General features: G+C 37.1%; 1 protein-coding gene across 3 annotated transcripts; it reads right to left on the bottom strand.

Moving 5' to 3' along the window:
- Positions 1-17,069: 17,069 nt before the first annotated feature.
- Positions 17,070-71,806, bottom strand: FAM91A1 (family with sequence similarity 91 member A1). 3 transcript variants are annotated; one of them, XM_077167595.1, is made up of 24 exons: positions 71,497-71,806; positions 66,907-66,991; positions 64,885-65,036; positions 63,158-63,215; positions 62,381-62,448; positions 61,706-61,819; positions 60,431-60,521; positions 60,005-60,067; positions 48,461-48,567; positions 47,916-47,954; positions 47,281-47,393; positions 46,742-46,857; positions 45,759-45,871; positions 45,347-45,433; positions 43,357-43,489; positions 37,991-38,139; positions 35,537-35,671; positions 35,302-35,415; positions 29,179-29,251; positions 27,042-27,191; positions 22,172-22,276; positions 21,620-21,743; positions 20,255-20,324; positions 17,070-19,078 (listed from the first exon to the last, which is right to left on the bottom strand). In XM_077167595.1, the coding sequence occupies exons 1-24, from the start codon at positions 71,566-71,568 to the stop codon at positions 18,893-18,895; spliced, it is 2,517 nt and encodes an 838-aa protein (XP_077023710.1). In that variant the 5' UTR covers positions 71,569-71,806; the 3' UTR covers positions 17,070-18,892. The 3 variants fall into 3 exon arrangements, with proteins under 3 accessions (XP_077023710.1, XP_077023712.1, XP_077023713.1); XM_077167597.1 differs by having other exon boundaries at positions 46,742-46,859; positions 47,310-47,393; XM_077167598.1 differs by lacking the exons at positions 61,706-61,819; positions 62,381-62,448; positions 63,158-63,215; ... (1 more) ...; positions 66,907-66,991; positions 71,497-71,806 and having other exon boundaries at positions 60,424-60,442.
- Between the last annotated feature and the right edge of the window lie 283 nt (positions 71,807-72,089).

Genomic DNA, 72,089 nt, shown 5'->3' with positions numbered 1-72,089 from the left:
CATCTACCTTTCTGTCGCTGTTGTTGTTGGTTTCCTCCCAGGAAGTTGTGTGCGCAGCTGGTTTGCAGACTTCAGGGCTTTCGTCTACTCCGACGACTGCCCGTGTCCGGAGCCCGCAGCTGGACGGGGACCCAAGGCCACCCTGGCTTCTGCTGCCGACAGAGGATAAGGAGGCTCCTTCACCCCGATGAAAACCCAGTGACATCCCTGGGCTGCAGGAGGACCGAGGACTTCTACTATCTCCTTTAGTGAACTCTGTGTCTTTCAAGTGATCTTCAGTCACTTTCACAATCAAAAAAAGGACATTTTGATTTATTTGTTTTTTATTTTATTATGCTCACTTTGCTCTATTTAGCAGGACTCAAAAGAGGACTAATAAGTTTTAGTGACCTGTCTAATAGCCGGGGGTGGAAGCATAAGCACCCAGATAATAAGAAAACTAACATTCCTCGGTATCGCAAATAGAAAACACAGAACAACTCTTTCCTAAAAAGAAAGGAATCTGCTTTTCTCATGAAAAAGTATCTCATTTTTACCCAAAGCAGCAAACAACATGCATTTACTGATAACTAGGTTCTTTGATGTAATCTAGCTTCTTTAATGGTAAAACCTCAGCAGTTCAGGATGTTTGAGGAATAATGGCTTTTAGCAAGCTGGATTTTCCTTAGGGAGGGTGGGGTGAGCGGGAAGGGGGACAGCCAGACAGAGCAGAAGAAATCCCTGGCAGGGGACGTAGTGTCAGTTCTATGCAGAGGAAATGATGAAGATGTTTGGCCAAGGATAAATGGTACTGACCAAAGATACCTAAAAGGAAAATCCACCCAATTACACCAAGTATGTAATGGTGGTGGGGGGAGGGCAGAAATGTCCACTAAATAGTGGTAGAAAAGTTAAAACAGGGATTTGTCTTGAAAAGTGAAACTAAGCAGATTTGTTTTGTATTATATTTAAGAGACTGTGGGTTATAATAAGCACAACTATTCACTAATTCTTAGAATGAAAAAGAAATGAGCTAAATGCAGGTCGTCACTTCAGGTATATATTAGCTGGGGGAAAAATGTGTGATGACAACGTCCCTGGTTAATAAGAAAATCTTAGTATTTGTCTTTCACACAATGGATCTGGGTCTTTTTTTCCATTTTGCAAAAATTCATTATTAAAGAGCACTATCAATTTACCCCAAAGAGAATATTGACTTGCCTCCAGTCCCTAAGATATACTTGGTGTGGGAAAAAAAAAGTCTCTACCAGAGAGACCTTGTGTTCGTTTCCCAGGGCTGGCCACAGAAAGCACCACAAACTAGGTGGCTTAAAACAACAGAAATTCATTGTCTCACAATTCTGGAGGCCAGTAGTTCAAAATCAAGGTTTCAGCAAGGCCTGACTTCCTCCAAGATTCTAGGGAAGAATCTGTTCCAGGCCTGTCCCCTGGCTTCTTGGGGACACCAGCCGTATGGCTTAGAGCACATCCCAGCCCCGTCTGATCTCATCTTGACTCTATGACATCTGCAACAACCCTATTTCCAAATAAGGCCCATTCACAGGATTCCAGTGGACATGATCAGCCCAGAACAGACCTGCAAGAGAAGCAGTGCCCTGAGGAAGCAACTAAGCATCAATGAAGGCATAGATGGGCATTCAGAAATGAAGTTGAACACTCACCAAAGAGTGCTGATGGCAGGCCATTCTCTCCAGAGGGATGAGAGCCAGGACAGATGGAGGGATTCTAGAGCAAGCTGCAGATGTGTGTCTTCACAGTGATGAGTGAACTGAGAGGCATGGACTCCTGGTGGAGAAAAGGGTGAAGGGACACCTGAGTCCTGCACCTCTTACAGTACTGGCCTCAGCACCACCTGGGGGCTTGTTAAAACACAGATTGCTGTCCCCCGTGCCCAGAATTTCTGATTCTGTACATCTGAGGGAAGGGTCCTAGAATTTTCATTTCTAACAAGTTCACAGGTGATGCTGATACTGCTTGTCCAGAGATCACATTTTGGGAATCACTGTCTGAGAGGATGGTGGGAAATCAATAAAGGCTGCAACACAGAATATTTAGCTGGGGCTACAGAGTAACTGTTTGGTCGAGATGTTATATTGTGCTGGAGGGAGAATAAGGCCCTCACTGAGCTGTGATGGGTTTGAAGAGGGTCTTTTATAACAGGAGCATCAGGTGATGTAAAGATATCAAGGCAGCTGGTCTCTCCCCTGGCTGCAAATGTTGTAGCCACCAGGAGATCAGGACAGTGACAAATCCAGCAGCTGGACTCTGCTGTGGGGGACTGCTGAGTCCCCAGGGTTCAGAGAGCTGTGAAAACCAGTTCACAAGACACCAATAAGGAAGGCAGTGTATACCTCCCTCACATGAAATGCTAGTTCATCCATCCATCCATTCATCCATCCATCCATCCATCCATCCATTCATCCATCCACCCATCCATTACTGATTTTTTACTGTACACCTGGGATTGTGCTGGGCACTGGTGATATCACAGTGAGCATAACAGCCATAACCTCATGCCAAAGTCTAGCAGAGAAGCCAGGTATTAAACCAAGTAAGTATGATAAATGCTACAAATGGGGAAGGAAGGGTACAGTCATTTTGGGAGCATATCACAGCTAGAGCCTGGGTTCAAGGTTGCACTGTATAATCCAGCTAGAAAAGATTCCAGAAAATCCTACATTAACCTCTATTAAATCATAGATTCCTCAGTGTTGTAAGGGACTCTAAGATTCATCTAGTACAACCTTCCAGATGCTGCTTAAAATCTGTCTACAATGTACCAGCCAGTGGGTCATCCAGCTAATTGGTGAACACTGTCATCTACAAATTTTGATATTTTGTAAAAAAGCTCAACCTCTTTTCTCAGCATTCCCCATTCCCTCCAAGCAATAGTGACTGCTGGATATTTATCCTCAATTGTCTTTCTGTCTTTGCACCTATAGGAAGAATGTTCCAGCACCCAATTCGGCCAAGCCAATTAAGCCTTCGGTGATCTTGTTAAAGATCTCTGTTTCTTCAAAGTTAGCATTTATGTATTTCACTCATTCAACCTGAAAATCATGGCTCTTTATGACCTGATCCCTGACTTACCTTTCAAATCCTTTCTTCACCCAAACCCTCACCTCAGACTCAATGCCATAGCCAAAACAATTGCCTTCTGCTTTCTCAAACTTGCCATGTTCTCTCTTTCTGAAGATTTTCATTTGCTCCTCCCAGCCCCGTCCTTCATTGATTCTCACACTTGACAAAAGATAAGATCCCTTTTAAAGGGGAAAAAGTCTTTCAGACCCTTAGAATTAAAGAAGATTATTTTTATTATCATGTTACTTAAATAGCTACAAATTTAAAGATGGGCATAAAATTCTTCTGCTTTTATACAGTTTTAGAACCAACACATTTACAAACTAAATACAAATACATAAAACCAATAAAATCCAAATCAACAGCATTAATTTAATTAGACAACGATGCAGCGGTGTGGAAAATTGAACAACGCTCTCTCCTCCTGCCTGCTCCCAACCAATCCTTTGAGTTTCAAGTACGCTGTTTTGCAAAAAATGACTCGCTTCTCTCACCACATTTCCCTATTTAGACACCTATAGAACAGACCCTGAGAGTATCTGCCTTCCTCCCGAAGCACACAACATTTCTGTGCTCAGTTGCTTCTGTGCTTTCCTTCTTTGCCCAGAAAAGTCAAAGAAGCACTACCTATACTAGTAAGACAGTCAGCACGACACAAACTCAGGCACACATTAAGTGGCAATACTTGAGTTAAGGAGACCATCAGGATATTCTTTTTTTTACATCATCATTACCTGAAAACACTAAATTTAATCATTCTCATGAACTCCAGTAAAATTCCCCTGTTCCTGAGGAGTCAGCAGATCCCACTTGGAGAGTTGCTGTCTTCATGTAGTGGAAATTCACTTTTTCAATAAAGCCCTCCCTGACACCTGTTGGAAGGGACACTTCTTCACCAGGCCACTTTGGGAATTTCCTCTAATCACTCTTGCTCAGCCCTTATCCCTTTCTGGGCTGGTGAACGGATTTACCTGATTGGAGCAGTTAAGAGAGACCTGGGGCAGGTGCAGACCCCGGCTCCCCACAGGGGGACCCAAGGCTGTTCAGTGCTGCCTGCGTCTGGGTGGGTAAACCTACCAGATCCCAAGGTTAGAATTAGAAACGGCCCAGGGCTACACACCTGGGTCCCATCCTTTACTCCTTCATCAGTCAGACTGATGGCGTTTTCATCTCCACCTGCTAGAGTGGACACATGTGTGGTGCACACAATGCATGCACACGCAGGCACACACCTGGGCATATGTGTGTGTATGCATGTGTATGTGTACACAAACACACATATGGACACATGTATGTGTGCACACACCTGGACACAGGTGCATGTGTGCACACACATATGGACACATGTATGTGTGTGCACAAACATGCACACAAGCACACACCTGGACACATGCACAGTGTACTCACACACACATGCATGCACACAGACCCACACAATGTAGATGAGGGGAGACTGTGCCCAGCCACCCCTCAGGGGGTCACCAGTTCTCAACCTGTCTCTGGGACCTGAATTTTTTAATATACTTTTTTTAATTAGAAAAATTGTAGGTTTACAGAAAAATCATGCAGAGAATACAGCATTTCTACATTGAATTTTTTTTTTTTTTTTTTTTTTTAAAGGGAGGAAGGGAAGGAAAGACAGAGAAGGAAGGATAGAAGGAAGGAAGGGAGGAAGAAAGGGAAACATCTTTAAACATTTTCTTGTTTTATTATATTTTGTTTGTTTGTTTGTTTTTTACATGGGCTGGGGCCGGGAATCGAACCGAGGTCCTCCGGCATAGCAGGCAAGCACTCTTGCCCGCTGAGCCACCGCGGCCCGCCTCTACATTGAATTTTAAATAGAGCTCTTCATGAGGCTCCAGGCTGAAGGTGGGGGGCAAAATAGAGTCAGAGCTAAGGAAGCCCCCCTGCCAGCTGCCTCCTTCGCTCCCTTCTCAAGGGTAGAGGATGTGCTAAGCGCACTTTCACTGGAACAGGACTGAAATCTGTTCACAGTATTTACATTTGAAACAACGGAAGGGACCCCTATCTGAAAAGTTATTCAGGAGCCTAAAATGGCCAGCTAAGTGAAAAGAACTGCTTTCACTTAGTTTTTCCTCTCTAACATTCTCAGAGAAAGGTTTTCTCTGTTGAATAAACACTTAGATGAGCCTGTGTTCTGTGCCTGGCCCTGTGCCAGGGGCTGGCAGGTGACCCCAAGATGAACAGATCGGATCCCACCCAGAGGCTTTCACCATCCAGCGAAGGGAGCTGTGACGCACTGACACATGGTGGTCACTGAGGAAGATGTAGGCATCATCCCTGCCTGCAGCCTGGGCAAGTCAGACAGGCTTCCTGGAAGAGGTGGGCCTTGATGAGCGGGTGTAATTTGGACATGAGAGGACAGGGAGGTGGTGCTGAGTTAGTATAGGTCAATTTGAAGGGTCTGTGCCTAGCAGGGGTGTTTCACTGGATCCTTTTAGGGTGGGGTCCCTGACTTTGACCTTCAAGCCTGGCTCTTTGGCCCTCCTGGCGGTTCCGTGAGTTTTGCTATGTTTTTGTTTGTTTGTTTGTTTTGTTTTCCTATGCACCCCTGCTAGCTAATTTAGTCAGGCTTGGTTTCTGCTCCTTGGAGATAAGAAGTCAGATGTATATACAGCCTCAACCCCAACAAGTTTCCATGGCAACAGCTACTGAAGGTTGCTGTAGTAGAAGGTGAGGGTGGGTGAGGTGGCCGTTCGTAAGCATGGCTGGTTTGGAGTCAGGTGTTCTTTAACCGGCCATGGACTGTGCTTTATATTCTGCACTGCAATTGTGACATCCCCCCTTGCCAAGAATGCAAGTGAGGGGTAGGGAGGGGTGCGGAGGGGCCCTCCCCACATCCTTGCCAGCTTCATCATGACTCTCATATAACGAACACTTGCACAAGTATATGAAAGGTGCTCCAACACGTAGAGAAGCCCTTTTTATATGCGCCCACCTATGAAATAGGAAGAGCTAATGTTGATGGGGCTCTTGCTGTGTGCCAGGCATACTCTTTTCACGTATTCTCCCATTGAACCCTGAAAACAATAGAGATATTAGGATCTCCGGTTGCCAAAAGGAGATGCTGAGGAATGAGCGGTTCAGTCCTTTGCCTGAGGACACAGAGGCAACATCAGCCAGAATCTCAAGGGTTAAGTTGAGAGAAATTGATTTCTTACTCAGGCTGCCTCTGCAGGGGGTTCTGCTCCAAGGCATCCTCAGCAGCCCCCAGGCCCACAGCGCAGCACCTCACGACCCAGCGGCAGAAGGAAGGGGACGAGCACTGTGCACCAGCCCCTAGAGATTTCTCCCCAGAAATGGCCAGCACATGGCAGCCCCCTTGGCGAGGTCCACCCACCAGGTTCTCTGCTCTTGCTCTTTCTCTCCTTCTCTGCCAGTTAACCCTTCCAGAGACAAAAATAGAGACAGAGGAAAATTCTATTTTGGGGGGGTTCTTCCATTCCAGACTATATGCAAATTAGCCCAAAAAATGACTTGCAAAGTTGTTCTTGGACCAGGGCGGGTCCTGCATATATTGCCCGAATATCTGCCCGTCACTCCTACTGCAGGTCTAACACAGCCTCTCAATTCTCCAAAACCAACCCTTTGGTTATATACAAAAGTCTTTATAAAATGACCCCTCAAAACCCATTAAATGTAATGTCAGTGTAGGTAACTCTTGTGTTGAAGATATTCATTATTTTGGATTTTGACTTGAATTTAAAAAAGAAACAATGGCTTCTCAGCACACGTTTGTGTGGCATTTGTTTACAAATACAATGCAATCAGCTGTTTAAATCCTTACCAGATAGCTCTATTTTGAACTGCAACAAGAAGTCAGAGACCCTGGTTAGAGCGCCCTCCTGAGTGCCCTCCAGCTGCGCGGCCCTGCCCAGGGCTGAGGACAGGGAAGAGAGGCCCTGGTTGACCTTCATGACAAACAACAGTGGTACATTGCTTCCCATTTTCCTGCTGCCTGCTCCTTGTGGAGGAGAGCTCCCACAGGGACCCCACAGGGACCCTGGGCACACGGGGTCTGGACATAATGCCATCCCCAAATCTTAACTAAGTAGAAAGTGCAAAGAACTTGGCCCACAGGCAGTGCTCAATAAATACAAGCTGTCATTGCCAAAGCTGCTCTTGCCACACCCTCTCTCTCCTTAGTCCATCCAGGGAGAACCTCCTCGTTAGATGTTTCAAGGACAGACCCAGTGCCCGTGAAACTGAAGGGCCCTATTGCATCTCCAGCATGAGCAGTCATCCCTCCTTCCACAGGAGGCCCAAGAAACACAAGTCCTTGCAATCCAGAAACCCTGCAGGAGGCCAGAACTCCAGGCAAGGAAGATGGGCCCTCGGGGCGTGTTTGCCATCATCCCATGTAAAACATAAAGGCCGACAGAATGAGCAATCAACACACTAAGAGAATAGTAAACCAGTATGCAGACCTTGAAAATAACCACATGGCGACCCAGAGAGGGGAGTTAGAACTGCTCTTGAACTGCCCCTGAGAAAATATGTTCCAGATCAGCATTCCAGGCCTAGGAAGATGGGGAAGGGGAACTAAGCTTCACATTGTAAAATGCTATTAAATTCCTTGCATCAGATACGTAATATTTTCCACTTGGCAGATGTGGAGACCGAGGCTTAAACTGGGTGAGTCAGCTGCCTGAGGTTGCAGGGCCCATAAATGGCTCCAGTTCTTGTGACGATCAGAACAGCTGGGCTGCGTTGACAGTGGCTCAGCTGCTGGGGGCGGGGGGCACAACACAGGCAGGGATGATGCTGGGAAGCTGCTCCTCCTTCAGAGCCTGCACCGTGGACTCATTATGTGTTACCCCATGGGGAGTGCAGCAGCAGAAGACGGAGAGCTGGACTCTGCCACTTGCCGCTGAAAGTTGCCCTTCCCCATCCTAGGCTTAGGGCAACCTAAGAAGAGCCGACTGGCAGCCACAGCCCAGGATGCTGTCCTCTCCTGAAGCCCCCAAAAGGGGCTCTGTGCAAGGACCAACAGCCAAATGAGCATCAAAGCGCCCATGATCCCCATGACACCACAGGGGTCCAAGGAGCCTCTGCTCCCGTGGCCTGCCCCAGGCTCACCTGTAGCTTCAGTGGACAGTTCCTGTATATGTGGATGCCTTCCTGTCGCAAGTACCTGTGTCCACTGCCTAGAAGTGTCTTCAAGCCCAGGGAGTATGTTTAGCCCACTGGCAGTGCAGGCCAAAGTGCCCGGGAGTTAGAGCCCCCACCAGGAGTTAGAGCCCCCAGGAGCATGTCCCCAACCCATGAGGATGGGGTTCTAGGAACAGCCCTGGGGGACCTCTTGACCCTCTGGGTACAATGCCTGGAGTCCCACACACCTCTCAGAAGTCCCTCTGTGCACTTAAGCCCTGACTGCCCACAGCTTAACCCTGTCGTTAACCCCCCTCCCCACACACTGGCTTGTCTCCTTTCACTTTCTCACTCCCCATACCCCAACTAGACTTCCTGGGATCACTCTTTACACCAAAATGCACATTCCTGAGTCTGTTTGCAATGTAACACCCTCCCCCCGCCAAAAAAAACCCCACATTCACCTTAGGTTATACCTGAAAAACCAGACTTCAGACAGCGATCCCACTACCACTCCCCCCTACGCCAATATACAGGTTTAAAAACAAAAGACGGGGCGACCCTCAACTCTGCTGGGGGAAAACTGTACTTTTGAAATGCTCAACAAGCAAGGCTTAATTTGCACCAGCACAAGCACCAGCACCACCATCAGCACCGCCAACACCACCGGCACCAACACCACCAGCACCAGCACCATCACCATCACCATCACACTTTGGCTATTATGCTTTAAGAACCATACCCACCCATCCTTCCCAGATGCTGACCTGGGCCAGACTTTCCTGCAGAACATAAGTGTTGCAGAGAGGGTGATTCCCAGAACAAAACCAGGTAGAAAGAAGGGGTCCATGGACGCTGGTAGGCCAGCAACATGGTCCCCCTCAATCATTGCCCCCTATACGTTCAAGTAGCCATTTGAGAAGTTTGTATGGTTTTACAACATGCAGATGCTCCCAGCATGAAACCCTTTACCCTGGAAATGTATTAATAATCCACATATTGTACTAAAGGCATAATGCACTCAGAGTGGTTTTCCAAGTCAACCTAACCAAAGCACTGCTAACGAGGCTGTGGAGTGGGATGGGCAGGATATATATTAGTTCTGCTTTCTCTTTTGAAACCTGTGCTCCCCTCCTGCAATTTGAGACTTCCCCGACTACAAATGAGGATTAATAAGTGAAACATTGCCACCCACTGGAAAGAGAAAAGCCCGCAGAGGGTGATGGGATGACCCTGAGCTTTAAACATAAACATGTTTTTGGCGCCTTGCCTCAGTCCAACTCTCCAGGGACTTGGACAGTTATTTTTTGTTTCCTCTCATGCTTAACCAACTTTTACTTGGCCTGTCATTCTATCTATTCATCCACCCACCCATCCATCATCTCTATCTTTGAGAGTAGGGTGCATGCATCATGCTCCTTGAACACTTGATTTCCATATACATTTCCAAAGAACAAGGATATTCACTTATGTAACCCCCTTAAGTACAACTATCAAGTTCAAGAAATTTAACATTGATATAAAGCTTACAGTCTGTTACTTTTTTCAATAGTGTCCTTTTGGGCCTTTTCTCCTCCATTATTCAACACAGTCCAGGATCATGTATCGCATGTAATTGTCATTATCTCTTCATTCCTCCCTTTTTGAACTGGAAAGATATTCAAAACATCAACTTTCCAATCTCAACCCCTTCCGAGCATCCATTATCAAATGGATGATGATTTAAAAAAAAAACAAAAAACTAGCAATAGAAACATTGAGAAAAGACATTTAGAAAAAAGTTTAAACTCTGCCCTTTTGGTACTCTGGATTTACAACAATGTTATTCAAAGGCCAGAGAGTAGAAATGGCTTAACAAATTTCTACTTGACTATTTGGCCTGGGATTGAGTAGAAGGAAGCCATGTCTGCTTAGAAAATGAAAATCATTGTTTTGCTCATAGACAAACATATAAAAGCTCTGCAGAGCTCCTTCTCTAGTTTCTAGGTTCCAGTAGCCCCAAACCCTTTCAATTGCTTACCCCAATTATTGACTTTGTTACCTCAGTTTCCTCTTTTCCTTTTTTAGTCTTTTTCAGTCTTTCCAAAGCTGTTTGGCCAATTCCCTCTAATTATCCTGGTGAAAATAACTAGTATGGTCTATTCTTCTAAATGGAACCTGACTGATGCTCTCCATAGAGGTACTGCAGAAATTGTTATACATTTCTAGGAACTTTGGTTTTGCCATAAATCTTTTAAAATATTGAATGTTCCCTATTTGTTCCTGGTGAGCAATTGATTTCTATCCATTGGTCTGTTACTAAATTTCTTGTTTCTAATAATCTATTATTAGGTCAGTTTTCTACATAAGCAATTATACTATCTGTGAATAATGGCTACTGCTGCCATTCTTTCCAAACCATTTTTCTATGTCTTACTTCACTGGCTAGAACCTTCAGCAATTATCATTTTTCGTGCTAAAATGTTAGAAGCATTCCCTTTAAATTCAGTAACTAGATAAGGATATCCACAATTCCTACTTTTATTAAATCTTAATAAAAACGAATTTGATAAACTAGAATGCTGGCTGCTACACACACGTTTTTTTGTTTCTTTCTTTCTTGGCACTAGCAGGCTCTAGAAACAGAACCCGGGTCTCCGGCATGGCAGGTGAGAATTCTGCCACTGAGCTACCGTTAATTGCACCATCCAAAACAATAGTGAGCTTATTTAAGCTTTGCCTGACTCACATACCATTATTTTCTAGGATTTTAGTCATTTCCTTAATCTCCCAAATTAAATACCATTATTTTTATTCAGAAAAAGTGTGTTAAAATTAATCATTTTACCAACATCTTTGCTTAGCATCTCTTCTTGTATCTCAGACATTCCTTCTGGAATAAGTTTCCTTCCTTTGAATTTTCTTTGAGGGTCTTATGATAAACTCAGTTTCGTCTTTTGTTTTTAACTTTTTTTATTGTATAATACATATACAAAGTAAAGAAAGAAAGAACAATAGTTTTCAAAGCACTCTTCAACAAGTAGTTACAGGACAGATCCTAGAGGTTAAACTCATTTTTTATGTTTGAAAACATCTTTATTTCATCCTTTTGGGTTCACAATTCTAGGTCGACAGTCATGATATTTGACAACATAATTCAACTGTTTTCTGTATTCTATTGATATGCACTGGAGTTCTGTATTTCTGGGTCCTTATCTTCCATCTGTTCTAGACAATTCTCAGCCATATTCTCTTTGGAATTTACCTTGTTTCATTTTTTTTCTTTCCTTCTGATTCCACGGACTAAAAAATACCGCAAGAGAATACCATGAATAAAAAGTACCCATAAATTCAACAATTTAGATGAAACAGATCAATTATTTGATACAAACTACCAAAATTCAAGATAACCTGAATTCTATTAAAGAAACTGAATTTGTAGTTTCCAAAAAAGAGAGCTCAGGGACTAGATGGTTTCACTAGTGAGTCGTACTAATGCTTAAGGAATAAAATACTTGTACTTTATCATCTCTTTCCAAAAACAGAAGAGGATGGAGTACTTTCCAACATATAGTTTATAAGGCCAGAATTGCCTTAATACCCAAACCAGACATTACAAGAAAACTACAAACCAATATTCTTCAGGGATATTGAATCCAGCGATACATACAAAGGATGATACATCACGACCAAGTGGGGTTCAAACCAGGATGCAAAGCTGATTCAACATTCAAAAGTCTGGAACTCACCACACTAACAGACCAATAAAAACCTCACATGCAACTCAACAAGTGCAGTGAAAGCACTGAATAAAAACTATCAGCAAACTAGGAAAACTTCCTTAACCTAAAAGAAAGGTCAATCACAACCCCCCCAAAATATTCTCAACTAATACCATACTTAATGGTGGAAGACTGGGTACTACCCTGTTAAGATAAAGATAAGAAAAGGACGTCCACTCTTACCACTCCTGTTCATTACTGTATTGTTAGTTCTCACCAGTAGTATAAGGCAAAAGTAGGAAAGCAAGAAATAAAAACATCTTTATTCACGGGTGGCCAGACTATCTAGAATTTTTTTTTTTTTCTTAAACAAACCACAACAAATTACTCAATACCTAGTGCCACATCATAGCACCACCCAGAACTTTCACCTTCCCCCAGTCTGGTCACAAGGGTACACCCAAAATGGAAAAAAAACAAATACAAATCCAGATCCCGGCTCCTCTTCTAGAAATCTCGTCCACAGGTCCCAGCAGGCAGGAGAGTGGAAGGAAAGGGACTGCCTGAGGAGTCTACAAGTCTGGTCATCTCAGCAATGTACTACAAAAGAACTACTAATAAGTGAGTTTGGCTAGGTTGCAGGATACAAGGTCAATATACAAAAGTCAATCATATTCCTATAATCCAACAACGAGCAAATTCAATTTGAAATTTAAAAAATATTTCCAATACACAAAAATGAAGTACTTAAGCATATACTTGCCAAAATTACAAACCACTGATGAAAGAAATCAAAACACTGGAGAAACACTTAAGATGTCAATTCTTCCCAATTTGATGATGATCAAATTGATAAAAGTCCCAGCAAGCTTATGTGTAGCTAGTGACAGGCTGATTTTAAAATTTATGTGAAAAGGTCCAAGAAAATATAGCCAAAATCAACTTTGAAAAGAACAATGTTGGAGGAATTTGACACCATGTGGTATTAGAGAAACAACAGTCACGTTGCATAATGAAGCTTAGAGCCCAGAAATAGACCTACACAAGTAGTGTTATCTGATCTTATCAAACAACTTTAATGAAGTATAATTTAAACATTATAAAATTCACTTGTTTTAACTGTACAACTTGATGATTTTTCATAAATTTAGAATTGTGCAACCACCACCACAATCCTATTCTAGGACATTTCCATCACACCCTAGTCTCACTCCCAGGTAGTCACTAATTTACTCTGATAAAGATATAAAGGTAATTAATTTTTTTATTTTTATCCAGAAGTGGTATGTAACAACTGGATGTCCATATGCAAAATAATGAACCTCAACACACATCTCACACCTTATACAAATTAACTAAAAATGGATCAAAGACCTAAATGTAAAACATAATACCACAAAACATTCAGAATAACCCATTGGAAAACTGCATGGCCTTGGGTTTAATGAGGTTTTAGATACCGTGAAATTCATAAAAGAAGAAAATAATAAACTTGACTTTATTAAGAACTTTTGCTATATAATAAAACACTGTTAAGAGAATGAAAACACAAGCCATGACTGGAAGAAAATATCTGCAAATATATATCTGATAAAGACTTGAATCCAGAGTATATAATGACCTCTTAAAACTCAACAATGAAACAACCCAATTAAAGAAAACAATGCACAAAAGGTCTGGACATTTCACTAAAGAAGATACATGGACAACAAGCATACGAAAAGATGCTCAACATCATCTGTCATTAGGGAAATGAAAATTTTTAACCACAAAGAGATACCACTATAAATCATTAAGAATTATTGAAAAAACAACATTGTCACAGAGTAAGAACTCAATAAATGGGAACCAAAATTACTTTTTCCAATGGTTTGGCATTCCATTCACAAATGAAAGTTATGATGTATGATTCCTTAAATAGTTGACATTTACCAATAAATAATCGTTACTGGAAAAAAAACAAGCAACAAAAATGAATTGCTAAGAAAACAAACAAAAATATCTGACATTACCAAATGCTCAGGAGGAGGTTGGAGCAACAGGAACTCTCAACTCTCAAAATGGTAGTTACTTTGGAAGACAGCTTGGCGGTTTTCTATAGTTAAACATACACTTACCAAAAGACCCAGAAATGCTACTCCTAAGTATTTACTGAAGCAAACTGAAATTTATGCTCACATTAAAAATCTGTACATAAATATTTATAGCAGCTTTATTCATAACCATCCCAAACTGGACAATATTATAAAGATGTCCCTTAATAAGTGAATGGATATACAATAAAGTCAGCAACAAAAAGGAACAAGCTGTTTGATTTAAACAATATGGATGAATTTTAAATGCATTTTGCTAGGTAAAAGAAGCCCAGACCCAAAAAACTAAATTGTTTGATTCAGTCATTGATAGAACATTATGCAAAAAGGAAAACTATAGGGATGGAAAATATGAAAGTCGTTGCCAGAACACGGGGGAGGGAGGGGCTCTACAGGGAAATTTTTGGGGTGACAGAATTGATCACCATAGTACTGGACTCATGTTATACATTTGTCAAAATCCAAAGTGAACTTCATTGCATGGAAAAAATCATCCAGGATGTCGGAGTGACATCTATTTATTCCCCAGAGGGAATAAATCTAACTATATTATAAATGTATGACATAACTTCGATGAAGGGAGTGGGAAGGGGAGGAACTAACCTATATTACTATAGATTGGATACAATTAAAGATAAAAAAAAATAGCTAAACACTGTACTTTTAAGTGGTCAGCTTGTTTCTTCTATAGAGGTATGACTTAGCAATTTGAAACCACTTCATACACATACAGACAAACATACTATAGTTGAATAAATAAGTAAACAAAGTGTGTATAAAAGGAGCCAGGTTTCTCATTGCCAAAGAAACAAGTTACAAATAAGCAAAGGGGGACAGGTAGAATGAACCTTGTGTGCTGGGTCAGTCACCATAAAGGCAGGTTTAGCTTTATATACAGACAGATACAGAAATGATTATAGGTGTGTGTGTGTGTGTGTGTGTATAGGTTAGTATAAATAACATTCCTCCGAGAAGTAGTGAAACTCTAGTATCAATGAGCATAATCAATACCCAGATCCTTGTTTCTAAATAGCATTCTCCAATAAAAGCAAGCAGGTTGGCCCATTAGGCTGTCTGTTATGTGTAACATGTAAACTCTCTCTTTGAAAAGAAAAAAAGAAAAAAAAGAAAGAAAGCAGGCTCCTTGGAGAATGGCTGATCCTAGGGCTAGGGCCAGGAAAACACTCTTAGTGGCAGAAAGTAAGAAAATGCTTTTTAAAAAAATTATAAATAAAGATGAGGACATATCAAAAGGACAGGAACCAAACTGAGAGCTCCCAGTGGCCAAAGTTGGAATAATCTGCACAACAAAATAAACAGTAGTAGATTATAACCCAAACAACAAAATAAATAGCCATGAGCCCATACTAATTCAAATATCAAATGAATGAATGAATAAACGGGAGTAAGGGACAAATTTTCTTTAAAGAATAATTCTAAATAATATATGTAGATACTGCCTCCTCTAAGAGGTAGAGCTTAACTTCCATCCTTCACTTCCAAAGAAAAAAAGAAAAATACTAACTTTATAGTAGAGAAATCTAGCAGACACCTTCATTCCTTAACCAATGAAGGTACATCACCAGCAACACATACTGACACCATGTACCCCATGACAAGGTACACTGAAAAGGGCACAACACCTTTATAGTACCCTTCCTGATAAAGTACAGCCTCAATTTCATCAAGAAAAAAACACTAGATACACCCATATTGAGAAATCCTGCAAAATAACTGACTAGTATTCTTCAAAACTATCAAGGTCACAAAATACTGAGAAATTGTCCTAGATTGGAAAAGACTAAGGAGACACTAATAACTAAATGCAATATGGTACGGTGGACTGGATTTTGGAACAGAGAAAGGACATTAAGTAGAAAAACTAGTGAAAGCTAAATAAAGTATAATATTTAGTGAAAGTATTGTAACAATATAATTTCTTAGTTTTGACAAATGTGCCATAGTCTATATAAGACATTAACATCAGGGGAAGCTCAGTGAAGGGTATATATGAAATATCTCTGGACTATCTTTGCAAATTTTCTGTAACCTAAAATTATTCAAAAATTAAAAGGTAATTCAAAATGTTTTTAAAAGTATAGGGAAGTCACAGAACTGAAAGAATGGTACTTAAAATTAAGAAAGGGACTTACAGAAGATTATACACATTTTGGCAGTTAACTTGATCAACACCACAGTTTATTTGTAAACATGTTATATGTGTCAATAATCAAATTGACAATACTTTTATACATTTCATTGTATATTTTTAACATCATACCAGAAAACAATCCACTGTACTCAGTTATAGTTTTGGTACTTAATAATTTTTAAATACAAATATTTGAAACACTGAACATAAAACAGAAACATAAATGGCAAAGGAAACTAAAAACAGTAAATAAAAGAAACCACCATCACCCCAAAAAACAAATATAAACTCATCCGGTTACATATTTTTAAAGACTATATCCAGGAAATAAGATGACCCTACCTTCAAAAATGTAACACGAAGTTGTATTTCTCTAGACCCACTTAAAAGTAAAATTATACCATACTAACTTCCATGTCCTTCTTGATGCTTATTCTACCTTCTCTTGGTTTCTAAGGAATATGTGCCACAGTTTAAGCCAAATGAAATCACTTCAAACATTTGCAAAAAAAAAAAAAAAAATTAGACAAAAATCATTTAATGAATCTTCTTTGGCAAATAAAGTCTATATTTTAAATTTACCTTTTCATTGAATAGGATCAACACTTTAAAGATGTAAGAGTTGCATCTTTACATGAGTTAGTGTATAAATGAAATAAAGCGAAGTATGGATAGCAGCATTTCACATTTTACAAACAGCTGTAAATATACAGATTCTCTCCTTAAGAATATGAGTGGTCTTCAGCTGGGAATGAGACGTTTGATCTTTCCTCATTCACACAAGAAACCAGAATTTACCACATATTTTTTAGTACTTTCCTTAAAATTCATGATCATTATCAGGTTCTATTTGTTCCTCCTTTATGTTTCAAAGGAAATATGCAGCAAATTACTCTCATATTTTACGTTTTAAATTAACCATCAACTGGGTTCACTGCCAACAACCACAAATATTCAATTCTTTATTAGTGTACTTGTCAATCCAGTAAGGTTGGATTAATACATGAATAAATAAAATAACTACAACTAATTCAAACAAAGAGAATGAAAATGAGATTAAAGAATCCTGATCAAATGAAGTACTTACAACTTTCAATTGAAAGACTGTAAAAGTTACACATACACCTAATAGCACTAGGAATGTACATCAATTATTGGAAAAATAAATGAATGTTTCACAGCCATAGAAATTATTTTAATATTAATATGTACTTTTCCTTTTATAGACAAACATTTGTAACATATACTTGGTTTCTACCTCATATAAGACTAAGTAAAAAACTAAACATTACTGCATTTACCCCAAACACAGCACTGACTGTGCCACAGGCAACGTGGTCCAAAACACTCAATTCTATAGATAGGCCATGGTATTAAATGTATGGTTATATTAATAGGTTTAAGAAAGGCAAATATTTTCAGAAACATGTTAAATACACAAATAGTTCTAAAAATAACAAAAAAGTATCAGAAAAATGTTTGGGTTATAACATTCTCAAATTTTCTAAAGGTTTAAGTATTTTCCATGTATGTTGTTTGACCAGTTAATTAGGTTACAGTTTTAATTTAGTAACCGTTTACCCTCTAGAGAAACTAAATTATAACATTGCACAAACTTTCTAAGGAATATAACTTTAAAAATCTAAAAAGCAACTCCAATTATTCTAATTAACATTTGAGATACTAAAAGAATCAATGACTCAAGAACTACTTTGAAATTATTCAATTTTTCTTTATCATTTATTTCTCCAAACTATTCACATAAATTTAAGATTCAGAATGCTTAAGAATATGTCTTCAAAGCAGGCTTATCAATAGAGTGTTTTGATCAGAAGACATAGCCTTAATGCTTCTAAAATGTAATCCTAACTTAAAATCACAATCCTTGGTTTGAAAACATCAAATTCAATTTTAAAACAATTCACTGGAGCAACTACTAAACAAAAAATAAAATTAGGGTGAAAAATGTTCAGCAGCCACAGATAACCGGGTGGAAAAAAATTCTATTTTCCCATAAAGACTCTATGAAAATATAAAGTCCAAAGTGAGTGACAACCAAAGTCCACATATAAACATTGTTTAAAAGTAGAATGCTTTCCAAAGCTTCTTATGAGATGTAAATGAATTGTTACAGTCTGAATTAACACCTTATAAATCAAGGTTAAGTTATATATGACTATGCTGATTTACATACTTTCATCAATGTTCAACTGATTTACATAATTTACAGACATCCACAGGAATACTTAATGCCCCATCATATCATCTCTCATTACTGGATGTTTATTGTTTTTACAATTTTGCTACTTTCAGTATCAAGAAGCCTTTTTAGAGGAAGAGTTTCATCTCTTCCCATGATCCCCTAAAGTATAGGTAACAAAATATAAAATTAAATAAGATTTATGTTCGATAAACTAACATATAAAATTACAATTGCAATATTCATAGTGACTGCATATAAACATAACAGTCATCATAAAGCCTATAAAGTATATCCTCAGTTTTATAAAAGAAATGCAGATTGTCTCAAGGTAAAAAATACAGTGCTGACTGCTAAAAAGCTCTTTGTTGCATTAGGACATGCAATAATGAGCAAAACTTCGGAAAACATTAACATGTTCCCCAAACTTTCAACATCATTTAAGCATGAAATGCACTGCAGCAGCAGGATGCTTTTTAGAGGCTGGCACTATAAAGCTAACACTAAGAAAGAAAAAAGGCAGAACATGTGAGCAACAAATGGCGTAACCAAATTATTGCAAATGGAGATTAGCAATAAGAAGGGAGGAAGGTGACCGTCCGCTCCATTCTGATAAGATGCCATCTTTAAATATTAAGTTCTTTGCAGGAAGTGGAACTCCCATATCGACATAAGATGACTGTGAAAGCAAACTGGAAAAACTGGTCTCGGTATGAATGTCCAGCACTGAAGCACCTTCCTAAGTGATAAAGAAACAAGAGAAATATTCAAAACTTTATCAAAACCACTAAAATAACTAATGAAAAATATGGCCCCTGATTATCTGAGAAACTACACTTTTCCCTACATGTCCTATTTTGGTTAAGAAATAAATTTAGATAGTCCCACATTTGAGACCAAAGAACTAGAAAAGGGTTGTTGTTTTTTCATGAAATTATGAAACCGGCTTCAATAATGGATAACAGAGCCATTTCTAACCTTTTAGAAACGGTGTTATGTTTCTGCCAGCTCCTGCTCTACATTCAACTCGATTCAGGGTTTTTGAAGTACAAGGTACTACAGAAGCTGCAAAGGTCAACCTCATGAGGACAAAATAATCAAGGACAGATAGTAATATAGGTAAAAATGACTAATACAAGACAGACTGTGACAAATGCTTTGAAACAAATAGAAATTAATAGGCTATGAGATATGGAATAAAGAAAACTTAATTCTTAGAAGACTGGACCTGTCTCAGGAGACAACATGAGACAACCTCTAAAACCTACATTACTTTGAGAAACAAAAAAATTCATCTTTTCCCAAGGCTCTCAGATTTTTAAATATGTAGCACAGACCTCTCTCCACAAGTCCATACTCATACTGGTTAACCATCCACCAATCTGACATTCCTCCCTGGATGAATGAAACTAAACTCCAGAATATTGGTATCATAATGTTAGATGGGATATTCTGGATAGAAATATTTCATTCTAAAACTTTATCTATAAATCAAATCTAGAGCATTCTTGCTTTCCTTGGGTGGGAGGAAAAGATAAAAGGTACATATCACTGGCCTTTACTACCACAACAGACAACACTCTCCTGCAGTGGAGAATCATTGTTTATAAATGCAAGTGGATGATACTTGAGACCCACCACCTAGCATGGAGTGTAGTCCACAGCTGATGCTTAACACACTTCTGTCGAATGCACAATTGGCACAGAACAAATAGCCCAGGCCTCAGACTCAGAAGACCTAGCCAGTGAAATCATGTGCAAGTTAATCAACTTCTTTGAATCTCAGAATCTTCATTTATAAAATGAAGATAATGCTTATTCCATGTCTAGCTATTCTAGAGACTCAACAGCAAACATGGGCAAGTTTTGTATACTATAAAGCATTATATAAATACCTTTGCATTTGTTTTGTTACCTGGAATGAGTGAACAAAATTAAGAACTTGCAGGGAGAGTTTTCTACTGGAATGTAAGAGGTTTTGAAGGCTAAAAAAAAAAGGGAAAATGTTAAAAATAAATAACAAAAGAATATCTTACAACAGTTTAATGTTTGCAATTTAAATATTATGTTTGTGTACATATCCTGCTAAATCATATTTAAAAAACTGAAAAACAATTCCAATGCTTCTGGTCAATGAAATTTCTGCATGCTTTAGTAAGAGTAGGGGGCAACAATGCATAAAACAGGCCATTTTGAAATGAAACATTCCATATATAGCCAAAACACAAATGTTATTGTTTTTATTTTAAAAAGTTAAACTATTAGCAGATATGATAAACATTAATGAAAGACAACTTTTCAAATGAAGATCTGAGTATTTTGAGGAATGGCAACTAGCATACAAATTTCAAATATCCAATGTAATTGTTTAAAAAAACAACCTGATACATCTGATTTAACACACATTATCCTACCTAATTTTTTTTCAAATATGCTAACTGTCAACAATTACAGAGTTACTCTTTAAAACTTAATATTTCCACTTTTCAAAAAGTGCTTATGTATGTATTTTCAGAGGATAGTTGTTAAAATTATTTGTCGACTTTGTACTTTCAATTTTCTGATATAAGATATACTAAGTCAATTAAATGAATTGTTTGTTTATACAGCTTTGTTTTCTTAAATAAAATTAAGCCATAGATGGCAATATCACTCTTCCATAACACCCCCAATGAAAACTGGATCCAATGATATTTCTTGCTAACCCAGAAAACTGCAAAACATTTACACATTGCATCTTCTTAGCAGCCCCTCTCAATGGACCAGAGTTGTCATGAGACAAAACCTACATGTCTCCTCTGGTAAAGATGGGTATGTTCATTTCATGAAATGTGCAAAGTGAAGAAAACTCGGAAAGTTAGGCATAATTCCACCATAGGAGACAATTACCATTAACATAGGTGTGTATATGTTAAGATGAATGTACACAGGAGAAATTTTCTATAGACAGTTATATCTTTTAAAACTAGGATCATACTCTACATAAACATGCCCATTTCACCACATCCTTGCCAAAATTCAGGTAACTAATAAATCTAATTAAATTAACCAAAACATGTACCCAAAACACTCATATGTCCCACTTTCTGTTCTACTGAAGTTTAATTTTGAAAAATATGGCAAAAACCATAAACTTAAGATTTTTATTCAATCAGCAAATATATACAGAGCAGCTACTATGTTTGTGCCTGAAATATAAGAAAGTAGAACATAGTAAACTATTTATTGAGAGTTTTAAAATCCAGCAGATGAAAAAATGACAATGAACATAAACTCTCACCTGTCTTTTCTGCAAAGGCCATGTGTAGCAATTTTCGTACAAACTTTCCGGTTCAATTCAGAACTAAACAGTGGAATTCCAAAGCACAGTTCAAGAGGAACCCAATCTCCCTCTATTGTGGCAACTACAAAAGGATAAATTAACTTATTTTTCAAATCACACATATATTTTATATTACTGAACAGGGTTTCTTAACCTGATGTCTAGATTCCTCTTGGCCTAGTGAAATCCACCAATGGATTTAGCTCGATGGGGGGTAGGGTGGGGGGAGGGAGGCTTAGAGGGGTCAGTGAAACTCTGAAACAGGATAAAACATTTCTTTTTAGTAAGTACTAAAGTGTCTGAGGAGAAAGTACACAGATTTCATCAGATGTTCAAAGGGATTTTTTGTCCAAAAAAGCGTATTACAAACCATGTACAAGGTGAGAGAATGAACTAAATTATTTAACACAGGAATAGTGAAATGTCATTATTTTCAGACCATATTTTTATAAACCTTTAATTACTATTATGGATATATAAAGTTTCCTCAAATAATTTTTAAAACCTTACCAGAGTTCTGCTTTGTTGTTGTATCCACAGTTGCTTCTTCAATGACCATTTCGAATGACTCTGTGCTTCCATTTACATCTGAGCCAGAAGCCAAATCAGGTTCTCCTTACAATTCAGAAGACATATACAGTATTAGGATTCCTGTAGCTGGCATAAATTGTCAATAAGCCAATCCAAACATAAAGACAACTTCAGGCAATTATAAAGATAACAGAAAAAAAAATCAACAGGCTTTTCAGAAAGTTAAGTACAGAATTACCATATGGGCTGGGCAATTCACTTCTGGGTATATACCCAAAAGAATTGAAAGCAGGGACTCAAACAGGTATTTGCACACCAGTGTTCATAGTAACACTGTTCACAAAAAGATGGAAGCAACCCAAGTATCCATCAACAGATGAAAGGATAAACAAAATGTGGTCTACACATATGATGGCATATTTAGCCATAAAAAAGAATGAAGTTCTGATAACATGTGACAACATGGATGAATCTTGAAGATATCACATTAAGTGAAATAAGCCAGATATAAAAGGACAAATACTGTATAATCTCACTGATATGAAATAATTAGAACAAACAAATTCATAGTCAAAAACTAGAATACAGGTTACCAGGGGCCAGGATGGGAGTAGGGAATGGGGAATTAATTGGCACAGAGCTTGTTTGGTAATGCATGACAGTAATATGTAGCACAATACTGTGAATGTAATCAACAACAGCATATTTGTAAGTGGCTAAAGGGGAAATTTTAGGTTCTATGTATGTTACTAGAATAAAAATTTTTAACATCAACACAGGTAATTTGGGCAGAGAATGAAAAAGTATTTGCAAAGTCTCCTTGGGGGCCTGGAGAGAAAGGAGGAAATATTATACTTCCCTGTCTGGGGAATTCCTTATATTCTCACGAGAAATGGAACAACCAATTTAATTGGCTGAGTCCTTGATCTTGGGGTTCATCCCTATGAAACTTATTCCTACAAAGGAGAAGGTAAATCTACTTATTATTATCATGCCTAATAGTCAACCCCAGAGAACTTTTTCTGTGGCTCAGATGTCATCTCTCTTTAAGCCAACTTGGCAAGTAAACTCCCCCAATACATGCAACATAATTCTCAGGGGTGTAAATCTCCCTGGCAACATAGAACAGGATCCTGGGATGAGCCAGGACCCGGCATCATGGGACTGTAAAAGCTTCTTGACCAACAGGGCAAAGAGAGAAATGAGACAAAATAAAGTTTTAGTGGCTCAGAGATTTTAAACAGGGTCCAGAGGATATCCTGGAGATTATTCCTATGTATTATACAGATATTCCTTTTTAGTTTATGGTATACTGGAGTGGCTAGAGGGAAGTACCTGAAACTGCAGGGAAGTACCTGAAACTGCTGAACTATATTCCAGTAGCCTTGATTCTGGAAGATGACTGTATAACTACATAGCTTTTACAATGTGACTGTATGATTGTGAAAACTTTGTATCTGATGCTCCTTTTATCCAGGGTATGGGCAGATGAGTTAAAAAAAAAAAAGGCTAAAAAATAAATAAATAATGGGGGCTGTGGTAGTGAGATTTAGTTGTCAACTTGGCCAGGTGAAAGCATCTAGTTCTGTTGCTGTGGACACGAGTCAATGGTACATGAACCTCATCTGCTGCCAATTACATCTGCAATCAGCTAGGAGGCAGCCCTGCTGCAATGAGTGTAACTGGCTGGTGCTTAAAAGAAAGAGCACAACGCAGCACAGCCCAAACAGCTCAGCATACCTCATCTCAGCACTCAAGCTCAGCCCAGGCCTTTGGAGATGCAGAAAGGAATCACCCTGGGGAAAGTTGTTGGAACCCAGAGGCCTGGAGAGAAGACCAGCAGAGATCGCCCTGTGCCTTCCCACGTAAGAAAGAACCTCAGATGAAAGTTAGCTGCCTTTCCTCTGAAGAACTAATGAAATAAATCCCCTTTTATTAAAAGCCAATCCATCTCTGGTGTGTTGCATTCTGCAGCTAGCAAACTAGAAGGGGGGGGGGGTGTGAGTAGCAAAAAAAATTGGGTAGATAGAAATACTAGGGGTCAATGAGTGGGAGGTAAGGTATATGGGATATATGAGGTCTTTTTTATTTCTTTTCATTTATTTTTTCTGGAGTGTTGCAAATATTTCTAAAAACGATCCTTGTGATGAATACACAACTATGTGATGACATTGTGAGCCATTGATTGTATACTTTAGACGGACTGTTTGTGTGTGAATAAAAGTATTTTAAAAAAAACAACAAAGGACTATACAACACCATGAACCCTAATGTAAACTATACACTATGTAAACTATGTAAACATAGTTTATGTTAATAGCATGATATATTATTTTGCCAATGTTAACAAAGTTACCACACTAATACAAATGGTTACTAATAAGGAAACTGTGTATAAGGGAGGATGATATATAGGAACTCTGTATTTTCTTCGTGCTTTTTCTGTAAACTTACAACTACTTTAATAAATTTTTTTTATATCAGTTGGCTTTGGCCACTAATGGTCCTCAACTGGGGGCAATATTTGGCAATGTCTAGAGACATGTTTGATCATCAAGTGTGGGGGAGAGGGATATCATTGGTATCTAGGGTTGCTAACATCCTACAATAACCAGGACAGCTTCCCGCAACAAAGAATTACCTAGCTCAAAATGTTAAATAATGAAAATGAAAACCTCTGGACTAATAAATCAAAATTCAAAGGATAGAACACAGATTTTTACTTAGGTCATTACTAAAGTCCTTTAGCTTCTGATCAAGTCACTGCTATGTATCTTCCAAACTGCTGTTCCTGTGGAAATCTGCACAGTCTCATTCCAGCATTCCTCTTCAAAATTTTTTTAACTTCTATTTTTCAGCACATTAGAGCCTCCCTACTTCTCTACTTTCATCTTTGACAACAAATCCTTTCTTCTGAACAAGATAAGCTACTCTGTTTCCTAAATTTCCTATGCTGAAAAGCTGACACCCTCCAAAACATAACAACCATCTTTAGTCTAGCTAGCTCCTCAGTTTTCAAAACTCAGTTCAAATTTTTTGTTCTTTAGGGGTCTTCTCCTGATTGTTCAAGTGGGCTGAGACAGGCTTTCTCTGGCCTACTTTAGTACTTCAAGTGAACCCCTATCACTGTCTTTTCACACTGTCCTCTGGGGCCAATTCACTTGTTCGTCTACCCTACTAAAGTTAGATGGAGTCTAACTAATTTAAATATCCCCAGCACTTAAATAGGTGGACATGTTTGTTAAGTGTGAAAGCCCTCTTACCTGGGAAATGTCCTAGCAATATCTGACAGTCAATTGTTGAAGGCTATCTGTGCTGGCTTGAAAGGATTATGTGCCCTAGAAAAGCCATGTTTTAATCCTAATTCATCTTGTGGAGACAGTCATTTCTTTTAAACCCTATTCAGCACTGCATGACGGAAACTTGAAAAGATTATCTCCATGAAGGTATGAATCCACCCATTCCAGGTGGGTCTTGATTACTTTACTGGAATCCTTTTACAGAAGAAGCATTTTGGAGAAAACCAGAGGATGAGGAGAGAGACGCACAGCCACGAGGCCGAGAGTCCACCAGTCAGAGACCTTTGGAGATGAAGGAAAACACCCCCAGGAGAGCTTCATAAAATAAGAAGCCTGAAGAGACAACTAGTAGACATTATCATGTTCACCATGTGCCTTTCCAGTTGAGAAACCCTGAAGTTATTCATAAGCCTTTCTTGAGGGAAGGTAACCTCTTGTTGGTGCCTTAATTTGGACATTTCTATATTCTAGCTTTAATTTGGACAATTTCACAGTCTTGGAACTGTTGTAAACTTGAAACTTATTAAATTCCCCCCCCCCCTTTTTTTTTTTTTTTAATAAAAAGCCATTCCATTTCTGGTATTTTGCATTCTGGCAACTAGCAAATTAGAACACTACCCAACTCCTCCAGCCAAAAGTAAAAGGACCAGGAGTGGATTTAACTCATAGGAAGCCAATCCAATCCACTGAATAGCTAACAATCATATTTTCTCAGGATTTCAAAATAAGAGAAACTCAAGGAATATGGTCAGTGTGAAACATTTGACATGAAAGGTCTCCTAGAATCAAGGACCAGAGCTGGTACCATGGAAGGCACAGTCACATAAAGTCAACCATGCCAGAGCAGAAACATCTGGCAGGCATGAGAAAATGGTTTGAAAATTAACTTTTCACATGAAAAATAAAGGAGTACCTAAGGAAAAGTAGTGTCATCAACATGCAGGATAAGTTGAAGACAGAAAGAGGGTAAAAGAAGTCAGGGAAGCTAAGCAGGAAATGGCTGCAATAATACATGTAAGGTGTCAAGTCACAGACTTGGCAGTTACAAAGGAAAAAAAAAAGAAAAGAGGGATAGAAATGGATATGACATTTCAAATAAAAAACTCATAGAATTTAGAAACTTACTGGCCATAGTGGAAAAAGAAGATGAAAGAGCCAAAGATAAGATTTTAGGTATGTGTAACTGAGAGAATGGTACCTTTGACAGAACTAGAAAGATTGAAACAGGAAAATTATTCATTCTACTTTGGAAGATTTTTTATAAAGAGACTCCATGTTTCAAACCCTCACCGCATAAAGTTTAAGGCCTATAAATATGGATAATAAAGAGACAAAATCAAATGATTATTCTGGAGTCCAACCCTGAGGCATCATTTCTCTAATTTTGCACTTAGTATTTTCTCCATTTGAACAACCAGTATTTGTAAACTGATGCTAAGAATATTTTCTTATTCTTCAACAGGAAAAGAAACATTAAGTATAAAATAATCAAAACTGTGTTAAACTCGAAACATATTATCTTAATCCATAGAATTCAACTACTGGCTAACCTCTCTCATCGGAGGCATCACTGAGTTTTCTGTTTCCAAGTTGACTAGAAGCATTCAACATGGTGATATATCCACAGAAATGCTGCAAATCCACTTTGTTCCTTAACATTTGCAATGCTTTATGAACAGCCATATTGACACGAGTAAACTCTAAGAACAAAGAGTTAATATTACATTAAAGTGAATGGTTTTATAGCTGAACACCAAAAACTTAAATATACTTTTACTAAACAATTCTCAGAACTATTTTGATACTTGATCTCTAGCAAGATTCACTCAAATGAAGAAAAAGCTGTGAATGCAAAAGAATATGCTGTACATATATAACATATTTACAGTCTTCAGGAGGCACTTGTCTATCAGAATAAATTATCTGTTTTTATGTAAGCAAACAGGGCCTGTCAGTGGCCTTCTCTTTGTGGTTCTATTCTGTCTCAAGTACTTACTTTGTGGCCTTCTACCAGGAAATGTATTAAATACACAATTTTTTTACATTTCAGAAAAGCCAATACCTATTGAAACTAAAGCTAATAATGTACTTGCAACTGTATTTATAATTATTTATTAGATTTCAGATCAAGTTCTCATAAATGTGTGAAATCAAAAATGAGAAAGATGTCCCATATCCAAACATGAAGGTAGCTCCTTTTTATAACTCACATACTAATCTCCCCCCAAGGAAAGGAATCTACTAAGATTTTATAAACTTTAAGATCCTGTTGTCATTATCTTGTATCTCTAGGTTGACGATTATTTTTTCCACAGAATTTAAATGGCAAGACTTCATTTCAGAGGAACACTCATTTTTGCATGAGGCTACTCTTTGGAAGAGAAAACTCTATGGGACACATTTATTCACAATGGGCAGAAGGACCTTAAATTCCAATATGAGGCTTTTGCAGGCTAGCCATGTGAAAAAGGAAAAAGATATTTATAAAATTCTCCTTCCTTTTTTCTACTTTGGGGGAGGAAGGACATTAGCGGCTAACGTTTTAGAAGAACAATAAGTTCTTTGATGAATTAATATAAGTTAAGTTACTCAAACAATTCACTGCTCTCTAGAATCCATGTAATATGGTCATAAAAACCAGAAAAATAGATTACAGTATAGCAGTTTCACATGGTGTAGGAAACAGAAGTGCTATAAAAATATACAAAAGCTTCTGAACATATATGATTCTTAATATTCCAACAGTGGAAAGGTCTCTTTCATATTAGGCCAAAGGAAAAACAAATTTGCTTCTAACAAAAGTCATCTGAGCATCCTTCATCTGATATAGTTTAGTTTCCATCCAATTCTAAGAACTAGTTCAGTGGAATAATTTCGACTGCCATGTGAGAGACCAGGGTTTGATTCCAGGCCCATGCACTCAAAACAAACAAAAAAAATGGTGCTGCAATAACAGGATATTCACAAAGGAAAAGAATGAAATGTGACCCCTACTGCCAGCATACAACAAAAGAAGAAGAGATAAATATATTAAACAGAGCTTTCCCTCCTCAATTGTAGCTCAAAACCTTGTGTCAATTTAAATGTATTCAAATTGGCAAAAGTTTCATTAATTTAACAGCAAAAGTAAATGTTGCATCAGGAAATAGATGCAAATGGTCTGTCAACTGTATAGTATACAAATGTTCATTCACATCCATTTCTAAACTATTTTTAAAAAGACTAAAAATTAAAATATGAACCATTAAAATTCTAGTAGCAGTTTATACATAGTTACTGTGCACATTTTACAGTAACTAAGCTGTAAAATGATACTGAAAACTTGCTCTGAATGCATTGAAAAGAAGCCAAAAAAAAAGTACAGTACATAATATTGGGAAAATCAACTTTCTTATCACAAAATTGTTCCTCTGACTTGTCTTCTCCCTCCAATCCCCAAATAAACAAACAATTAAAGGAAACATACAGATAGACCAGTAGTCTTTCAAAGGTCCTAAATGGGTCTTGTCATTCTATCAGTTCCTTACAGAAAAAAGCACATGACCATTTGCTAATACTCCTTGATACCAGGAAGCTAGGACACTAAAAGTTAATTTTAAAAATTTACTTCTTGTTATGTGTGCCACCAAATTGTTGACATGATTAATAATAAAGAAATAAAAAAGATAGAATTGAAACATATGGTACCTCCTTGTAGTTCAGTTTCATCAAATGGAAATGGTATATGAACAATTTCTCCTATTCCATGCAAACCATGTCCCTAAACATAAAGAAACGAAAGTTGGTAAAAGAAGCCAATATTTCCAGTAACTGATATTCAAGCAATTAGAGTGTGATATTCAAACAATTAGATATTCAAACTGATATTCAAACAACTTGATGATACATTCCACTTAAATACTTCATCAAAATGCTTTCAACAATTCTCTATTTTCCTATAGCAAGCAAAAAGAATCTTATGTATATATTAATCTATAAGGTAATTTCTCAAATTGGGTCATGGGCTAATAGAAAAAATAAAAAAAGAAGTGGTTGATTTTAACAGGTAAATCACATGTTAGTCAAGCAAAGAATTAAGTCCCAGTGCACTCACATAATCACACAAGGGTCAGCTGTATTTCAAACAGAGAAAAATGATGCAAGAACCCCTATAATCATATGAGAAACCAAAACTCAAAACCTTGCACTGAAATGACGTAAATACAGTGACTTGCAGCAACATAATTACAAATAACTGGAAACAATGAAAATGCCAATCAATGGGGGACTCAAATAAATTATGTTACATATTTTTTAATGCAGCTGCCAAAAACAAAGAGGAAACCAACTGAATTGGAAAGATTACCAACCATTAAGTGGAAAACCTTGGGTCACATCAGTATGTAAATTGTTTGCATGTACATAAAGAAACTCTAGAAAGAAGCCACAGAAACTAATTAAAATAAAAGTGGTTCTCTGATTGGAAAAGAGAGGGGCAGTGGAACTGGACAGACAGAATTAGAAGGGGAGTGATACTCATACACTTCTCTGTACACCCATAACGCTTTATTTTTTTAACATGTGAATGTATTACTTACTCAAAAATTAAATTAAAAAGAGTCCACCCACCTGCTCCCACATTACAAATAATTTCGTTTCATCCATCAAATTCAATTAATATTGTTCATTTGAATTTTGTTAAAGTTTAGTTTATAAATTTCTAAGTTTGTTTTGGTTTTAGAGTTTTGTAAAAACAATAAAGCATAAAGAATTTAAGGTTATATGTACTTTTATTTAGTGTCACTATAATGCAAAATTTAAATTAACACTGGAGACCTATATGTTTTTTCCCTTTGAAAGAGACCCACATTTACTCAAATTCAAAAGCCCTGATAAAAAAAGAAAATAATCGGTTCAAAGAAACAATCTTTATTTATTGGCTCATAACAATTTGACTATATTTCTGACAGCTCTCTTCTATGTCACTGATGGATTTATTATTTAAACCCTATCCCAGATAGTTTTAATTAAATAATGGTTTTGATCAAAATCAAATTTTTAAATTCCAGTAAATTTTTCTACAAAATTTAATAAAAGAGGCATTTTTAGCCCCCCCCCCCCTTTTTTTTTGCAAAAGCAACACTGCAATGCTTTAAAATTAGGAGCTACCCTACCAGTTCAGTCACATTCATCATTTTACAAATGCCAACTGAATCTCAAAGAAATGAATGGCTGGCCCAAGAGTTCTCTTTCACCCAATGTCCCTCTCACTCTAGGTCTACCACCACTACCATCACAGCTAAAATTCTGGGGGCTCTTTCTATGTTAAACACAATGATAAACACTTCATGTAGATTATCCATCTCAGTCAACCTTATCAACCTTATAAAGATAGGGACTTTCATTAGCTACAGTTTACAAGTGAATACCCAAAGCTCAAGGAGGCTATTTAACTTGCCTAAGTTACTAATAAGTGGTGAAATCAAAATTTGAGCTCAGATAGTCTGTGTGAGTATATGTCTAATCCATTCTATTAATTATCTCCCACCACTACTCCTACCGCATGTTTTCCCTGCTAACTTTATCCTCTCTCATGGCTTTACTACTCTTTACTTTGTGTGCAGATGCTGACATTAAATCAAACTTTTTTTAAAACTCTCACTTGAATTTCAGGATATTTTCAATTATCTAATAGGTATCTCCACCACTTAAATGTCCCCCAAGCACTTTAAACTCAACCTGTCCCAAACACAACACATCACCTGTCCCTAAAACTAGCTTTTCCTCCTGAATTCTCTCAAACATAGAAAATTAATATTATATTATATTATAATATTATATATTATATTATATTCTCTCAATTATATTATTGAGAGAATTAATGATACCCTCCACCTTCAAGGGTCAAATAAATCAGGAATCATCCTTTCCTCTTCTGATATCCCTCTTGGACATCTGATCTATATTAAGTGTATACTTTAATATTTCTTAGGTCCATCTTTTCCTTTCAATTCCTATTACCACCTCCCTGATTGAGCTGTCCTCATCTGTTATGTGGGCTACTGTGCAGGATCCTAACTGGTGCTCTTGTTTCAGTTATCTCTTTCATCCCCTATCCAATCTTAACACAGTCCCCACATGGATATTCCTGAAACAAAACTGACCACATTATTCCTGACAGGTACCATAACACCTATGGGTTAAAGTCTAAGTTCAATAGCAGGACATACAAGGTACAGGATGTGAAGCATCTCCCCACTTCACCAGACTCATCTTTGACCACAATTCCACCACACTCCAACTCACTCCCAAAATACCAAACAGCATGGAAATCCCAGAACATGTTCAAATTCCTACTCATTTATTCAACACGCACTCATTGAACAACTACTATAAGCTAGGAATTGTTCTAGGCAATGAGGAAGTAGCAAGGAAGGAAAAAAACATCCCTGCTCAGAGATTTATTCATGCTGACCTCTCTGTCTGGATGGTTCTCTTCTAAATTATCCTTTTATACTCAGCTTCGGTGTCCCCTTCTCAAAGAGCCTCCCCTAGTCCTCCCCTCTTGCCCCAAGGCTGGATTGGGTACATCTCTTTAGTATTTTCACTGTATATAATTATATCTCAGCACTTAATAAAAACTGAAACTGACCACTTATGCAGCTTTTCCTACCAGACTCAAGTTCCTTGAAGATAGGGACTATGTCTTATTTCTGTATCCACATTAATCAGGACAGAACATGGCACATTCAATGGTAAGATGAATGGATTAACACAATGTTTACAAGAACCCATTATGGCCCAGAAAGTCTACTGTGCGTTTCACATGTACTTTCTCACTTCATTCTCTTAACAACCCTATGAATATAAATTGCTTACCTCATCATTAGTTCTACTATTATTACTTTGTGCTGTTATTATACAGTAGATACTGCCATCTCCATGCTACAGATGGAAAAACTAAGTATAAAAGAAGTATCTGGAGGGTGGGCTACAGTGGGTCAGCAGGCAAAGTTCTCACCTGCCATGCTGGAGACCCGGGTTCGATTCCTGGTGCCTGCCCACACGAAAAAAAAAAAAGAAAAAAGAAATATCTGGAAAAGGTCATACCGCCCAATAAGCAAATGCTCGACCTCATTAGTCATCAGGGAAATGGAAATCAAAATCATTAATGAAATATCACTTCACACCTACTAAGATGGCTAGAATCAAAAAGACAGATTACAAGTGTTGGTAAGGAAGTGGGAAAATTGGAATGCTCATTTACTGCTGGTAGGAATGTAAAATGAGGAGGAAATTTGGAAAACAGTCTAGCAGTTCCTCAACAGTTAAAACATAGAGTTACCATATAACTCAGCAATTCTACTTTCAGGTATACACCCCAGAGAAATGAATACATATATATGTCCACATAAAAACCTATACACAAATAACTGAGGAACAGAAGGGGGAACTGTAATGTATACGAACAGTGGTCTACTGAGTTTGAGTGGCCGCAAGAAGGAATGAAGTTGTGAGGCACGCAACTAGGTAGGTATGTTAAATGAAATGTCACAAACAAAAAGACAAATATTATTGTGCCTCACTCATATGGACTAACTACAATATAAAAATTTGGTGAACTGAAATCAAGAACACAGGTTATCAGGTTGGGGACTATTGTGAAGGGTCCTGGAATGTAAGCTCTTACAGCAGTCACATATATTCAAGAATTTTAACTGTTCTTTCTAAATTCTGAGATACTAAGCTGTTTGTTTATAACCAGGTCATTCCCAGAAACTTCAGGTAGTTACGTGACACCTGAGACTCAGAGTTAGAGCTCTGAAGCTATGAAAGTTTAACAGTACTTCGTACAAGAACTGTTTAAAAAGTTGAAAAAGTTATCAGACTTAGAGTAGAGATATGAATGAAGGTGATCTGGATAGGACTAAGGTAAATCAGATACAGGGTAAAGATAATATGGTCTATATTTTAAAACTTCAACTTCTGTGTGAGACCAAAGGGAGAGATGTTTATTTGGTGCAAAATTTATATTTTGGGTAGCACATTTCCTAATTTAATTTGTATGGTCAATTTACTTGAACACCATAAGCACATGGCGTCATGAGATCTTCAGGTTGGTTTTTCCAGGTTAGTGTAATGCCCCAATATATCCCAGAGTACTTTGGGAAGTAAAAAACAAAGTATTTGTCAAAGTCCTCTTGGAGGACTGGGGAGAAAAGAGGAAATATTCAACCTCCCTGTGTTAGTTAGATTCAGTTGTCAACTTGGCCAGGTGAGCATACCTAGTTTTGTTGCTGCGGACATAAGCCAATGGTACGTGAACCTCATCTGTTGCTAATTACATCTGCAGTTGGCTAGGAGGCGTGCCTGCTGCAACGAAGGACGTTTGACTTAATTGGCTGGTGCTTAAATGAGAGAACGCAACAGCACAGCCCAAGCAGCTTGGCATTCCTCATCTCAGCACTCGCAGCTCAGCCCAGGCCTTTGGAGATGCAGAAAGAAGTCACCCCGGGGAAAGTTGCTGGAACCCAGGGGCCTAGAGAGAAGACCAGCAGAGACCATCCTGTGCCTTCCACATAAGAAAGAACCTCAGTGGAACGTTAGCTGCCTTTCGAAGAACTAACAAAATAAATCCCCTTTTATTAAAAGCCAATCCGTTCCTGGTGCACTGCATTCCAGCAGATAGCAAACTAGGACACTCGCCATTAGGAGAATTTCTGATATTTTCACAGGCAGTAGGAACAACCAAATCAATAAGTCAAGCACTCAATCTTGGGGTTTGCCCCTATGAAACTTATTCCTGCAAAAGACAGACTAAGCCTACTTAAAATTAAGCCTAAGAGTTACCCCCAGAGAACCTCTTTTGTTGCTCAGATGTGGCCTTTCTCTCAAAGTCAACCCAACAGGTGAACTTACTGCCCACCCCCCCTCCAAAAAGTGGGACATGATTCCCAGGGGTATAAATCTCCCTGGCAACATGGGACAGAAATCCCAGGATGAGATGGGACCCAGCATTAAAGAATTGAGAAAGCCTTCTTGACAAAAGGGGGAAGAGCAAAATGAAAATAAAGTTTCAGTGGCTGAGGGATTTCAAACAGAGTAGAATGGTTATCCTGGAGGTTATTCTTATGCATTATATACCTATCTCTTTTTAGTTTATGGTGTATTGGAGTGGCTGGAGGGAACTACCTAAAACTGTTGAGCTGTGTTCCAGTAGCCTTGATTCTTGAAGACAAATGTACAAAGATACAACTTTTAAATGTGACTGGATAATTGTGAAAACCTTGTGTCTGATGCTCCTTTTATCCACGGTATAGACAAATGAGTAAAAAATATGGGTAACAAATAAATAAAACTGGGGGGACAAAGGCTAAAATAAATTGGGGAGATGGAAATACTAGTGATGAATGAGAGGGAGGGGTAAGGGAAATGGTACTATCAGTTCTTCCATTTTTCCCTTTATTTCTTTTTCTGGAGTGATGTAAATGTTCTAAAAAATTATCATGGTGATGAATACACAACTATATGATGACACTGTGAGCCACTGACTGTACACCATGTATGAACCATACACTTGCAAAGATGTATCAATAAAAACATAAAAAAAACCTTGTAAACAAATGTTTATAGCAACATTTCAGACCAACTTCAAAGTCCATGTTGTTTCTAATATCCCACACTGCTAAATTCCACATCTCTGATTCCCTATGTTTCAGTGTTACAAGTTTCAAATTACTGAAGTCTGACTGCAATTCAAAAGAAAACTAAACAAATAATGATCTTAAAAATAAGATGCAAAATTGATTGTTTCAAATAAAGTAACTATACCTGAATTAGAACTGCAGAATGTGTTAGGGCATCGTTCAACATTGTGAGCACGTTTGAAGTAGGAACTACCCCAGGATCATGACCCCAAGACGTTATTAGTAATCGATCATAACCCTGTGGGAAAGAAATGAGTAAGACATAAAATGGCATTTAGCAATAATTAAGAAACATGTCTATCATATTGCTATCCAATTTCTACCCTCTTTGAAAATAATCAAAAATTCACACAACACACCTGGAATATATCTGGTAGTTTTCGAAGTCTTGTGCCTTTGGACAGTAAAAGAGATGGTGGCCCGTGCCCAGTGATATGATAAATGTACAGTTTAAACCAGACAGAACTGACTTCTGGGATAGCTGGTCCAATATGCTGTAATTGTAAAACAAGTAGGGTAAAGTTGTCATACTTATCTAAAGTAGCAAAATTTGGGCCACAGTGGCTCAGCAGGCAAGAATGCTTGCCTGCCATGCCAGAGGACCCGGGTTCGATTTCCGGTGCCTGCCCATGTAAAAAAATAAATAAAATAAATAAATAAATAAAGTAGCAAAATTTCACAAAGACCAAGTAAACAGCCAATATTTAACATCAATGTTAATTTCTATAATCCTTATGAAATAAGTTTTTAACATTCTATCCAAACAGTTTCAATTTTATATTGGAATTGAGAAAACATGCCTCAGCACTGCAGTTAAGAGCATGGATTTTGCCTAAGTTTAAATCTTGGCTCCATCACTTCAGTTATATTATCTTAAAAAAGGTTACTTAACCTCTTGGTGCCTCATTCTGTTCATCTGTAAAATGGCAATATAATATGTACCTCATAAAGACATTTTAAGGTTTCTCAAAAAGGCGTAAAATAGTACCTGGTACAGAATAAATTCTATTATGAAAATGTTAGCTATTATTATCCTTAATCCCATGCAATTTTTCACAAACGGGACCACCTATCCATCCATCTTACCATTCATTAAGACACTGAACAAATTCCTACAATGCCTAAGGTTCGGTTAGAGATTAGGAGGCAGTGTGGGGGGGGGATAGGGAAACACACACACATCATATAAAAGGTTGGTAAATACAAATGTACAACAACTCCTGTTGAAAACAGAGGACAAAAATGGGGATAGGTAGTAGGGCTGCTCATGAAAGCAGCTAGAACAGTACAGCAACAGAATCAGCCCCTAGTACAACAACCCCTTCCACTTTTCTACACTACTAAGCTGTGAACTTCTAGGAAAACAGGATGTCACACCAAAGCAGCAACATAACTAAGTCCCACTCACTGAACGTGGTACAGTTCACAACTTCCTTGCTAAGCATACAAATAAATGCAACTGATTTATTTTTAAAAACTAAAAGACCAGAAGTGATTTCACATAACTGGAAGTTCTAGCTTTCAAGCACAATCTTTTCCATTTATTTAGCATCTCAGCACCATTTCCGAGACATGTAAGTTTTCCTAATTACATTTATTTTATCCTTAAGGAAAATCCAGGCTTCCTTCCTAGAGCAGCCAAGAATATTCTTTTTAAAATATTACAATCATTATATGGATAGGTTAATTGAACACCCTAAGTACATGGAACCTTGAATAGGGCATGAGATTTTGTAGGGTTGTCCAGTGTGACATCCTGTTAAATACCAGAGTGATTTGAACAGTGAATTAAGAAATATTTGCAAAGCCCCCTTGGGGGAATGGCAAGAAAGGGGGACAATTCAATTTCTCCATTTGGAGAATTCCTAATATTCTCACAAGCAGTGGGGACAACCAAAGCAATAGGCTGAGTCTTCAATCTTGGGGTTTGTTCATATGACATTTATCCTCGCAAAAGACAGGCTAAGCCTACTTAAAATTAAGCCTAAGAGTCACCCCCAGAGAACCTCTTTTGCTACTCAGATGTGGCCTATCTCTCTCTCTCAGCCAACACAAGCAAACTCACTGCCCTTCCTCTCTATGTGGGACATGACTCCCAAGGATGTAAACCTCCCTGGAAACATGGGACAAAAATCCTAGAATGAGCTGGGACTCAGTATCAAGGGGCTGAGAAAACATTCTCGACCAAACGGGGGAAGAGAGAAATGAGACAAAATAAAATGTCAATAGCTGAGAGATTTCAAACAGAGTGAGAAGTTATCCTGGAGGTTATTTTAACAATATTACATAGATATCCCCTTTTAAGTTTAAGGTATATTAGAGAGGTTAGAGGGAAGTGCCTGAAACTGTAGAGCTGTGTTTCAATAGCCATGTTTTTTGAAGATGACTGTATAATGATATAGCTTTCTCAACGTGATTGACTGTGTGATTGTGAAAACCTTGTGTTTGATGCTCCTTTTATCTACAGTATGGACAGATGAGTAAAACATATGGTTTAAAAATAAATAAATAATAGGAGGAACAAAATATATATATATATATATACTACATTCATGAATAAAATTTTAGTCTAATGTGCCAAAAGTCACTGGAAGACACATAAATAAAATGTACCAATTAATTATACCTTAAAAATTAAACATAACTGCATCCTACAACAGCATGAAACACAAAACTGCTTTCTGAGTCAGTACTTTTAAAATGTGGGACCTATAATTTGGGGATTAACAAAATATGACTGTTAAACCACTTCTTCAAGTCACCATGAGGTAGTATGAAATTATGGTACTACTGATCTTCCACGTAGTCTTTACCTGAGGGGTACAGCTACTGATGGGCCGGATTTCATTGGTGAGAGGAGCCATGGAAACAAGCAGTGTGTAATTTTTGTTTAGAACTCTACTGCAAGTTGCAGGATCCAAACCAAGAAGGCTTTCACAGCGTAAGAGATCCAGAGGAAAACCTGAATTGTTATCAAACATAAACATAGAATGAATGACTGATAATATAAAACAAAATGTCTAAAAAAATATATACTGATAACTGCTTTGAGAGTTTACATTTTTAAAAAGTTAGCATAATTCTACTAAGAAGTGCCAAATTTCCTAGGCACTTTAAGATTTAAAGCTATTCTCTAATCTAGAAGAGTAACTGTCTCTGATGTTTGCAGGCTACCTCTTACTTTACAAAAAGTAAAGTATGTGTGCCAGTATGAAACTGTTGGGTACCCCAGAAAAGTCAAGTTCTTTATCCTATCTCAATACTGATGGGTAGGATCTCTTTAATTGTTTCCCCAGAGCTGTGACCCACCCAATTGTGGTGGGACCTTTTGATTAGGTGGGTTCCATGTACGTATCTCCACCCATTCAAGGTAAAGTTGCTTACTGGTGTCCTTTAAGAGGGAACCATTTTGGAAAAAGTGTTAGAGCTCACACAGCCAGAGATATCTAGAAATGCAGGGAAAAAACGCTCCTAGGAAAGCTGTTTGAAACTCAAAGCCAAAGGGCCAGCAGACGCCAGCCATGTGACTTCCCAACTGACAAATGTGGACCCATCAGCCTTTCTTGAACCAAGGTATATTTCTCTGGATACCTTAAGTTAGACACATTTGCAGCCTTAGAACAGTAAACTTGCAATTTAATAAATTTCCTTTTTAAAAGCCATTCCATTCCTGGTAGATTGCATTCTGGGAGCTTTAGCAAATGAAAACAATGTTTTCTTCATCTTACTTCCTCTTTCCATCTTCAACCACTCCAGGATGGGGAGCACATTGTGATAGCCTAAGTGCCATAAGAAAGCTGTGTCCTTCTCTCCCCCAACTCCCATTCTCTGCAAAGAAAGTCAAAGCCAAGTTCTGAATTTCGCATAGATGCAAGGTTCCCTCAATTAGAAATATGTGCCCTAGACTGTTGATTTATAAAGCACGAATGTGCAATATGCATGTTCAACATGCAACAGTATTTCAAGTATTCCTACTCTTAATTCCTCTTGAAAAAATACATTTTGTTAGTCTCCAAAAAGAGATAGGTAAGGTTGAAAGAAACTTTGAAGATAAAGTTAGTCCATAACCCTCGTCAAGCAAAAATACATCTAAAAATATGAAAGTACCATCAAAAGCACCTATAGAAAGAATGAGCACAGGTGGCACCCAATCTTAGTTTCCAGTATCGGTCCCCAGTAAAAGAAACCTGGCTCTGGTTTCCAGAATCAGGAAATGGCTGATTCCAGGCCTGAGACAGAATAGGTATAAGATATAAGAACTTACTGCCAGAAAGTAAGGAAGTGCTCATAAAAAATGATGTCACAAGAAGATAGGAGCCAGGTTGAAGGGGCTCCAACTGGCAAAATCTGGGACAAGTACACATAAAGATAATTAAAAGGCAGTAATGAATAATTATAAACCATTAAAAAGATAAGAACCCATACGTTCATACTGAAAATACACAAGAATATCTGGTCTGAACCCATAAATGTGGAGGGAGTCCTGAACTAGAAAAGAAATGGTTTACAACCATTGCAGTGAAAATGATTCAGGCAATAATCAATGATGGATGTTAAATCTAGGGAAGAAAACTTTGATGAGGAGGAGGATTCTTACAGTCTTAGAGTGTCTCCCCACAGATTGCTTATTAGTTGTGCAAAAAAATTCAGTAAAAACAGAGTAGAGAAATCAGATAACACATTAACTGGGTGATCAAAATTAACATCGCCAATAAGAGCCAGATGAAAATCACGTGCCTCCAGATGACAGATTCTTAGAAGGACACAACATCACTGATGTAATAATCTAGGTGGGAATTCATAGCCTGAATCTAAGAGGAGATGTCACACACCCCCAAAATGAGAAACTATCTATTTAAACAAACAGAAAAGGGACTGTGCTTTTCAGAAATACCATTGTCAAAAATGACCCCCCTCCCAAAAAAAAGGGCTATGGATTTCTTCTAGAATAACAGAAGAGACATAAATAAATTCAATATCTGATCCTAGACTACATCCTATACTAGACAAGGAAAAATGCCATAAGGATGGATATTAGGCAAATTGGCAATACTGGAGTATTACATGGTGAAGTATTGTATCAGTATTAAATTTACTAAAGTTAATGTAAGAGAATATCTCTATCTTTAAAAAATAAACTGAATAGTAAAAGGCCACGATATGGAACATGCTCCCAAATTCTGGGTAAAAAGTAATTGTACTATTTTTATTTTTGCAATTTTTTGGAATGTTTAAAATATACCCAAACAAAACATAAAAACTCAGAAGCCTGTGATTTAATGGAGAAGAGAATCCTATAGACTACTTCAGGAAGAACCTAGTGCCACACCTGAAGAAAAATGATGAAGGTAGGAGAGTGAAGCCTTGGTAGATGTGACTGTAAGACCTGTCTGGTTGGAGCAAAGAGCACAGATGCTCAGAGATGTCAGCAGGTAGCTTGGGGAAGACAGAGATGGAGAAAAAAATTCCACAAAAACTAGAGAAAATCATGTCTGATTGAGTACACTGTAGTTATAAAAGCCATACTGTTTTACTGAGAAAATGTCAAGTACAGAAAATATTTCCTGTATATAGTAAGACAGGAAAGGCTGGAAATCCAAAGAGATCAGAGTGGTTAAAACACATCTTCTAAGATTTTAGAACTGTAATTCCTCTTCTAAAAATGTGGTCTAACTTTTAAACATTTCCATTGTACTAGGTTGCCAAATTATAAACAGTGGTTTTTATGTCTAGTGTCTACTGATCATAGTGTAAAGATATCTTTCTAAAGACAAACATGAATGAAAAAATGCTTGTAAAATGTTTTTATTTTTAAAGCATCGCCTCATGCTTTTGAAAACTAACAGATTACTAAAACACTAGTCCTTTTCACATATGTATCAGAGAGGTTCTTTTCATTTCTGTAATACCGTCACAGGCTTTTGCTTTGCAGTGAACGTCAAATACTACATGATATACTCAAATTATAAACTACTAGTGACACAAAAAGAAAATTTCTACTCAAACACAATACTTAAAACAATACTACAGTTTCCTTTTTAAAAAAGAATGAGAAAAAAAACAAATAAGATAAATTAAAAAAAAAAAGAATGAGATTAAGTTACAAAATCCAGCACCTACTGAAAGCAGTTTTTCTCAACAAAGAATTAACACTGATGCCCTAAGGGCATCCTTTGTACAGAATGAATGGTTTCTTTTCTGTGCATTTAGAATGGTATTATGTATGCACCATCATTACAAAAGCTGAGAAACCTTCTCCCTCAAATCATTTTCTGTGTTCGGTGGTTCAGATAAGGAACCCTGGATTTTTACTAACAACTGCAGATTTGATTTTATGGGGAGCAGCTGTTTATCATCTAACACAGGAGTCTGACCAATTATTCTAAGTAACTAAAAGAGGAATAGTCAACTATTAAAACTACCTCAAAGATTTGAATTATAATTAACTATCTTCATACAGAATAGGTATAGGTTTACTATTTTTAATGACCTGATGGCACATAGCTATTAATAGTATAAAACAAAATTCAGACTACTAAGCAACAAATTGTTTATGAATAAATCAACAGAAGCTTAGTGTTTAAGACAAGATGATATAAGGGACAGAGCAATGAAAAAAAATCAAGAAACATGAATTCAAGTTTCAGCTCTTCCATTTACTAGCCATATGTGCTCTAATGGCTTACTAGGAAGGCAATTTAGCCAAAATAAACTTTAATTTCTTCATCTACAAAATCTGAGTTATAGCTGGCTAGTCATCAGTGCTTTCTAACAAGCTAGGATTAATGATAGGCAGGAAAATACCATAAACTTCAGGACAGCTGTAACAATATTTCAAACATTTTAACCATTCATCTCCATAAGCTGCTAAAAATCCTAGAAATCTCAGAATTCTTACATCCAAAGACATCTTCAATCCTGTGCAACTCACAATTAGATTATGTGATCTAATATTTGGCTAGCAAAAAAACAATTACTATCAACAAATGATCAGTAAGTTTGTTAGACTCTTGGCATTTACTGATCTAACATGTGATATTTATGAAGGATCTCAAAAAAAGGCCCAGCATTTAATAAATTGTACTTCTGGGAAGGTCTGACTTTGAACCACAGGCGCTAAGGTTGCAGTGCAGGAGTCAATAGGAGGGAATTTAGTCTTAAAAAACTACCAAGCATCTACATTCTTACCTAAGTAACAACTCTTATAAAGTGATAATCGAGTCCTTCCTTAATTTTTTAAATTGAGTTGAAAAGAAAGCCAGATGCTGATGAGAATGAAACGAAAATGGATATGACTAAGTAATTGATGGTTCTTAGTCAGAAAATAAAACTTTTAGATCAACAATAGAACACAAGTGAAATTACTGTATAATACTGTTGAGAATTCATGATATTCCAAGATGCCATTCTTGTAAATCTCAAGGGTGCTGAACTAACTGCTCTTACAGGGGATGTCCAAACCTGGCTGAGCATTAGAATCATCTTTTTAAAAATCCACATTCCTGGGTGCCATTCCAGACCTCAAGACCATCAAGTCCACTAAAGTTTGAGAACTCTGTCACAAACCTGAGAGTGCCACAAGGGCAACAACGACATCAGAATCCATCGTTACATTCAAACTGCCACTACTTCTTTCTTTTACTCTTTAAAAGGAGACTGTTCTACCTTATGAGAACTTTGTATTGGGGGTGTTTGAGAAGCTGTTCAAAAAAGAAAAAAAAAAAGCTCCCCACATTAAAAAAAAAGGAGACTGTTCTTTTCTGTATTTTTTTAAAGTAAAAGACTTTGAAAAGGAATTTCCTGTTTATTATTTTCATATATTGGAATCCGTTATCCTTGAAATTTTAGGCTTCCTAAATTAACTAAATTTTGACATTTGTTTACCCATTCAGAAATGATGCCTACTCTAAATATTAACACTCCAACTCTTTTTGTAGGTACTAAACAGATTAAATATTATAAAAATCAGTGGCACTGAGGAGAGGAGAAAAAGTAAAATGAGGTAAAAAAACATTTACAAGCAAAGAACTATCACAAAACAAGTCTCCAGTTATAAATTCAATACGTTAATAACACAAAATGTACTGAACAAGTGATGATTAAATAAATGAGCATGACCTGTCTAATTTCTTAGAGATTTCTTAGGATCATGTCTTAAAATTATGTGTATTTATCATACCATAATTGGGTTGGTCTGGCTGTGCAGTTTGTGCAACTAGATCTTTATTATGACGCAGAAACAGTATTGTGTTTCTCAGCGTAAGGGCATGATCAAAATATCTTTGTGCTTCTCCTTCGCCAGTGCTCTGAACCTAAACCAAGAGAAGACACATTTTGCAACACATATCATTTACATGTCATTTACTCTAATATATATAGCCACATAATATAGATATATCAAAACTTTATTAAAAATCAGTAAATCAAAAATTCGCCCAGGCCAATACTGAAATGAACATCATCTCAGTTGTGGTTTCAACTTTACTACATCTATGAAGATGAGAGAAATTACTCCAAACAGTAAAACAGTTAACAACTGAATCATGCTAAATTACAACATTATGTAAGTTATATAGGTCCCAATTTTCATTCAAACAAGGTGATTTTAAAAGTCTAAGATCCATTATTCTGTTTCATTAAGAAAAGTACTCTAATTCATAGTCATCAATTATACCTCTAATTCTAGTCACCCAACCACAATTTTGAATTTTGGTGACAAGATACACTGGAGTATGTGATTCAACCTAAGCTGCTCATCATTCCTAGATAAAGAGCTCATATTCATTTTATAAGGATTTATGAGTGCCTCCTATGCTGCTACAATCTATATAGAAGGTAAGCATAGAGTAGAAGACAAAACAGACAGAACCCCTGCCTTCACTCGCCCTACATGTTAATGCATGCACTTGTAACACTGAGTCAGTCACCTGCTAAATATGTAAAAACATACACATTCCAGAAACAACACAAAAAACAGAAAGAAGTTTACAGTCAGGCAATAACTAAATTCAGTATGTATTAAGTTAAGAAGATAAACAAATGGAGTTTAATCAAGATCAGGCATCTTTAAAAATAGCTAAGAAACCATTCTTAAAAGTTAAACTTCAGATTAAAAATATTTTTTAAGAGTGACTATGTGGTACAAAGAACTACTGATATATAAATGAGTAAAGGTGCAGAAGTGGACTTGCAATTTGCTCCATTTGATAAAAGGCTAGTTAACGTGAGAAAAATAAAAAGCAGGAAACCTCAACTTAAAATGTGTTGGAACATGGTAAAAAAATTACTGGCCAAGATGATGCACAATAAGAAATGGCATAAAAACAATGATATAAAAAGGCAAAGTATGTAAATGATCGATTAATAAGGACTTCTCAAATTTCTATGCTAATTAAAGTAAAAATGCTATGGCAAATGAGCAGCAAAAAAAATGTTATACTAGGTCCGTTTTTTAAGATACAAAGGAATTACAGAATCATCAAAAAGTGTCTAAATAACACATCACTAAACACAAAGGCACCAAAATTATTAGTCAGGGAACAGATCAGGCGCACAAACTGCATACAAAGAGGAGGAATATGACAGAAGAAACTATTAAGGGAATGAAAAACATCAATAAAAGGTAATCAAAATTTAGAGCTAAGGAAAACTAGAGCTGTACTCACAGGGAAAAAGGTGGTTAAGAGCAAATATGGCTGAAGTCTTCAAGATGCTAAAAGGGATAGTGAGAGTGTACATAAATAACTATGATACCCAGGGATATCATTCCAGATTTAAGATAAGTGGTGCAAAAACTTCAAATAAAACTGCTTAAAAGGTGATCTGAGAGTGCCACACCACACAGAAATAAAAGGTTATTCTAGAAAATTTCAATTATACAAATTATACATGAACTAAGGTTTTATATCCCATTTCTTCATAATTTTATCCAGTTATGCTAAGAGTCGATGAGGTAGACATAGCAGCACTGTAAAAGCACAGAATTCACTCATCATTCAAGATGCTTAAGTCTGAATGTCTGCACAGCATTATTAAGGAAATGAGATGGGAACAAGCAGGAATATATGAGAAATTCATCACAGCCAATGGTAAGGCCTAACTGATCTTTCATCAAGCTAGAAATGGTTGCAAACACCCTCATAATCCAGTAACATGCAAGTTAAATTCACCTTTTCTAATTCTACAAGAAAGCTGTCCAGAGACTCATCTGAGAGTTTGCCAACTTCAAACATTGTGACTGCATGACTTTTCAAGTTCTGCAATAAAGAAACCAAAAAGTAAATAAAGTTTACCTTATGCTTATTATTACACCTCTAGCTTTCCTTTTCTATACTAAGCATAACATCTTATATTTATGCTATGCTTTCCAAAGTATTTAAACTTAAGGGTAGTAGGTGAGATGAGACTGATTCTTCAAATTACAAAGAAACCCTCACTAAAAAGTTGTTAAGACTTCTCCAAGGAATATAAAACATTTTTAGAAATAAATCTAGTACTTAAAAAAAAGACATGAAAGTACCAAATTATTTTATATCTAATCTTTTTAAAACATTTTCATATTTCAAAAAGAATCTGACTTACTGGTGAAAGATTTCCCATCATTAAAAAGGCAGTAAGAGTTGAGTCAAATAGGAATGCAATACGCTTTGTATATCCTGAAGACAGACTCAAACTGTTTATACTGGCTGTGTCGGCTGAAAAATATATTATAATGTAAATCAGGTAAATGAAAATTATTCTTTGCTTATCATTTGGGATGAGAAAGTACTTCATTTCAACTTCATGTGATAGCCTGAAAGCACATAATTAAATAGAAGCAATATTACAGTCAAGAGGTCCCAGTCCTACCTGTCTCCCGCACACAGAATATTAAAAAGGGAAAAATTTAAAGGTATTCACTTTTGTAGTAAATTTCTTAAAAACCAATAATAAACCAAGACTTGATTTAATAACTGTCAAATTACCAAGACTAACTAGCCTAACCTCTTCAGAAAAAAAAATCACCCTGGAGCTCAAGTAACAGAGCTATTTGGATAGATATGGGAGAAAGTCTTTGCTGTGTTCCTCTTCTTCCCAACACTAAACCGTCCCTCATCCACTATATTTTGCCTCCCTTTATGTTTAGCCCATGCTATTTCCTTGAGCTGAAATGGCCTTTCTTCACTGACCAGCAGGCAAGTTCTTACTCATTCACAGCCTAAAGATCACCTTCTCCAGGAACAATTTCCTAACCTCTGTAAGCTATAAGGAGTCTCCTTTTCTTTGCCCCCCCCCCCAGCACCTGACACTTCTCATACATTGTATGTTTTCTGGTTAAACATCCTTCTCTCTTCCTCAGCTGTTCGTTTTTAGAAAGAAGACACCATATTTTTGCCATTTCTATACCCCTAAGGCCTAACAGTGCCCAATATATGGCTAAATACTCAAAGATTTCATACTGATTGAATGAAATCTAGAACAAAACTATAAAATGATTTGATCTGGAGAGTGAGCTCTTTATGAGTTTATATATAGATATATGCCTTATCGATAGACTGACTCTAAACTAAACAGTTACCACTAACCTGGATCTTCCTGACTATTTGTATCAGTATCAGTAGCCGATGAAGCTTCTTGTACAGGACTCCTACTTTCACCACTATCCCATGACAGGAGCATCTTTTGTGGATCTAAAGTACTCCTATTAATGAAGAACAAATTCATCTTTTAAACATCATATAAATGATCTTATAAAAACAGATGCTGAAATTAAGATAAATTATAAACAATCCATATAAATCCAGTCCTATATTCAAGCCCCAAATTGAAATTTAACCCAAATAATGCTCTGCCCACATACAGCAAGGGTCTGTAATTAAGACCCATAGATGGGTTTCAGAGTATTCAAAAATCTTTCAAAATTATATGTAAAATATTGTATTTGCTTTTGGGGGGGAAAGAGGGTTCTTAGTTCTCAATAGATTCGAAAAAAGATCTATCACACACAAAAAATTAAAAACCACTAATATATAGAGTTCACCTCAACTGACAGACTGAAAAAGTAAAATTCTGATTTTTTTTTTCAAAAAGGAACCTAGTATCTCATACTAAATAAAGAAGTTACTTTAATCTGTTTACAGATGGAACATTCCTCCATGATGAATGAAGCTGATCCAAATTTACTACTTGTCCCTTCTTATGGGCAAAGCCCAATCGGCAATACATTGAAACAGCATTCTGAAAGAAATAAAGAATATAAGAAAATTAGCATTTTAAAAGAAGACAGGTATCAGAATATTTGTAGGGGGAAAAAACACTATAACAGGCTATAATTACAGAGATTCTTAAACATTTTCATTCTATAACTAGAAAAAACAATTTTCAATAGGCCTGTTCTTTAAACATATACATATATGCACATATGACAGAGAGCTCTCTGACACTGTTCTCTCTAGATCTCTACCCCCAATAAAGGAGTTGCTGGTTTAGTTGGCCAACATCACAAGATACTGATCGACCAGGCTATCTACTGACATACACAGAAGTGTGAGTGTTCTCCTCCATTACTGATTCAGGGCCTCTCATCTTGCTCTTTTCTGTCTTTCAAGCACCCCTTTACTGTATGTACACACTCCCTCAGCAGCTAATAAGAACTTCAATGCCTCAGTTTCTCAATACCTTACCAAGACAAAACTATTATCAGCAAAATCCATTCAGAATTCATGTTATAAATAAAGAACAGTATAAAAAATAACACACCTTAACCAAGGATAAGTCTATCTCTAGGACATTCGCAAGCTGGAAAACAACAGGAAAAATTATCAGCTTACTATAGGGCTGTAAGAGACATAAATTTAATAATTAACAAGGTTTTATCTATAAATAATTGAAAGACTGAATAAACTGTGAATTGAGAACGTCCTTCTGCCCATTATCTCTAAGATGCTCAGTGCAGAATAAATGCAGGCAGTAACCAATGTAAGATTTCTGATCCTTTAATTCTGACTCATTTAGAGTAAGAAAATTCCTAGACAGAGCAACATATCTGCAATCTTTTTACTATAAAGAGCCAGATGAAAAGTTATTTAACCAAATTATAAGTTATAAACCTAAAAACTTTCAATATACATGCGCAGGAAGTAACAGGAATAAGAGCATTTGAGTGTAACAATGATCTGTGATCTCTTCCTCTATAGATTTTAAAAACATTTTGATCATATCATTAAATGATTCTACTTACTTAACATAAACCTATAATCATGAGATGAAATTCTTTCAAAAAAGAAGTTGCCAGCCATACTTACCTCTGCAACATTAGTGTGTTCATCTATTGAAACAAATATTTTATAGAGTAGAGTTTCAAAATAATCACCTTGGACTCGATTCATTACAAAACCTTCAAGAGGAGGAACTAAAATAAAATAGGCTTTTCTCAGTGATACGATTTTTTAAAATAGGAAAACATAATTAAAATACCTATTCAAAAAGAGAAACCTCTAACTTATGCACTAAATTCAGCTTTTACTTTATCTGCTCCATAGCAAGTTTTCTAAAATCCTCATAATTAAAGCCATGTACAACCATACTTACACAGAAAGGGCACTGACAGTAGAGCACAAATATGACAAATAATAATTTAATTCAACATGAAACCCTTAGGGTTAATCAGACAGACAAAATGGCTAGAAGATATGAACTTGGACAAAATAAAGTTTCAGTGACTGAGAGATTTAAAGCCAAGAGGTCATTTGGGAGGTTATTCTTATGCAGTATATAGATAGCCCTTTTCAGTTTTTGGTGTACTGGAGTTTGTGGTAGTTAGGTACAAGTATCAACTTAGCCAGGTGATAGTACCTAGCTCAGTTGCTGTGGACTTGAATCATTAGCATGTGAAACTCATCTATGGCTGATTACATCCGCAGTCAGCTAAGGGGGAGTACCCTCCACATTTAGTGATGTTTAATTTAATTAGCTGGAGGCTTAAAAGAGAGAGGTCAGAAAAGAGCTCAACACAGCACAGTCTAAGTAGCTCAGCATACCTATCTCAGCATTTGCAGCTCGGCGCAGACATTTGGAGATGCACAAAGGAATGGCCCTCGGCAATTGTTGAAACCCAGAAGCCGGGAGTGAAAACCAACAGACATCGCCCTGTGCCTTCCCACGTAAGTGACAACCTTGGGTGAAAGTTAGCTACCTTTCCTCTAAAGAATTATTAGTTTTTAACTAAATAAATCACCCTTAATCAAAAGTTAGCCCATCTCTGCTGTGTTGCATTCTGGTAGCTTTGGCAGACTAAAATAGAGTTGCTACAGGGAAATGCCCGAAACCACTAAACTAATCCAGTAACCTTGATCCTGAAGACTATATATATAGCTTTTTTGGAGTAACCATGTGGTTGTGAAAAACTTGCAACTGGCATGCCCTTTATCCAATGTTAGCACCAGATGAGTAAGAAAATAAAGACAAAAAATAAATAAATAAGTGGGGGGATTAGGGAACACGGGAAGTTTTGGGTGTTCCTGTTTATTTATTTATTTATTTTGCATGGGCAGGCACCAGGAAACGAACCTGGGTCTCCAGCATGGCAGGCAAGAACTCTGTCTGCTGAACCATCGTAGCCCGCCCTCCAGTTTATTTTTATTCTTACTTCTTCTGCAGTAATAAAAACGTTCAAAATTGACTGTGATGATGATGCACAACTATATGATGATACTATGAACCAATGATTTTGTACACTTTGGGTGACTATATGGTATGTGAATATATCTCAAAATTGCATTAAAAAATAGTACAAATGTGAGAATGATAGAGGGACAAGGCCTGGGGGCACAAATGAAATCAGAAGTAAAGATAGATGATAAAGACTGAGATGGTATAATCTAGGAATACCTACAGTGTATAATGATAGTGACTAAATGTATAAATTTAAAAATGTTTTTGCATGAGGAAGAACAAAGGAACATCAATACTGCAGGGTGTGGAAAATAGATAATTCATATTTTAAAACTTTAGTGCAAGACTAAAAAAACGTCTATTTGGTACAAAATTTATATTTTGACTAGTGCATTTCCTAATATAACCTTTGTGGACAGCTTAATTAAACACCATAGTACATGGAACCTTGAATAGGGAATGAGATTTTCTAGGTTTGTCCAGAGTGATGCCCTGATAAATCCCACAGTGATTTGAACAGTGAATAAAAAAGCATTTACAAAGTCCCCTTGGGGGAATGGCGAGAAGGGGAAAATTCAACTTCTCCAAGTGAAGAATTCTTGATATTCTCACAAGCAGTGGGGACAACCAAAGCAATAGGCTGAGCCCCCAGTCTTGAGGTTTGGTCATACAAAACTTAACCCGGCAAAGAATAGGCTAAGCCTACTTAAAATTAGGCCTAAGAGTCACCCACAAGAGAACCTCTTCTGTTGCTCAGATGTGGCCTCTCTCTCTTAGCCAACACAACAAGCAAACTCACTGCCTCTCTACATGGGACATGACTCCCAGGTGTGTGGACCTTCCTGGCAACGTGGGAAAGAAATCCTAGAATGAGCTGGACTCAGCGTCAAAGGGGTGAGAAAACCTTCTCGACCAAAAGGGGGAAGAATGAAATGAGACAAAATAAAGTGTCAATGGCTGAGAGATTCCAAACAGAGTGGCGAGGTTATCCTGGAGGTTATTCTTATTCATGATACAGATATCACCCTTTTAGTTAAGGTGTAATGGAGAGGCTGGAGGGAACTACCTGAAAATGTAGAGCTGTGTTTCAGTAGCCAAGTTTCTTGAAGGTGATTGTATAATGATACAGCTTTTGCGATGGGACTGTGTGATTGTGAAAACCTTGTGTCTGATGCTCCTTTTATCTACCTTATCAACAGACGAGTAGAACATATGGATTAAGAATACATAAATAGCTCTCTCCGCCGGACCGCCGCGCGGCGCACGCGCCCCGCAGCAGCCGAGCCCCCCGACCTCCCTACCCCCTCTCTCTCTCCGCCGGACCGCCGCGCGGCGCACGCGCCCCGCAGCAGCCGAGCCGCCCGACCTCCCTACCCCCTCTCTCTCTCCGCCGGACCGCCGCGCGGCGCACGCGCCCCGCAGCAGCCGAGCCGCCCGACCTCCCTACCCCCCTCTCTCTCTCCGCCGGACCGCCGCGCGGCGCACGCGCCCCGCAGCAGCCGAGCCGCCCGACCTCCCTACCCCCTCTCTCTCTCCGCCGGACCGCCGCGCGGCGCACGCGCCCCGCAGCAGCCGAGCCGCCCGACCTCCCTACCCCCCTCCTCCCCCTCCTGCTCCGGCTGCTCTCCAACCAACACGGTGCCCTCTTCCCCCGCCTTCACCGTGCTCCTCCGCCACCAGCCACGACAGCCTTGCCGCCCTCACCTTTCCTCCTCCAGAACAACTACTGGGGGAGTGGAGATAATACAGAGCAGCTCCCGGAGCCACGAGGGAAATCAAAGGGACAGCGTACCCCATCCTGGAACGGCTGACTATCTGGGAGAACCAGCTCCGGTGAGATCACCAAGGGGCACGGGCTTTCCTGGGTGGGACAGCAAGCGACCGGAGTCCCTCCCTTCCACCTTCCCAGGCCAGCTGGTAGAATTGGACAGGCGGTCCCCTTAGGCCGCGGCGGCTGGTGCCCCCACCACACGAGGCCCCCCGGAACAACTGAGATAGTTGGGTCGGAAATCCCCAGACTGCGGAGAACAGTGACCGGGGGATCCCTTCCAAACACGTGACTCCCCCGTCGGCTGGGAGCAGTGCACTCTCCCGGGCTGCGACAGCTGGCGCCCTCCCGCCACGCTTGGTGCCCCGGGCCGACTAGCTAATTTGGCCGGACGCTCTCCTGTGCTGCGACAGCCGGCGACCCTCCCCGCGTTTGGAACCCCGGGCCGGCTGGCATTCTTCCAAGACGCTTCGGTTGCCGAACCTCCCCTACGGCGAGAGTTTTCCAGAGTTGAGGGACCCACAGCAACTTTCGCTGGTGGAACCCACAGACAGGCGTGTGCCACGTGTGCCACCTACTGGGCAGGATAGGAAGAACAGAACCCAGAGACTGCGCAGAAAAATCTTTCAACCTGTGGGGTCGAACACCCGGGGAAATCTGACTAAATGCCCAGACGCCAGCAGAAGATAACGGATCACGCTCAGAAAATTGAACATATGGCCCAGTCAAACGAAGAAACCAATAGTTCAAATGAGATACAGGAGCTGAAACAACTAATGCTGAATATACGAACAGAAATGGAAAACCTCTTCAAAAACGAAATCGATAAATTGAGGGAGGACATGAAGAAGACATGGGCTGAACATAAAGAAGAAATAGAAAAACTGAAAAAACAAATCACAGAACTTATGGAAGTGAAAGATAAAGTAGAAAAGATGGAAAAAACAATGGATACCTACAATGACAGATTTAAAGAAACAGAAGATAGAATTAGTGATTTGGAGGATGAAACATCTGAACTCCAAAAAGAAACAGAAACTATCCGGAAAAGAATGGAAAAATTTGAACAAGGTATCAGGGAACTCAAGGACAATGTGAACCGTACAAATATACGTGTAGTGGGTATCCCAGAAGGAGAAGAGAAGGGAAAAGGAGGAGAAAAACTAATGGAAGAAATTATCACTGAAAATTTCCCAACTCTTATGAAAGACCTAAAATTACAGATCCAAGAAGTGCAGCGCACCCCAAAGAGATTAGACACAAATAGGCGTTCCCCAAGACACTTACTAGTTAGAATGTCAGAGGTCAAAGAGAAAGAGAGGATCTTGAAGGCAGCGAGAGAAAAACAATCCGTCACATACAAGGGAAACCCAATAAGACTATGTGTAGATTTCTCAGCAGAAACCATGGAAGCTAGAAGACAGTGGGATGATATATTTAAGTTACTAAAAGAGAAAAACTGCCAGCCAAGACTCCTATATCCAGCAAAATTGTCCTTCAAAAATGAGGGAGAATTTAAAACATTCTCAGACAAAAAGTCACTAAGAGAATTTGTGACCAAGAGACCAGCTTTGCAAGAAATACTAAAGGAAGCACTAGAGTCAGATACAAAAAGACAGAAGAGAGAGACATGGAGAAAAGTGTAGAAAGAAGGAAAGACAGATATGATATATATAATACCAAAGGCAAAATGGTAGAGGAAAATATTATCCAAACAGTAATAACTCTAAATGTCAATGGACTGAATTCCCCAATTAAAAGACATAGACTGGCAGAATGGATTAAAAAACAGGATCCTTCTATATGCTGTCTACAGGAAACACATCTTAGACCCAAAGATAAATATAGGTTGAAAGTGAAAGGTTGGGAAAAGATATTTCATGCAAACAACAACCAGAAAAGAGCAGGAGTGGCTATACTAATATCCAACAAATTAGACTTCAAATGTAAAACAGTTAAAAGAGACAAAGAAGGACACTATATACTAATAAAAGGAACAATTAAACAAGAAGACATAACAATCATAAATATTTACGCACCGAACCAGAATGCCCCAAAATACGTGAGGAATACACTACAAACACTGAAAAGGGAAATAGACACATATACCATAATAGTTGGAGACTTCAATTCACCACTCTCATCAATGGACAGAACATCTACACAGAGGATCAATAAAGAAATAGAGAACCTGAATATTACTATAAATGAACTTGACTTAACAGACATTTATAGGACATTACATCCCACAACAGCAGGATACACCTTTTTTTCAAGTGCTCATGGATCATTCTCAAAGATAGACCATATGCTGGGTCACAAAGCAAGTCTTAACAAATTTAAAAAGATTGAAATCATACACAACACTTTCTCGGATCATAAAGGAATGAAGTTGGAAATCAATAATAGGCGGAGTGCCAGAAAATTCATAAATACATGGAGGCTCAACAGCACACTATTAAACAACAAGTGGGTCAAAGAAGAAATTGCAAGAGAAATTAGTAAATACCTAGAGGCAAATGAAAATGAAGACACAACATATCAAAACTTATGGGACGCAGCAAAGGCAGTGCTAAGAGGGAAATTTATTGCCCTAAATGCCTTTATCAGAAAAGAAGAAAAGGCAAAAATGCAGGAATTAACTGTCCACTTGGAAGAACTGGAGAAAGAACAGCAAACTAATCCCAAAGCAAGCAAAAGGAAAGAAATAACAAAGATTAGAGCAGAAATAAATGAAATTGAAAACATGAAAACAATAGAGAAAATCAATAAGACCAGAAGTTGGTTCTACGAGAAAATCAACAAGATTGATGGGCCCTTAGCAAGATTGACAAAAAGAAGAAGAGAGAGGATGCAAATAAATAAGATTAGAAATGAAAGAGGAGACATAACTACTGACCTCACAGAAATAAAGGAGGTAATAACAGGATACTATGAACAACTTTACGCTAATAAATACAACAATTTAGAAGAAATGGACAGGTTCCTGGAAAGACATGAACAACCAACTTTGACTCAAGAAGAAATAGACGACCTCAACAAACCAATCACAAGTAAAGAGATTGAATTAGTTATTCAAAACCTCCCTAAAAAGAAAAGTCCAGGACCAGACGGCTTCACATGTGAATTCTATCAAACATTCCAGAAAGAATTAGTACCTACTCTCCTCAAACTCTTCAACATAATCGAAGTGGAGGGAAAACTACCTAATTCATTCTATGAAGCCAACATCACCCTCATACCAAAACCAGGCAAAGATATTACAAAAAAAGAAAACTACAGACCAATCTCTCTAATGAATACAGATGCAAAAATCCTCAATAAAATTCTAGCAAATCGTATCCAGCAACACATTAAAAGAATTATACATCATGACCAAGTAGGATTCATCCCAGGTATGCAAGGATGGTTCAACATAAGAAAATCAATTAATGTAATACACCATATCAACAAATCAAAGCAGAAAAATCACATGATCATCTCAATTGATGCAGAGAAGGCATTTGACAAGATTCAACATCCTTTCCTGCTGAAAACACTTCAAAAGATAGGAATACAAGGGAACTTCCTTAAAATGATAGAGGGAATATATGAAAAACCCACAGCTAATATCATCCTCAATGGGGAAAAATTGAAAACTTTCCCCCTAAGATCAGGAACAAGACAAGGATGTCCACTATCACCACTATTATTCAACATTGTGTTGGAAGTTCTAGCCAGAGCAATTAGGCAAGAAAAAGAAATACAAGGCATCAAAATTGGAAAGGAAGAAGTAAAACTATCACTGTTTGCAGACGATATGATACTATATGTAGAAAACCCAGAAAAATCCACAACAAAATTACTAGAGCTAATAAATGAGTACAGCAAAGTAGCAGGCTACAAGATCAACATTCAAAAATCTGTAGCTTTTCTATACACTAGTAATGAACAAGCTGAGGTAGAAATCAAGAAACGAATCCCATTTACAATTGCAACTAAAAGAATAAAATACCTAGGAATAAATTTAACCAAAGAGACAAAAAACCTATATAAAGAAAACTACAAAAAACTGTTAAAAGAAATCACAGAAGACCTAAATAGATGGAAGGGCGTACCGTGTTCATGGATTGGAAGACTAAATATAGTTAAGATGTCAATCCTACCTAAATTGATTTACAGATTCAATGCAATACCAATCAAAATCCCAACAACATATTTTTCAGAAATAGAAAAACCAATAAGCAAATTTATCTGGAAGGGCAGGGTACCCCGAATTGCTAAAAACATCTTGAGGAAAAAAAACGAAGCTGGAGGTCTCGCGCTGCCTGACTTTAAGGCATATTATGAAGCCACAGTGGTCAAAACAGCATGGTATTGGCATAAAGATAGATATATCGACCAATGGAATCGAATAGAGTGCTCAGATATAGACCCTCTCATCTATGGACATTTGATCTTTGATAAGGCAGTCAAGCCAACTCACCTGGGACAGAACAGTCTCTTCAATAAATGGTGCCTAGAGAACTGGATATCCATATGCAAAAGAATGAAAGAAGACCCATCTCTCACACCCTATACAAAAGTTAACTCAAAATGGATCAAAGATCTAAACATTAGGTCTAAGACCATAAAACAGTTAGAGGAAAATGTTGGGAGATATCTTATGGATCTTACAACTGGAGGTGGTTTTATGGACCTTAAACCTAAAGCAAGAACACTGAAGAAGGAAATAAATAAATGGGAGCTTCTCAAAATTAAACACTTTTGTGCATCAGAGAACTTCATCAAGAAAGTAGAAAGACAGCCTACACAATGGGAGACAATATTTGGAAATGACATATCAGATAAGGGTCTAGTATCCAGAATTTATAAAGAGATTATTCAACTCAACAACAAAAAGACAGCCAACCCAATTACAAAATGGGAAAAAGACTTAAACAGACACCTACCAGAAGAAGAAATACGGATGGCCAAGAGGCACATGAAGAGATGCTCAATGTCCCTGGCCATTAGAGAAATGCAAATCAAAACCACAATGAGATATCATCTCACACCCACCAGAATGGCCATTATCAACAAAACAGAAAATGACAAGTGCTGGAGAGGATGCGGAGAAAGAGGCACACTTATTCACTGTTGGTGGGAATGTCAAAGGGTGCAACCACTGTGGAAGGCAGTTTGGCGGTTCCTCAAAAAGCTGAATATAGAATTGCCATACGACCCAGCAATACCATTGCTAGGTATCTACTCAAAGGACTTAAGGGCAAAGACACAAACGGACATTTGCACACCAATGTTTATAGCAGCGTTATTTACAATTGCAAAGAGATGGAAACAGCCAAAATCTCCATCAACAGAAGAGTGGCTAAACAAACTGTGGTATATACATACGATGGAATATTATGCAGCTTTAAGACAAGATAAACTTGTGAACCATGTAATAACATGGATGGACCTAGAGAATATTATGCTGAGTGAATCCAGCCAAAAACTAAAGAACAAATACTGTATGGTCCCACTGTTGTGAACGGACATTCGAGAATAAACTTGAAATATGTCATTGGTAACAGAGTTCAGCAGGAGTTAGAAACAGGGTAAGACAATGGGTAATTGAAGCTGAAGGGATACAGATTGTGCAACAGGACTAGATACAAAAACTCAAAAATGGACAGCACAATAATACCTAATTGTAAAGTAATCATGTTAAAATACTGAATGAAGCTGCATCTGAGCTATAGGGTTTTTTTTTTTTTTTGTTTTTGTTTTTGTTTGCTTGTTGGTTTGTTTGTTGTTGTTGTTTTTTACTATTACTACTACTTTTATTTCTTTTCTTTATATTGACATTTTATATCTTTTTCTGTTGTGTTGCTAGTTCCTCTAAACTGATGCAAATGTACTAAGAAACAATGATCATGCATCTATGTGATGATGTTAAGAATTACTGAGTGCATATGTAGAATGGTATGATTTCTAAATGTTGTGTTAATTTCTTTTTTTTCTTTCCGTTAATAAAAAAAAAAAAAAAAAAAAAAGAATACATAAATAATAGGGGGAACAAATGTTAAAATAAAGTTAGTAGACTGAAATGCTAGTGATCAATGAAAGGGAGGGGTAAGGGGTATGGTATGTATGAATTTTTTTTTCTGAATTGATGCAAATGTTCTAAGAAATGATCATGATGGTGAATATACAACTGTGATGATACTGTGAGTTATTGATTATAAATCAAGAATGGAATGATCATATGGTAAGAATGTTTGTGTTTGTATGTTGGTATGTTTAATTAATAAAATTTAAAAAAAGAGAGGGATGGAAAAACCAAAGTTGATGGTGGAGTTATACAGAGAAGACAGGATTTAACAAATGAATATAAATGCTGAATCATTAAAGCGATAACTCTTTTAGTCTCTAGTATTTTAGAGTAGCCAGAATTAAAAACCTAAAATTGTGGAATTGTAACCCAAGTCAAACTCTGAAATATGTTCTACAACTAATTGTGGTGCTGTGCTTTGAAATTTATAGCTTTTTTATATATATGTTATTTTTCACACAAAAAAGGAAAAAAGTCCATTGTGATGATAAAAAAATATTTAAGGCTTTAGCCTCCTATATTCTGGAATAGCTAGAAGGAAAAATTTGAGAGGATCATATAGTAGCTCATGACAAACTCTGAGATCTGTCCTATAACTACTTGTTGAAGAGTGAAAAATAGTTGAAAAAACTATTGTTTTATTTCTTTGCTTTATATATAGTCCTATACTATAAAAAAGTTAAAAAAGAAAAAAAAAAAACAAGAGTACAGTATGAGAACAAAAATAGATCAGTGGAAGTACAAACAAACAATAAATAAATCAGTGGAAGAAAAAAGCAATCAAACCTAATATGGGGGAAATTTAGTATATGAAAAAGTTACACTTCATTTAAGCAGTAATGATGGATTATTTAAGAAACAGCGCTAGCATAATTTGGTCATTTATGCTGAATCTGATGAGTTCCCCGTTGTCAAATTGCTTTCTCAAGGGTTTATTTCAATTTAGGGAAAGCCCAGAGGTACCATGGTGATAGCAGGGTGAAAGTGGCAGTTGTAATACTATGGGTTTGTCTGTACCATCAAAAATGGCCAGTTACTAAAGTGAAATGCAGCAGAACACATCACTGTAATGGAACAACCATCCATTCTGCCTCTACTGAGGTCATATGACTACTTCTTTTAAATGAATTTAGTGCTAATGTGAATCAGTATTCAAACTGCCAGCTAAAATGGACCAAAAATGAACTAATTTTAAACAGTCTTTTTAGGTGAATCTCAAATGAGTCAAAATTAACATCTGATGAGTTTCCCAACTGTCACAGGAAATCACTACCACCTATCTTCCAGCATTTCCCTATCAAAACCTTTCAAATTTTAAAACTAGTGTTTTTTTTACACCAACATATAAATTAGTGTAAATATTTCATTTACTCTTATAGCTGTCTTTCCAAGCTAAAATTAAAATTTGTTTATGCACATGATTCAAATCTATTACTGAAGAATTACACACACATGCTAACACAAATAAACGTCAGGACACACTAGAGCATGATAACCTGTCAGGATTCAGCGTGGATATGAGGACATATTTCTGTAATAAGCCCTATCACTACTCATTTGTTAACAGTAAGACCATTTCCTGGAATTTTTTGATATTTCATACTGATTTGATTGCATAAAAATTAAGTATCTTTGTACAGGTAAAGGTATCACAAGTAAGAACAAAAGCTAAAAGATAGGCAGGGTACATATTTGTGACATAGTACCTGAATATAGTAGGTACTTCTATAAATTGATAAGAAATCTAACCATTCCGTGTTCAAGGATATTAAGCACTTCGCTAATTATAATGCCAAAAAGCTGGACATAACCTGAATAATCAGCAACAGAAGAATGGTTTAATAAAATGATGCACCTACAGGTGTAGAAGGAAATACACAAGGCACTTACTACTGGTTTATCCTGGGGAGGTAGATAAAGACAGAAGAAAGGAAGAGATAAAGACAAAAGACTGTAGTAACGTGAAAAAATAAGACACGGTACTTTAATGAAAATGGAGAACATAAAATTCTATGTTATTGCTAAATAATCTTTATTGTCATGCATCGAACAAGAACTAGAAAGAGACATGGATTTATAAAAACATTGAGTTGGGAGCATGACAAATTTATCTTGTATTTCTATTGTTTATTATGGTATCACCAAAATAACAATGAAAATAAGGAATTTAAGTAAAGCCACTCAATGTGCTACAATTAAGAAATATTTTTGTTTTTGTTCTTAAACCTAAGATCTAACACCTTGAGTGATTTGTGTCTAATTTATTGTGGTGTTGTGCAGTGCACCTAGCAGGCATTAAAAAAAAATCAAAGAAAAATGTTAATAGACACTTACCTGCTATACAACTGTCATCAGATATTGGTACATCCAGATAAATAAATCCTTTGTTATATAAACCTACAGAAGCAAAAGCACCTTGTTTTAGCTGGAATACTAAACAATACTAATTTTTTTAAAACTGATTCCTACCTTTCTACTATGTGCATAAAGTAAATAGAAGAGGAAAAGAATCATATTAAAGTTTTCAAATCTGTTTCCTACAAATGCTCAGAACTACAAAATTTTTCTTACCAATTTTTTGTATAAATTTCTAGTATATGTAACAGTCACATTGGAAAAAAATGAACTAAGGTCACAAAACAATAAAATGCCTTAGGAAATAGTAATATTCATACCTAAATGATAAATAATTGCTGTTAATTATTGGTGGCTTAAACAAGATTTTATATGAACAAAAGACCATTTCTACTAACCACTTACTATGTACTACATTGTAATCTAGTGATCCAGAGAGTTGAGGACCTGAATCGATGATCTTATCAATAGCGCATTTCTCAGGCAAAGTGCATATCTAAGAAAAGCAAAATATTTTCAATTAAGCTCTGTCCAAATTAGCTTATTCCTAAGTCTTCTGAAATCTATTCATGTTTAAACAAATGATTATATGCAACTAGTCTAATGAACTACATATTTTTTCATTTATTACTCTAGAATTCAAACAAAAAACTATGCACACAGCCATCAATTAAGATGCCAAAATAAACTACCAACAGAATTTAGAGAACCAAAATAACTGTAAGTACCAATATTTGTTCATAAGTGTTTACTGATAAATACCAATATTTACTCATCTTTTTTGAATTGTAACCAGATCCATTTACCAACTCTAAATCTCTCAAATCAGAAGTTTATTCAAACTTCACATGAATATTCTCAGTGACAGGAAGGGTGCTACTATTACACAGACTGCAGCTATTTTCCAAACCTCACAGTCACAGGAATTAACTGGCCCTCTCCAGCAGAGTAAAACGCAGACTAAAAAAAAGTCCACATGTTCACTCACATTCCTTCCACTATACAGACATAAACTGGTCTCTAGACCCCTCACCACCCCAGTTCTTTCCTCCAAATCAACATGTGTAAGGCTTATATCAGTCTGCCCACTAGGAATACCATTTTCCCTGATCTTGATACTATCGTCCTATCAAAGCACCTACCACTTCAGTGTATTAGTTTAGCACAGTAGTTAAGAGCACCAGTTCAAGAGCACATTGTCTGGGTTAAATCCTGGACATTTACTAACACTATGATTTGAGCAGTTACTGGACCTCTCTATGTCCCCTTTCCTCACACATGAAATGGCAATACAAAAAGTACATACCTCTGGGTTGTTATCAGAATTAAATGAAACAATATAAAAGGCATTCAGAATAGTGCCTGGCACATCTGGCACACAGCAAGTGCTCAAAAGTGTTAGCCAATATCATTGCTGTTGTTAGTAGTTGCACCACATTACTTTATATGAAACTTCTAATCAACACCCACAGATTATTGTACATGAATCAAGACAAGTTTCCCTATTAAAGTGTACTCTGGAAACCCCTCAATATTCCAGCCTACACAAAGATCATTTTAAATTTTGAATTTCAGTATCTTCAGGAAAATAAGTGTTTTTTTCTTAAGTTACAGAACTTATATAATTTAAAGTTATAAAATAATTTAAAAACTAAAATTTTAACTTTTAAAGATATATACCTTTATGTCATCTTCTGTGATATATCCAGCCTGCACCACCCACCATGCCTCTATGGTTATTTCCACTGGCTTTACTGGTAAAAGATCACGGGCTGTTTTCCGTCTGAAAAATTTCTACAATGGTACAAACATTTAAGAAACATTTCAAATCTGTACTCAACCTAAAATTAACACTTTCTTCTTTTATTCATCATACAATAAGTCAGTTTCTTACAGACTAAACTATATTTTAAAATTCTCATGTTTTAAGATCTTAAATATTCTAGACATATTCAACAGAAGGTCATTAATTCTTAAATCATTTTAAAACACTAATCATTTAGCCCTAAATACAGAACCTCAAATGATATCTAAAAGGTGAAAAATGCATTTTGAAAACGTATATTTATTTCACCATTAAGTGAATGCTGGGAATGGAGCGAGTAAGTAAGAGGAAAAAAAACAGGAGGGTAAAATTAATTTTTTTAAATAAGTTAAATGTTTTATGCCTTAAATATTTTTAAGCCAATAATCACTTCAGCTACAATCTAGAGAATTATTTTTGTATCAAGGTTTCTGTATTAAGCATATTTTAATTGATCAAAGAAATTAAAAATCATTTCTTCTAATTAACAAAACTAATCACAGTTTGTTGAGGAGGGCAAAATGAGGAAGAAAGAGAAACTATTAACTTACTTTTGATGATCTACACTGATTCATAAGATCAATGTACTGATTTCTTCCTATGCCAAGAAGTCTTAGACCTAAAAGAAAGAGCGTTTACTTTAAAAACATTTAATATATCTTTTAGGAACTCTTTTAGGAAAAACCTTCAGTTTTTATTCAACTTTGCATAGTTAATCAATATCAAATTAGGAAGAATTCTTCAAATAAAATATAAAAGAAAACTAAACTTTGGGAGAGATGAATTCGGCTTTAACACTTGACAATGCTAAATGAGAAAAATTTCTAAAAGAAGTTCTTCCAATTTCAAGACGTCAAAAACCTGCTTCTCAGTGGAAGTTTCCTCTTATCCAACAGAACTATCTCATATTTCACTAAATAAGCATAATATACTTCACTAAAATAAGAATAATAAAACGCCAGCAAATTATGTTAATAAAAACTTAACTGTGTATTACACTGCAAAAATACTATAAACAAGTTTGCTTTCCTCATTTGGTAAACAACACAGCCCAACTATCAGAAAGAACTTCATTCTCTACAAATACATAGATTAGTCCCATTTTTCTGATTCCTATTCTAAAATATCCCTCACTCAGTCATTTAGACTAAATCCTACACTAGACTTGTATCACCTGATAAAATTTTCATTTATAATACAGTATACTGTTTTCATCTTTCGTAAGTGTTTCAGGGTAAAAGCACACATTAAGACACTGAAACAATAACAGCATGCATGCACAAAGACACATCCTAAACATTACTCCTTCCACAAAACTAAATACTTACAGTCAGCAGCAGTAAAATTGGGCAATGAATCATAACTTTTCTCACTGTTCATAATATCCTTTAAAAAAAATTAAAGAATTTAAATGCAAATGTTCCTCACATAAAAACGTGTATAAATACATGTGTATAGATGCAGATTATATAAATATAGACTACTAGAGCCAAAGAGAGTAACAATAATTGTATATGGAGCACTGAGATCAGTTTCGCAGCCTGAAGCATGCGCATCACCATTGTGGCAGTTAGCACAGGGTCCCAAGTCTGGGTTTCTCACACTTATTACTCTCTATGAATCCCAGACAGATGCCCTGTAATCTCAGCTCTGTGAAAACTATGCAAGGAATACCTCTATCAGCAATCAGAATTTTAGCCTCTCCATGCTTCACACCTGAGCCTAGAATCCTATTCTGAGAGTAGGCCAAATAATGTAACAGCTCCATGCACGTGCATCAAAAATACTACCTGTGGTAAAAATAAAATAAATAAAAATAAAAATTAAAAAAAAAAAATACTACCAACGAATTTTTTAGCTACTTAGTACTTCTTATTTCTATAAATCCCAATCAGCAAGGAGTTAAACTCAGCATCCAGCATGTACCAACCCCGATTTGTTTCACCAACTTATTACCATGGGGGTAAGACCATTTTAACCCAAGAGCTATACCTAATGGTAGAGAAACAGAAAACCAGAGAGAGGCAAGCACTTGGATATAAATGAAAGCTGGTAAATGGGATGAAAACTCCCTTTATACCTCCCTCAAACCTTGGAGATATCAGTAGAAAAATAATAGTGACAGCAACAACTATTCTACTTACTGATGTGCTGCCACTTTCATTATGCTATGTGATTCTAGGGAAAAGGGACTGACAGTAACCTGGGCAGTCAGATCTCAAGCTTTACTCTGGTATTTCCTTCAAAATAGGGATATGGAAAACATGAGGCTGCACAAGTGTCCATGAAGGGACTTAAGAAGATAACTAAAAGGAATACAAAGGAAAGGAAACCAGATCATAAAGGGAACTAACCTCACTGCTACTGCAGGTTTCCAATCCCTTATGTTCTAGGCTTCTCTCTGCTCTTAAACTGGCTAATGAACTTAAAACAGGAGCATTCAAACATAAGTCATAATTGACAATTATTGTCAATCTTTTCCTAAAGCTCACTTGATAGCAATATAAGAACTGGTATCTGAAGTTATTCTACACAGCCTAAAAACTGTCTTTGAGAAAAAAGGTAATACCTGAAAGTTAATAATTATATAAAGAGATTAGCAGCCAGGACTACTTATACATTTCTTTTTCTGACACAAGTATTACATAATGTTCAATCTATGTCACCATATTTTCTTTCTGAAGATAGTGAGTAGTTATATATATTTTCTCTGAGCTTAATGTTCAATTTTCACCCTTATCATATATTAAAAGCAGTAAGTTCTATAGAGACTTTGCAAATATAAGTGAATGATTAATGCTACAACAGCACAAAAAGTCAATGAGTCAAGAACACAGAATAAAAATACCTTTCCAATGTGAAAACACTGATAATGACAACTATTTATACAAAGCGTGCCTAAAACAAATTTATAACCAGAAGTCCTTTTTACACCATAAGCTCAGAAACAATAGCCACCAGTACTGAAAGCTACAGAGACGGTCCTCACCTACAAGGTGTCCTCGCCACATAGCACCATCTTTTCTCTAATGGTTCACCTGTACTGTAAACTCACCTCCATAATCCCAGTGTAATATGAAAATGGTGTTATCCGCAGGCCTCTAACCATAATATCCGACAAATGGTAAGGGTACAGCATGAGATGCTCTCGACTGTATTTCAGGAGTTCCTCATAGTATTTGCGTTCATCTTTCTTGACATGTTTAACTGGGAGAGGTGAATAAGAAATTCTCCAGCTTTATTCATGTTTCCTATCATTGTATATCAATTATAAATGCAACAAGAAACACATTTACAGACCAATATTACATACAAAGAAAAGTATATGTTGGAAGAGAACAAATAAAATATTCTAAGTTAGAACAAAGAAACAATAACACATGCCACAAGAATGGAATTCACGGTCATTAATTAAAATGCACAATAGGACAGATAAGTAGAGAAATAATTCTTACCAAATCAGAAACAAATGCGGAACCACCTGTGTACCCCACCCCCACAGTGTAAAACATAGGCTATACTGCATCAAATCCCTTACTATATTACTTCACAAGATAGCCAAACTGAATGCTAGTTTTCAATGGAGTCAAATCTATTTTTAAAAATTATCTACTCTTCAATTTTTAAATGTAAAAAGGCCTCTGACTTCTATCGAATACATTTAAATAGAAAAACTAATTCTGAAATATTATGTTTAAAATAAGAATGACACAGGGATACACAGTGGTTCCATGGTAGAATGCTCACCTTTCATGCGGGAGACCTGGGTTTAATTCCCAGACCACGCACCCAAAAAATAGAATGACACATAGGAGGGTTGCAGACTAGAAAACTCAAAGTAACCCAACAGAAATAAAGAGTAAAATTAAAATAAAAAGAATAAAGAACTCATGGAGCCAATTATGTTCAAAGTTTGTTCCAATTATTAGTTATTCATTAATGTTATATAATTTGGAAAATTTATGGAAACAAAAACAAAACTCAGAGTCAAAATTATTAAGAACAAGTGTATGACTAACTTTTTGGCATATTTTCTTGCCAAAAGCAAAAATGAAATTGAATTAAGATTCATATTCTATAAATTTGGAATATGTCATTAGTAACAGAGTCCAGCAGGAGGTAGAAACAGGGTAAGATAATGGGCAATTGGAGCTGAAGGGATACAGACTGTGCAACAGGACTAGATACAAAAACTCAAAAATGGACAGCACAATAATACCTAATTGTAAAGTAATCATGTTAAAACACTGAATGAAGCTGCATCTGAGCTATAGGTTTTTGTTTTGTTTTGTTTTGTTTTGTTTTGACTATTATTACTTTTATTTTTTTCTCTATATTAACATTCTATATCTTTTTCGGTTGTGTTGCCAGTTCTTCTAAACCGATGCAAATGTACTAAGAAACGATGATCATGCATCTATGTGATGATGTTAAGAATTACGGATTGCATATGTAGAATGGCATGATTTCTAAATGTTGGGTTAATTTCATTTTTTCCGTTAATTAAAAAAAAAAAAGAGAAGGGGTAATTGGAGCTGAAGGGATACAGACTGTGCAACAGGACTGGATATAAAAACTCAGAAACAGCACAATACTACCTAATTGTAATGCAATTATGTTAAAACATTGAATGAAGCTGCATATGAGGTATAGGTTTCTTTTTTCTATTATCGTTTTAATTCTTATTCTGTTATCTTTTTATTTCTTTTTCTAAATCGATGCAAATATACTAAGAAATGATGAATATGCAACTATGTGATGATATTAAGAATTACTGATTGTACATGTAGAATGGAATGATTTCTAAATGTTTTGTTAATTTTTTTTAATTAATAAAAAAAAGATTCATATTCTATGGGTAAAACAAATCTATAAACAATACTCAATTTCCATCAGAATTGGAAAGAAAAATCTACGCAATATAAATTATTGTTAGGTGGGCTAAGCAGTACAGTTTCTTAAAGTCTGAACACAGAATAATTTCAGAACTATCACACATATATCGAAAAGACAGATTTATGAAAATAACAAACCAGAAATGATTATTTCCATCTCAATGTAAAAATATCTTACTTACCTAAGTTATTTCTGTATCGTAACTGATTGCGGATACTGTACAGGACAACCTGCTTTTCATATTCTCTCTGTGAATTTCCAAGACTCTAAAAACAAATTTCAAATAGATTTTAAATAGCTTCTAAACAAAATAGTATTATGTCCTTCATAAAATTTCAAAACCGTGCCCCCTAACTTTATCCTGGCTTCCTTAATTTTCAGAACTGAATAAAGAATATTTTCTTAAATTTCATTTTCTAACTTTTCTATGGTATCAGAGGACAAATTCAATGTATTTACTTTCAGTCTGCTTTTTTAAAAAAGACTTACTAAAATACTTAATGAAAGTATTTAAATGAAATAAAAGAACGGTCTCAGAACACATCTCCATTTAAGTTCTACTGCCCCTTCCTGACCAACCCAATTTGGATATGTTGAATGATGGACAGATGGATGGTTTCTTGCACCTACATTTATTTAAGCTTAAAAAAGGGAACTAAGGACAGATGCCTGTTTCTGATAATCATTTGTAACTGAGGCTATGATCATTAAAAGTTAGAATTTCTGGAAAAAAATACATTTCAAATATATACTTCCAAATTACAAGATTTCTCCTTAAAAACACCAAGTTTTTAATAGCCTCAAATGACAACAGAAAGCATTTAGACGATTATAAAATTCTGACATATTTGTGAATTAGTAAAAATCTTTCTAGCTATGCATTTACTATCTTAAGTTCAAAGGTGGTTCTCATAAAAGCAAAGAATCTATTAGTTTGCCTGATTATAGTCAACAATACATTTGATGCATGACTATAAACTTAATTTAATATTACTGCTAATAATCCACATTCTAATAACTAGGTATGGTCTTTCCAATGAACTATAAAATGAAATTAGACATTTTAGAGAATAATGACTGGAAGATGAGAGGATTCTGTACCTGGTACTTTTTTTTTTTTCATGGGCAGGCACTGGGAATTGGACCTGGGTCTCTGGTATGGCAGGTAAGAATTCTGCCACCGAGCCTCAGTGGTCTGCCCTACAGGGCATTTCTTACTCACAGGTTTTTGAAAATCAAGATGGATGTCTATATACAAATCTTTCACTTAAGACAACCTTCACAAAACAAAACAGATGAAACTCACATACAAATAAACTGGTACATAACTAGATCCAGTGACATGTAATATTTTTAAAAAGACATGGGAAAAAACTAAGTATCTTTCTTCCTGCATCTAGATTAACATAGGTTATCACAGGTTAAATCAGCACTCATACTACTGTCAGAATGTATATGCTTTTATTATTTTCACCTGTATTAACATTACAAGTAGTTAACAATACTCTATAAAACTTTATAGCATTTCCTCTAGATCTGCTACCAAATTAAAACCTCTTTTTAAGAGAACACAGGACACACATACATGTAAACTCACAAAAGCACACAAAAATTTTGCTAAAATATTAGCACCTTCCAAAATTGAGTTTTTGCTCTTCTGTTCTAAAATAAGTCCCTTAACGTCCCCATAATTGCAGCAATTGCCTCTCTTTCAAATTCTGCTCCTGGTAACTTCAGAATAAAAGTACAAATCATGCCACCTATACAATACATACGGGTCTACTATTTATAAACTCCATCAGATAATATGATACTTATTAAACATCTAAGCTGTGTACTAGGCATTAAGCAATGACTGGTCCTGAGAAATCAAGACACATGTGCACACAAATATCTAAAAACATTAAAAGATTATTTTATTCTTCACTAGCCAAGTACATAAAATGTTATTGTTTTGTTCAGAGACTCTTTGGCTACCCCTCCTCCTCCTACCCTCATCTCCCACCATCCACATGGCACAACATTGTTGCCACAATAGGAATTGACTAGAGAAAAGTCATTTAACTCTGAGACAATGCTGACTCTGCTGAAATACTGAGCAGATACAACAGATAAAGTTGGGCTACATATAAAAGGCACTAAAGGAGATGACACAGGAATAAGGAAATGGCTTTCATACACCCATTATGCATCAGAGCATGACAAAAGCAAAGAATTTCTAAAGCCTTTGCTTCTACAAACCACAATCCTAACATGTACTCAGTGAAAAAAAATTTAATTGACATATCTTGGATTATACCATATCATAAGAGTTCCCTTAAAATAAAAGAATTACGAATTGTTGTAAACAATGAATAACACAAATGGATAACAGAAAACTACAGTAAAATTCGTGAAAAAATGGCCCTACCAAAATTTTAATATATTTTTTAAAGTCTAGCATAGTCCCTATCACATAAAAATACTTCATCTCATCCATATAAAAAATGTTAACTTGAAATTTTTTTTAAGTTTAAATCACTTTCCCCCAAATTTCAAAACTGGGAAACATGAGTCATTTAAAACTAAATCCATCAAAACATACTGGAAGCTGTATCAAACTACTTAGTATGTACAAAGCCAAAAGACAAATTTTTTCCAACCAAAGAATGTTCCCCACTTTTAAAGAGACTGTGCTATAGCTGCACTGGAAAAATCTGACTGATGCTATCACTCATTCCCTCAAAAAATATTTTACTAAAAGCCAACAATGTGTTGGGTGCTCAGGATACAAAGACAAAACAAATAATGGAACCAGAAAATGCAACATACTGGAGTAAGTGCTATTATGGGTGAAAAAGACAGGACTATCGCAACACATAGTGGACCCTCCAACTAGACAAGGTAAGGGATGTCCTGAGAGAGATTTGAAAAGAAGCTACTAGTAACTTAAAGGAGACAGAGAGCAGTGATAGGCTTGGGTTTTTATTTTAGAAACCTGACCCCAGTGCAGGATAAAGAATGGACTGGAAAGTCCTATTCTGAGGGCAAGAGAACAGACAAAAAGCTGATGTTGTAGGCTCTCAAACGGTAGCTAAGCTTAGTCCATGGAAGTAAACCTTACACAGATGCGTTCTGCAAAACCTTCTACAAGTGGCCAAGTTTATTCTACATTAGAACAGTCATTGTTTTAAGTGATCTTAAAAAAAATTTTTTTTAGCTTCACATTTGAAAAATTTTAACACCATCCTGTGATTATTTTTAATAATCATTACTAAGTTTTAGAAACTCTCTTGCCAATACTAATTAAGATCAACTATACATGTTAGATATGGTGGAATCTCATCCTTCTTCCATAACGCTACATTTATTTTGGTGAATGGGAGAGTAGACAAAAATGAAAACAGGAAGAAAAGAATTTTGGTTCTAGATCTAGCTGTCTACCTAGATACGCCACAAAACACTAAAGAACAAAAGTGTCCACCAAAGCCATTATTCAAGTTTAACAAGAGAAACGTACCCCTTTAGATTGAGCTTTTTATTCTCCCATTAAAGATAAATACCACACTGGCAGCTACTGACACCCAAGAATTATAAAATACATTGCTTAAATTTATCTTTTGCCTTTCTTGTTATCTGGTATCTTAAAGTAAATGCATTTTTCTCACAAGCTGTGTCACTTCAATCTAAAATTATTCATTTCCCAGAGCTAAGGCCCCAAGCTGAGGGAAGGAAATTACAATAATCTTTACCCCATATAACCACCACCCAAATTCTCCAAAAATACCACTGTGTGGCACCAATGGAAAACAGAATTTCTCTTAGAATCAGTAGAATGGAGAAAATGTGCAAATCTATGGCCAGAGAAAGAGTGCCTTCTATGTAGCACTTATCACTACCCTCAAACCTAACATGTTTCACGTTATTCATTTATTTACTGTTTATCCTTTTTTACTAAAATAAATTCAGTCCTTGTTTTGCTGATTGATATAAACTACCCGCACCCAGAACAAGACATGGCACTCAAATGTTAAACAACTGAGTAAAACTGACAAACATCTGAGAATTAACATTCAGACCAAAACCTCACGTCACTCTCTTGTAGAAACATCTGTAGTAAACCCATTTTGACTAGAGGATAAAGTTCAACAAAACAAGTAAACAAATCCCTTCAAATTCTGGCCATGATTGCTTTCCCAGCTTTATCTGCTACCACCACCCGTGCACTCACAAAATCCCATTCAAGCTTTTTAAAACGACTTTTCCTCTCCCTGGAAAATCCTTTTTCCCTCATATCTAACTCTTCTTACTCGTTTTCTAGACCCAATAAACACCTCCACTTCTCAGCGTCCCAACTATCCCTGGACAATTTCCTGTTACTTCCCCCTTGGCCCTCACATATAATTAATGGAAGTACGTATGCGCTGCTATTCGCCTGTATCGTTTTCACCTCTTTCTTGCTTGCTTTCCCAACACCCTCAAGTTCTGGAGTCCAAGACCATGTTTTAAATCTCTGTATCGCAATCTTCTAGCTCAATGCCTGGTTGAAACGAGGCTGCGGCAAAGGTGCCAGGCGAGTCCTATGGACACTATTCCACCCCATTCGGCCACCTCTCCAACCGGCCCCTGCGGCACCAGACCTCACCCCAAGGCTGTCAATGGGTTTTCCCGAGACCCTGGAAGGGGTGAGGGAGTCAGCCGAGAGGAGCCAGCCGGGGCCCGAGGGTGAGAGCTGATGACGGCGGAGCGCAGCTGAGGAGGTCGGCGCCCAGGTCCCAGGTACCCGCCGTACCTGCCTCACGTTGGCCGGCAACTTGCTCCAGGGGTAGTTGTGCCGGATGTGGAACTCCACGTCTATGTTCATGATGCCCGGAGACCGGGCCCCGGCCGGCGGTCGCCGCTGAAGCGACGCCTCCCTCCTGCTCGTCCTCGGCCTAAGAGGGGAGCCCGCAGGAGGCCCCGCTGCTTCCTCACGCTGCGGAAGGCTCGAGCTGCCCCATGGCCAGAGGTCCCGACTGCTCCGCGCGGCCCGGCCACGAGGAAAGAACGACCAGACCTCGGCGTCAGGGGAACCTCACCAGCTCCAAGTTTTTCTTCCTAGTTTCCACCCACCGGAAGTGGTTCTCAGCTACGTTACTTCCGCCCGCTGGCGTGAGATTGATGGGGCGCCCTCGTTCCGACTCCGCCCCCTGCGCTTTCGGGGCGGAGCAGCCAGGTGGTGCCTGGAGGTACCAGGCTATGTCAGACCTGAGGCACCGTCTTGCCCTTTCAGTCTCAGTACGAGTTAAATGGGCGAATGGGTGTGCACTGCCATTGTCGGATGACCCAATTTCCTATAAATGTGAATAAGTTAACCCAAGAGACAGTTACAGGCACTGGGGTGAG

The sequence above is a fragment of the Tamandua tetradactyla genome, chromosome 6 (genome assembly GCF_023851605.1).
Source record: "Tamandua tetradactyla isolate mTamTet1 chromosome 6, mTamTet1.pri, whole genome shotgun sequence".
NCBI classification, from domain to species: Eukaryota; Metazoa; Chordata; class Mammalia; order Pilosa; family Myrmecophagidae; genus Tamandua; species Tamandua tetradactyla.
The sequence above is the reverse complement of the archived record's forward strand: the minus strand, read 5'-3'. Positions and strand labels throughout refer to the sequence as shown.

What these genes read in the sequence shown, in the direction of transcription:
- FAM91A1 (XM_077167595.1), bottom strand. Translation starts at nt 71,568, where the DNA reads ATGAACATAGACGTGGAGTTCCACATCCGGCACAACTACCCCTGGAGC. An exon ending in TTCTTGTAGAATTAGAAAAG is followed by an intron (nt 43,490 to 45,346) that starts GTGAATTTAACT and finishes CTCTTGGTTTAG; the next exon opens with GTTCAGAGCACTGGCGAAGG. An exon ending in TCAGTAGCTGTACCCCTCAG is followed by an intron (nt 35,672 to 37,990) that starts GTAAAGACTACG and finishes TTACAATTACAG; the next exon opens with CATATTGGACCAGCTATCCC.